This window comes from Quercus lobata, chromosome 2 (genome assembly GCF_001633185.2).
Source record: "Quercus lobata isolate SW786 chromosome 2, ValleyOak3.0 Primary Assembly, whole genome shotgun sequence".
NCBI classification, from domain to species: Eukaryota; Viridiplantae; Streptophyta; class Magnoliopsida; order Fagales; family Fagaceae; genus Quercus; species Quercus lobata.
In genome coordinates this window covers 99,488,133-99,548,864 of record NC_044905.1, presented here as the reverse complement: position 1 = coordinate 99,548,864, position 60,732 = coordinate 99,488,133, and the positions used below count along the sequence as shown (strand labels likewise).

The 60,732-nt window shown below is 37.2% G+C and overlaps 7 protein-coding genes across 8 annotated transcripts in view; 4 read left to right on the top strand and 3 right to left on the bottom strand.

Annotated features, from left to right (window-relative positions):
* Positions 1 to 1,037: 1,037 nt before the first annotated feature.
* On the top strand, positions 1,038 to 11,598 carry LOC115977505 (probable acyl-activating enzyme 1, peroxisomal). 2 transcript variants are annotated; one of them, XM_031099385.1, is made up of 4 exons: positions 1,038 to 1,119; positions 5,476 to 5,700; positions 9,734 to 10,360; positions 10,572 to 11,598. In XM_031099385.1, the coding sequence occupies exons 1-4, from the start codon at positions 1,081 to 1,083 to the stop codon at positions 11,367 to 11,369; spliced, it is 1,689 nt and encodes a 562-aa protein (XP_030955245.1). In that variant the 5' UTR covers positions 1,038 to 1,080; the 3' UTR covers positions 11,370 to 11,598. The 2 variants fall into 2 exon arrangements, with proteins under 2 accessions (XP_030955245.1, XP_030955246.1); XM_031099386.1 differs by lacking the exon at positions 1,038 to 1,119 and adding an exon at positions 2,445 to 2,722.
* A 3,433-nt stretch (positions 11,599 to 15,031) lies between these two features.
* On the top strand, positions 15,032 to 20,349 carry LOC115974023. The gene is made up of 3 exons (XM_031094250.1): positions 15,032 to 15,294; positions 15,909 to 18,321; positions 20,311 to 20,349. The coding sequence occupies exons 1-3, from the start codon at positions 15,032 to 15,034 to the stop codon at positions 20,347 to 20,349; spliced, it is 2,715 nt and encodes a 904-aa protein (XP_030950110.1).
* A 179-nt stretch (positions 20,350 to 20,528) lies between these two features.
* LOC115974022 (uncharacterized protein CG45076-like) lies at positions 20,529 to 21,377 on the bottom strand. The gene is made up of 2 exons (XM_031094248.1): positions 21,312 to 21,377; positions 20,529 to 21,191 (listed from the first exon to the last, which is right to left on the bottom strand). Exons 1-2 carry the CDS (start codon positions 21,375 to 21,377, stop codon positions 20,529 to 20,531), a joined length of 729 nt encoding a protein of 242 aa, XP_030950108.1.
* Positions 21,378 to 32,722: 11,345 nt separating this feature from the next.
* On the top strand, positions 32,723 to 41,029 carry LOC115977504 (protein DETOXIFICATION 45, chloroplastic-like). The gene is made up of 15 exons (XM_031099384.1): positions 32,723 to 32,911; positions 33,735 to 34,088; positions 34,331 to 34,476; positions 35,259 to 35,402; positions 35,555 to 35,694; positions 35,849 to 35,984; positions 37,288 to 37,384; positions 37,472 to 37,572; positions 38,104 to 38,267; positions 38,677 to 38,748; positions 38,874 to 38,990; positions 39,081 to 39,176; positions 39,287 to 39,408; positions 39,833 to 39,889; positions 40,659 to 41,029. The coding sequence occupies exons 2-14, from the start codon at positions 33,793 to 33,795 to the stop codon at positions 39,885 to 39,887; spliced, it is 1,686 nt and encodes a 561-aa protein (XP_030955244.1). The 5' UTR covers positions 32,723 to 32,911; positions 33,735 to 33,792; the 3' UTR covers positions 39,888 to 39,889; positions 40,659 to 41,029.
* Positions 41,030 to 45,474: 4,445 nt separating this feature from the next.
* LOC115977501 (MLO-like protein 4) lies at positions 45,475 to 56,867 on the top strand. The gene is made up of 15 exons (XM_031099382.1): positions 45,475 to 45,600; positions 46,175 to 46,232; positions 46,464 to 46,681; positions 46,759 to 46,875; positions 47,512 to 47,572; positions 51,214 to 51,305; positions 52,040 to 52,114; positions 52,709 to 52,794; positions 52,904 to 52,953; positions 53,052 to 53,092; positions 53,186 to 53,356; positions 53,453 to 53,488; positions 54,432 to 54,499; positions 54,864 to 54,924; positions 56,124 to 56,867. Exons 1-15 carry the CDS (start codon positions 45,475 to 45,477, stop codon positions 56,550 to 56,552), a joined length of 1,689 nt encoding a protein of 562 aa, XP_030955242.1. The 3' UTR covers positions 56,553 to 56,867.
* Positions 56,868 to 57,079: 212 nt separating this feature from the next.
* On the bottom strand, positions 57,080 to 57,831 carry LOC115977502 (ferredoxin). Its single transcript, XM_031099383.1, has one exon. It carries the CDS (start codon positions 57,736 to 57,738, stop codon positions 57,298 to 57,300), a length of 441 nt encoding a protein of 146 aa, XP_030955243.1. The 5' UTR covers positions 57,739 to 57,831; the 3' UTR covers positions 57,080 to 57,297.
* Positions 57,832 to 58,500: 669 nt separating this feature from the next.
* Positions 58,501 to 60,732, bottom strand: part of LOC115977500 (transmembrane 9 superfamily member 1) — an 8,171-nt gene continuing 5,939 nt past the window's right edge. The window contains exons 11-12 of the mRNA XM_031099381.1: positions 60,189 to 60,462; positions 58,501 to 59,043 (exon numbers count right to left, since the gene is read on the bottom strand). Of these exons, the coding sequence (XP_030955241.1) occupies positions 58,976 to 59,043; positions 60,189 to 60,462 (342 nt within the window). The 3' untranslated portion in view covers positions 58,501 to 58,975. The remainder of the gene's footprint in view (positions 59,044 to 60,188; positions 60,463 to 60,732) is intronic.

Here is a 60,732-nt window from a genome sequence, read left to right as displayed (position 1 = left end):
ATATACCTATAATGCATGTCTATGTAACAACATAGGATACATGGCATCACTATTCAACATAAAATGGCGGGCATTAATCATTTACAATATTATAGAAGGCAGAAAGGATGACATGATACATGGATGTGGAGGGGAAAAGTATTTTTTTGAGTATAACAATGATAAGTTTTGGCTTCTATCTATGTTGAAAACCAGTGTTTAGATGTGTGTATTTATAGTTATCTTTGCATAATTTCTTGTCAGTTGATGTTTTCTTTTCTTAGGAATTTAAATTCAGAATGAGGACAATATTGTTTGTGACTCATTGTTTATAATATGAGTTATGTTTGCAAAGGAAGATGATACTAAGGAGCAAAAAAGTATTGTGATGGGCAAGAAAAAAAAAACCATAACTGCGTTTTTAAAAACGTGGCTATAGAAAAAAATCCTATGGAAGGCTGTAGCCGTGTTTCTAAAACGCAGCCCAAACATAGTCTATAGCTGCATTTTGAGAAACGCAGCTATAGGTCTTAGCCTATGACAACATTTTAAATGCAGCCCAAAGCAGATCTATAGCCGCGTTTTTTACAAAACGCAACTATAGGTCTCAGCTTATAGGGGGTGGAAGAACGCAGCTAGGGGGTAAAAAACGCAGATAGGTCGCATTTTCCAGAGCCACGTTTCCAAACGCGACTATGACCTATAGCTGTGTTTTTAGGGTCTATAGCTGCGTTTTTCAAACGCGGCTATAGCCCTCGTTTTTTTGTAGTGTGGCCATTATTTTCTAGAACACTTTCTTAACACCATGTGCAAAAAAAAAAGTCTTCACTAATATATATATATATATATATATTATGGGAAATTATTGCAGCATATCATTAATAGAAAATCCATTTAAAAAAAATAGAAAATCAAAAGCAATTCGGTACATCAAAGGCAACGGCAATTTCTAAGAAACTGGGGGTTTCCTCATTCCATGCCACAAAATCATCTACAAACTTTGCATGATGAGCTAAAATATGGACAGGCTTATTGCCTTCTCTTTTAATGTGTGAAAAATCAAAATAACGAAAAGATTGGAGGTGAAGAAGATTGCCATCGATGACATTAGCAACAGCAGGAGGGACTAGAGAGAGTCAGGTTAGAGCATTGCAGACTTGAAGTATTGATAAACGATTTTTTTTTTTTTTTTTTCTTGCTGGAAATTTTAAATCAAATTGCTAAACGGGCCAGAAAAAAACAAGATCTAAATAGTGTCTAGAAGTGGAATCTTAGTTATCAATGAAATTGATAATTGGGCAAGCTGTTCTGCCCATGAGAGACTCTCTAGTCTTGGGAAATGCTTTATTGCTGTATAAATTAGTTCTTATTTTGAAGATCTTAATAAAGTAAAAATTGGATACGTAGTTACGTACGCAAGTTCTTGGGGAATTTTCCTCACTTTTGATTGTAGCTATTGGTTAAGAGTTTGCTTTTCATCACATCATAAAAAGGCAGAGGGTCTACGATTAATGGAGCTTTTTGACAAGAAACGCACTCTTACTGTATGTTGAAAATATACCAAACACTCAATTAGTAAGTGGGTTTCTTAACCTAATCTGTTTCTCAAAAAAAAAAAAAAAAAAACTCTTAACCTAATCTTTATGGTATCAATGGCCTTCCTCTCTGGCCATCAGTGGCGGATCAATCAATCACCAAAAAAAAGAAAAATCTATCATTTATTTATTAAGTAGTTGAAGCACGCCAATTACATTTATTATCACATTAAGTTATTAATTTTATGTAATAAAAATTGCAGTCTTATGGGGTATAGGAGACAAGAGCCGAGATTTAAATCTCCAGGAAAGAGATTAATATACATATACACTTAAATTACTATCTTTAAAGAAGTAGTGGTACACTACTCCTTCGCTTCAAAGCTTATAAGGTAGAAAGTGAGGGATTTCTATTCAATGTGGGACGACTAGGACTTTGCAAGCATGCTGAGGTCAGCCGAGGACGTTGCCAAGCATGCCGAGGACGTTGCAAAACATGCCGAGGACGGCCAAGGACGTCGCTTGCATGCCTAGGACGTTGCCAAGCATGCCTTAGGTACCCACAATTAGTATTAAATTATTCCTTTTTTTTCCTTCTAAAAAATAATTATATTTAATTGATATTCAAATATAAAAGACCTAGACTTAAGTTTATAGTCTTACACCCCAAACTATATATATTGAAACGATGTTGCTAGTAATCCATAAAGAAATCCTTATATTAAAGTCTACCAATTCCTCAAAAACAGTGTATATATATTGAGGTCAACCTTCTTTTTTTTTTTTTTTTTTTTGGGGGGTGCGCCGGGGGGGGGGGGGGGGGGGGGGTGGGGTTCCTATTGAATTTGAAATTGTGTCGTATCATGTGCTCCACTAAAAGCAATAGCTTCAAGTTTTTTATAAAATGGCAGTTTGGTGTGGTTTAGGAGATTAATTCACGTGAAAAGAACAGGAGAGAGTGTGGAAAGCGCCAAGAGTGTGCTGCAGCGTGTCTGCGTGAGATCGACAGAAAAAACAGAAAAAAGGCAATGTGAGAGCCGCTGATGAGAGAATAATAGCGTCTGCAATTGCAACGAAATAGGAAATTTTTGATGAGAGAATAATAGCGTCTGCCATTGCAACGAAAATAGGAAAATTTTGCTTGGTATTTTTTGGGTGCTACGACCACGACGAAGAGTGTTTGGATTCAAGGCGAGTAAAGATATCAAGTAAGTTTTTGTATTTTTTTTTTTTTTTTGGAGAATCAAGTAAGTTTTTGTATTAATTCATAGAGTGAATATATTATTGTATTTGGAGTAGATCTTAAATTAGACATAAACTTAAAAAGAGATATTGTAATATTGGATTTATTTGGAGTCTGTTTCTTTTTTTTTTTTTTCTTTAAGAAAAAAATAGATTTTTCATGTAAATATTTATGTTTTTCTGCGTGAATAATATGATGACTCTAAGGTTTAAATAAAATTAAATTAATACTAAAAAATTTAAACAAAAAGTTTTTCAAAATATTGAGATTTAAATTAAATATTTTTAAAGTTTAATATTTAAATAAAACATATCCAAAACCCTAAGGTTTAATTTTTTTTTTTTTTTTAATTGAAAGAAGGGTTTAAAATTTTCTAGGTTGTTTGAAGCCTATTTTTTTTTTAATACAAGATAGAAATTCTACTCTACCATAATTTAAGTATATATGTATGTGAAACTTCTTCCTAAAAACTTGAACCCCAACTCTTACCTCTCACATCCCATAAGCACTTATATTTATGGAGTGACCATCACACCAAAAGTGTGCGGTGGTGTTTGAAGTCTCATTTACTTGGGCATGATTTAAGAAGTAATTTATGTTTCATAAAGAAACCATCTACTAATTAAATGGGATGGGTATGTTAGGGTATTTTGTTAAGTGTTGGCAATTCTGTAGTCAAAACTCTTTTTCATGTATTTAAGTTGTAAATTCTAGTGTCTAGAACGTAATTGAAAATCTATGGTGAAAACACAAGAAACTGTTCAAAAAAGTGAAGGTTTTGTTGCCTTGACTGCTACCTCGAGGTTCATTAAAACTCATCTCCAATCGACTGATCTAGCTTCATGAATACAGTTTCCAAAAGTTACAGCACATTGACCAAGTAACTTAGAAATCTGTGAACTAGGGTTTCAAAATATATTAAAACATATTTTAGGTCAACATAACAATAGAATGAACACCAGGCATAGAGGAGATCTTGCTGCAACACAATTCGTACGTAAGCTAATCAAGACAAGTATTAAGTAGAAAGAAAATCTCTTTCATCTCATCAAGCTTAGTTTGTAGGGCCACTCAACCTGTGAATCAACCATACTTGGCTCAAATACCAATTTTAATGTGTGGCATCTCACTTAATGAACAAAATCACAATTTAAGAGAGATACAATCGATTCTCTTCAAGAAAACATCAAGTGAAATTAAAGTCAATAATAAAATTGTCAGCCTCTATTATATTCAACATCAAACAAAATTTCCCACATGATTAAAGTCAGAATTCGAAGATTCCCTTCTCCACATGTTGACATGTTGTAAGCAATAACTTCACCAAGGACAGAAAATCCATTGTAAACTACACAACAGCTCACCATTTAACTATACTCAGATTTTTTTTTTTTTCCCTTAAAAAAAAAAAAGCTTTGATTCCGACTTCGTGGTAGAAAACAAACCTTTTGTTAACATCTACAACCGTAGTTTTTTTTTTTTTTTTTTATATAATGATAACACGACAAGCAGTTTGCTAAACACAAATGGAACTCTGCTACAAACCAAAGATAATCTACTACTCCAATTGCAACAGACGCAAAAGATGATTAAGCAAACAAAATCTACCTGTCTTTTGTTAATAATCTTGTCTTTCTTCTCTATTTTCAAAGTTTAATGAATCAAGCTTGACATGTACAAGACAAGTCTTTTAATCGAGCTCCACATATCTTTTCTTAATAATCATCTAGTTCTGCTGTATTTTCATAGTTTAATAAAATGGAGCTTGTCATGTACAAGACAAGCAGTCTTCTAGTTCATGAGAATTTAATTCCAAAGTACAGGCTGTGGATAGTTTCTTACCAAAAACATAGATATTGGCTTCAAATATTCATGTCAGTTAGCTTCATGTTCAAAATGGCCGCTCAATAACATATATCAGACTGGTATTGACGTGGATATTCATGGTGGTTTCTCTAGATATTTCCCTTACAGAAGACTTGTATATTCTCATAATTTGCTAATAACGAGCATATATAGAAAAACAACGAGATAATATGTTAATTTTAATTCAGATTAATTATTGTAACATAACAAGTTTAATTTTTAAAGCATTTTTCTCAATAAATGTTAACATTCTAATATATACATACATATATATATATATAAAACATTCTATTAACATCTTGAGCAGTTCAAGTTTTTCATGAAAAAATTTTCATCTTTTATGTTTACATAATATTTTTAGCTCCCTCAAACATGTATCCAATCCAATACATGATATAATTATTAACAAATTAAATGCTACCGTAAAGCCTTTAATGTTTTTGAGATTAAAGCCATTAAAGTTAGCCAATAATATTGCATGCAAGTCCTGAAAAATATCAGCACGTGTATACATGGCCAAGGAGTTCACATTCATGTGCTCTAACAAAATTGTATTCTATCTCAGTAAAAGGCAGGTAAAGTTAGTAAAGATTTATCGAGAATCAAAAACTATTCATAAATGTCACAAATGATGACAAAAGATGACAAAAGATGACAAAAGAAGTGTCTATGATTGCTGATGAATGAATCCATTAAGCACTATATATACTGCCGTCCTTATCTTAACCTCCTCCCATTGAACACTATAATTTTGTCTTTTGCATTTTTATATCCGTACGTGTATGGCTGAGTCAGAACTCACTTTCTATATATAGAGTAATATCACCTGTATTACTATCTTGCATTTTGTAGGAGACCCTTATCGTTAGACATAAATCAATGGAGGGTGCGATTCAATGCTCTGCAAACTTTGTACCTTTGACACCTATAGGTTTCTTGGAGAGAGCAGCCATTGTGTATGGTGATGAGGTTTCCATGGTTTATGGTACTGAGAAAACTACTTGGGGAGAAACACATGAACGATGCATCAAGCTTGCTTCTGCTTTGGTCCAACTGGGGATTTCTCGTGGTGATATTGTAAGTTTGACACTTGGTCCTCAATTGCTTCACTCTTTTTAAGTCTCATGAAAATGGATATTGAATCACATAACATGTAATCAACTTTAATTAAGCTGTTGATGACTATAGTTGATCTTCAAAATTTTGGGACTAAGATTAATTTAATAATTGTTGTTGCTATATATATATATATATATATATATATATAAAATCAAGTTATATTTGATATAACTTTTTATTAATGTTACACCTTTCAATACCTTCGTATTATATTAATATTTTAAAAATTCTATTCATTGTACTTACAAGTCAATGGGAGAAAATTTTATTGTCAACGTTACTATTGTCCTTATTATCATTGGATACCCTATGAAATTCCTTAACAAATTGAGTAATTTAATCTATAATTAACTTCGATGCTTACTTTTTTTTTTTTTAATAGTTAGAAATACCTAGCTGTCTATAATTTGAACCCCTACCCATAAGAGTTAAGACCCCTCAAACATTTTGTGCTAGGGAGGTACCAACTCTCCCAAGAAGTGCGGCAGTTGATACTTACAATTGGAGATTATAAAGTTCGAAAGAAGCATTATTTGTATAACTTTGGTTGATAACTTTGATGGGAAGTGGTATCAAAAGTTATATATATTAAATGGTTTCAAAACACCATGGACTAAGTTGATACAATCAATAATTGAAAAACAAAATTTCTCCAACTCAAGATTCATAAACTAAAATAGTAATTTGACAAAAATATATATATATATATTAATTGACTATTTTTTTTTTTTTTTTGAGAATCAATATTAATTGACTATATAGTAGTGGAAGTCCTTTGATTCCCTCTTGGACTCGTTTACTAATTGGAGTGGCCTTGTGGTCATGCGTTTCACGTAAATCAGTACCCTTCAATAAGAGAGGCATCTTACTAACGTATGATAGGATCCTTGTCACCGCAAGGAGACAATTTCCCTTATTCAAATAGATTTAAGATTCCTAGGATCTCATTGAATAATATAAAATCATTCAAAAATCATTTTATTATTTCTATGCTAAACTGCATGTGTATATTATATTATGAAAGATTTAAAAATGTATAGTGGAAGACCATATGTTTAAATAAAGTCTAAAATTAATAATATATATACAATGTTTGGATTGATTCTAGTGTATTACATAGATTAAGTGAAAGCTTAATCATGTGTATATAAGTTTTACTCATAAGTTTGTATCATTTGGTATCAAAGCCAAACACCACGTCAAGTAATCGAACGTAGCTCATTGAGTATAGGATCAAATGAGTTGTGGCTTTATGATCGAATCTCCTAGAAGCTAGATTAAAATAACTAATAAGTGAGTAGAGCCACCAAGATAAGAAAAGACTTATCGGGTAAATGTTAATAGAGTGAGTTGTTATGGATTTCGACGGCAAAGCGTGATAATATGTTATGATCCTAATATCCCACATGGATTAAATGTAAGTTTAACCATGTATTTATAAACTCTTGAACACTCTCTTTTCAAGCCAGTTTTCAAGGAACATGTAAAGAAGTATAAACATAGATTAGTACAACAAGTACAATAGGCCCCACGAAATTTGAGCCTAAGAATAACATAATCCAAAAATTCCCTCAAAACTCAAGATGGGCTACAGGACTTTGAGTTTGGAACCAAGTTCATTAGAGCACCCTAATGGATGGGAGTTAGTAAAAATATCAGCAGTTAGGTTGGTCCTAATACTATATATGGTCTCAAATGAGATAATCACCAATCAAGAAGCAAAAACCTATGTTGGAGTAGCGATCAATAAGGTCTCTGAGTGGAGACTAGTTTGTTTCTTGCTTTCACCATGAAATGAGATAATCACCAGTCAAGATGCTTTACGTTGGAGTAGCGATCAATAAGGTCTCTGAGTGCAGACCATGGTAAGGGGTGCCTTTGATGTAGAAAAGAATGCTAAAAACAATAGTAACGTGAGTGAAACGTGGAGTTTCCATGAATTGACTTGGTTGATATTTATCCAAAAAATTGTCAAGATGGGTGAAAGACTAAAAGACTTGGATTAAAAAACAAATAAAACAAAAAATATAGCATGCATGTTTCATATATTAATACACACAATCACACACACGCATACACACACGTTATATAATTAAGATAGGTTTATCTTAACCACCGCACACCTTTGGTGCGATAGTCACTCCACAAATATAAGTGTTTGTGGGATGTGGGGGTAAGGGTTGGGATTTAAGTCTCCATGAAGGAATTTCACACAAATATACCCTTAAATTAGGTTAGAGTAGAATTTATATCTTATATAAAAAATAAATAATAAATAAAATAACATAACATGGGTTCATCTTATAGTCATTGATTAGTTTCCTTTTCATTCCCATCATAAATGTATATCTTTGTGAAATTCAAAAGCATCTGTATAATTATGATTTTGGTCCTTGAATTATGTGTTAAGTATCAATTTTATAATTAAACTATGATTATGTCAATTTAGTTTTTGAAAATTTAAAATTGAGTCCATTTGACCGTTGTCCTTATTTTCCTAAGTAATCCTGTGGAATTGCTTAAGTAATTAACTTTGATCATTAGTATACAGGATTGAAAAGTTAATTTGAAAGATGCTCGATTTGTATTATTTGATAGCTAAACTTTAATGGAAAATAAGATATAAAGTAATATATACTAAACCGTTCAAAAACTTTATGGAATAAGTCGATATGATCAATATTTTAAGAATAAATTGCTCTAATACAAAATCAATCATTGATTAATATATTAGAGTGACCTTGTGGTCCTGCGTTACACCTAAATTCGCACCCTTCAAAATGAGAAGAATCTTACCTAAGTCGGACATGACTTCATCAAGATCAATGTCAACACAATGACACAATTACCTTTACTCAATATATTTAAGCTTCTCCCCACTAAGAGGTTCCTAGTATTGCGTTGAATAATCCAATCATTCGGAACTTTTGCTTGTCCTTATATAATTTCTAGAAGCTTGGCATGTACTCGTTATTACACCTAACAAACTTGGACCCGAACCCGTTAATTCAACCCGATTCAAAGGGAATAACTCCACTCTTTGGAAAAACGGGTCAACCTGTATCGAACCTGTTTTTTAAAGAATTGAATTTTTAATAAAAATAAAAATAAAATGCTTTTTTTTTATTTAAAGATGATATACAAATTTCAGCTTTCTTTGTTCCAATTGCTGGATTATAGTGATGAATTTTAAGTTTTATCATTGGTCCATGACATTTAAAATTTATAGTGTGATATATTGTACCTAAAAATTTATGGTCTACAACATTTTTTTTCCATTCATTTATTGTGATGATGTCATTAGTAAACTATGGATTGTGTAAACTTAAAATTTTGGGTATTATTATTATTATTATTCCTGCTTGTGAAAAAATACAGTTCAACCCATAACCCAATTAACTTGATCAACTCAACCTACTCAAGATGATCCGTTTTTGACATAAACCCACTTAGCCCGATCAGAACCAGCCAATTTGCCAAGTCTACTCATATGTGAATATGAATGCAACCATGGTTGGGTACTGTGAGAAGAGAGCAAATTAAAGTGATTTTACTATACTTTTTTTTTTTTTTTTTTTTGAGAAAAAGACCATTGAGGTGTTATTAATCTACTGATAAATCAATTGTTACAAAGGAAAAGCAGTCAAAAGGAACATTTTTCATCCAAATTAAAAGAGGGGAAGAAAAAGTTGCTCTCCTAACTAAGGCATGCGCTACAATGTTGCTTTGCCGATAAATATGAGAGAAAAAAGAACTTTGTAAAGAGTTTACATGAACAAGACTGTCTTTTATCAAGTGACCATAAGCAGATCGTAGAGTATCTCCCTGCTTGAGGAAGTTTATGGCTATTTCAGAGTCGCCCTCAAAGATAGATTGGCTAATACCTATTATAGTTTCAGTTGGACAAGGTTGCTTGTCCTCAAAGGATAGATTTAGATCCAATGGGCTCTAATATCTCTAATAGACATCTTTGTTTTTGTTCTGTGAGCAGGTTGCGGCTTTTGCACCTAATGTTCCAGCACTCTATGAGCTACATTTTGGCGTTCCAATGGCTGGGGCAGTTATTTCTGCACTTAACACCAAGTTAGACTCAGCCATGTTAGCCTTGTTATTGGAACAATTGGAGGCCAAAATTATTTTTGTATACTATGAGTTCCTTGAAGTTGTTCTTGGAGCATTAAACATACTTTCCGAGAGAGAAGGCAAACCACCCTCACTTGTTTTAATAGCTGAGTGTGATAAAAAATCATTCTCAATTGTTGAAGCAACCCCACCAGGTAGCCTGGACTACAATGACCTTCTTGCAATGGGACAAGCAGACTTTGAGATAATTAGACCCAAAAATGAATGTGATCCTATTTCAGTGAATTACACCTCTGGCTCAACTGGGATTCCTAAAGGAGCAATATATAGCCACAGAGCTGCCTATCTCAATTCAATAGCAACAATTTTTCGCATCAATGTGAGAGAAAAGCTTGTGTTTTTATGGACTGTTGACATGTTCCGCTGCAATGGGTGGTGTTTCCCTTGGGCAGTGGCTGCTCTTGGTGGCACCAATATATGCCTCAGAAGTACTCTAACGGCAAAACTTATATTTGATGCAATTCTTGTTCACAAGGTACGATAAATTACTCAAACATTTCCTCCTTAATAAATGGGACTATTGACTAACACATGAAATTTCCAACTTTTTAAATGAAAGGTAGAACAGAGACAGCGTTAGGATATAGAAAAATTTAACTCTGATACAATGACAAATTACCTATTGTCCCAAAAATTTAAGTTGTTAACAAAATTTGAATTTAATAACTTAACCATTATTCTGACAGGTAACTCACTTGTGTGGTGCACCCATCATTTTAAACATACTAGCAAAGTCTCTTGCGAGGCCATTGCCATTCAAAGTGGAAATTATTGTTGCTGGTCCATTACCACCACCCCAAGTTGTGACCAAGGTTATTGAATTAGGCTTCAATGTGAGCCATGGCTATGGTATGACAGAGGCTCTTGGCCCAGCCATTGTTACCCCATGTACACCCGAGTTGCAATATAGTTCAACCTTGGATGAACAAGCCAAAACAAAACGTCTTGAAGGGCTTCACAACCTTATAATGGATGGGGTCGATGTAAAAGATCCGAGTACTATGAAAAGCATACCTCATGATGGGAAAACCATTGGTGAGGTAATGTTTAAAGGCAATACTATGATGTTGGGGTACTTTAAAAAACCAAAAGTGACTCAAGAAGCTTTTAGGGGTGGATGGTACCGTACAGGGGACCTTGCAATTAGACATCAAGATGGTTTTATAGAAATGAAAGACCGTGCAAAGGATATGATCATTTGTGGGGGTGAGATTGTAAGCTCACTTGAAGTAGAGGCAATGTTGCTAAGTCATCCAAAGGTGTTTGAAGCTGCTGTGGTGGGAACAAATAAGCCTTGTGCATTTGTGAAGTTGAAGGAGGGGTGTGATAATTGTGTGCCAGAAGAGATTATTGAGTTTTGTGGGGAGAGATTGCCAAAGTATATGGTTCCCCATAGTGTTGTTTTTGGGGATTTGCCAGTCAATTCAACTGGCAAGATACAAAAATTTGTTCTTAGAGAGAAGGCCAAGACCATGGGTATGTAGAATGGCTCTCTAAAATGAGCTCGATGGATTGCACAACCATTGTACAATGTTTGTTGCTTGTGTGCTTGTTAGAAGAAAATAAAGTAACTTGGTTACTGTATGAATTATCAATTTATGTATAATTTACTAATAATGATTGAGGGGTGATTTTATTGAGGTAGATCGATTTGAAATGTAATAATGTCCTGACCAAGGAACAATGCACACAAATAAAGCATGAAACTTGAACTTACACCATGTGCATTTGTCTTGGAATATGGTCCATTGTTACATACCACTACAATTTGTCCCTATAATTGGCCATCCAAATACTTGCAACCAAGAACAAATGGTGAGGTCCTCCAACTTAACCTTCTCTGTCCTACAACTAATCAATTTTCCAATGGCTTGAATTTTCATTTTAAAGTTTAAGATTTTATATTGAGATAGGTTATGGAGAGGAATCATCGGGAGAATAAAGTAAAAAGAGATACAAAGAACAAAGAAAAGGATGATTTATTTGAAACCTACTCCGAAACACACTAGCTAGAAGGATACACCAGTTATTCAGCAAAATAGTTAAGAAAAAGTCATTGATTGCTTTGCAAAAAATCACACTGGATGAATGTGTGGCCCTGAACATAACCATGACATGATTGTGATGTTGTCTTACTTTCCAATCATTCTTTTTCCATACAAGAAGTGCATATATCTTAAAATCATCATTGGAGACAAAGACAACAAGAAACATATTGCATATGTAATTACTAGCCATAGAGACAAAGACAATAATGTGAATGAAAGAGAAAATTGGGTAATGAAAATTAGAGAGGCAATGGCCTTATTTATACTAAAACATAACTTTTTGAAAAATATGACTGTTAGGGAAGAAAAAAGAAATAGTGAAGAAACCATAATAAATGGGGTAAAAAAAATAGAAAATATGTTAAAAAGAATATTTGAAAAAGTAAATAGATAAAATTTTTAAAAAAAATTTGAATTTTTTTCTTCAAATTTGGATTTTTTTTTTAAAAAAAAAAGGTGTTTGTAGGTAATCTAATTTCTCAACTGAAGACCCTTTCTCAACCTTCTATATTCATTTCTCAAAAAAAAAAAAAATAAAAATAAAAAAATCCCTTAAATATTCACCATCTTGACAAACCCACTCCACTCATACCCATATCAACAACTATCACTCTTTAGACCATCATTGCCATTTTGACCCCATGTCACATGCAATATTCTCCTTCAAGCCAAACTCATCTCCTATATAACCCACCTCATTCACCAAAGTCCAAAACCCAACGCCCACCACCACATGAACATGGCAACAAAGCGGGGTAGGGACAAATTATAGGTGTCCCCTCCTCCTCCTCTTTGGGTGGGAAAAATTCATGAGGATCTAGAATGGATCTGGTATGGCCCAAATACAATTGATATATCTGCCTGGATTCGTAATTAGTGTTCTATATTTTACTTATAGTCTGTCCCAAGCCCAAAAAAAAAAAAAAAAAAAAAGAATAGGATTAAAATAAGTTGACCATCAGCATAAAATTTAATTACTTTTTTATAAATGGATTCATCACATACTAATATATTGAAAATTCATAGTCGACTTCCAAAATTTTATAACCTATCAATTGATGAGTCACATGTTTTAGGTGGCATTGAAGGAAGAATAATGCTATAATTACAATTTTTATCACAACTTACCACTTGAATAAATTGTGACAAAAATAATAGTATCATTATTTTCCTTGGAGAAAATTGTAGAGTTTAAGGAGGAGAACTGAACCGACACACTGATATATCGTATACTGAATAAACAATCAGATTCTTTTAGGAATCGAAATCCTAGCCCCATGCCATGTGCCTTTCTAATCTAGGTGTTGGGGTCCTAGCCCTAGGGACCATATATACCCTTATCCAGGAGACTCATTATTTTCAGGTGGTTTGTGAAAGTACTGAAGTACCTCTCTACCACATTTACCAAAAAAAGAAGTGTCTCTCTACCAAATTATACTAAACACTGGGACAGAATCTAACTGCAAGGATTGTCATTTTTTTTTTTAATGTTTAATTTTACCATTTTTAGTCTTTATATTATTTTAACATTTCTATCAAATTGCTCCTTTTGACAATGTCCATTATCGTTAAGTTTAGTTAATGACATTATATCACATATACGAATAGTGCTATTCTATAGACCTTAACAGACAGTAGGGTCAACTTAACATGAATGTTAAAGTTTAAGAATTGATAATAAAATAATATTTTTTAAAATTTTATTTAAAATAAAAGTGGACAAGAAAATGGCCATGTGAAGAAAAAAAATTATTTTAAATTTTAAAATAATATTTTAAGTGGATTCTCACATCTTATATTAAGAAGATAAGATAAAAACAATGGACAAGAAACTGATCAGGTATGTTGTAAAATAATTTGTGACTGTAACTGTGGGGGCTAAGTTTACCAGTCAACAGTGGGCCTTGGCACCCGTGCAAGGCCCAATCATGACAAGAAGTGAGGACATGGCCAAAGGGCTTCCAGCCCAACCCTGTTGGGCCGGGCCAGGCCCATCTAAGAGGCGTCCGAGGAGGAACGTCTCCTCGGACGTATCAAATGGGACTCCAACACAAGCCCTTCACATAGGGGGAAATCGTCCCAAATCGAAGGAGATTGCTGGGCTCCCAGGGGGGCAACCACCACTGCCGCATTAAATGCAAGGAATCTACTTTTTCAGCCGCATTAATGTGGAGAGGACAGGAGAACAGTACTATCTAGGTCAGTGCAACTCACAGAAAAGGAGGATGATATCTTATGGGACAGACACTCAAGTAGAGGCCCAGATGATCAACAAGTGTAGGGCCATTGTCATTGGAAGGATACTATATAAGAGAAGAAAACCCCCATAATCAGGGGATCAGAGGGAAGAAAGCAAAAAGCAAGGAAAAGAGAGAGGAAAAGAGAGAAGTTCTACAAGAAAAGTTCAAGTTGATGTTTCATAAACTGTTATCTCAAGAAGCTAAATAAAACGTTCCCACGTTTATATGGTTGCATGGCTTGCTGACAATTACATGCACTCTGTCTTGACCTAGTTCTTCGACTCACTCTCTACAAATTCATTGTTGAGGGTCTTTTGGGCTAGAGTAGCCTGCACACTGGGCCTGGGCCCCAAAATACGCCCCTTACAATTGGCACCGTCTGTGGGAAGAATTTGTGTCTCGACAAGTCAACGGCAAGAAATGGAAGGATCAGGCCCGCGCCAAGCCGGACATGCAGATTCTCAACGGCAGGACAATTTTCTAAATGTCGAACGAGGGAACAACCAAGATACCGACGAAAAGGAAGCGTGAACACCTCTGCTTAGCTTTGAAGGAAAAATAGTCATCCCGAAAGGCATGATTAGGTTGCCTGTGCAGACAGACTCGGAGGTGGTAGAAGTAAACTTCATTGTCGTAGATGCCTACTCCCCTTACACAGCCATCATGGCCCGGCCATGACTTCATACTCTCGGAGCTGTGTCGTCGACCTTGCACCAAAGGGTGAAATATCCGTCAGGAGGTCAGATCAAAGAGATAATAGGGGACCAGGGAGTTGCTAGGCAATGCATGGTGTCGGCAGTCTTGCGGCAGCAGAATAGCATAACTCCCCTGCCGGCCGAGAGCGGCTTATAGCAATTAATGACTACGGTCCCAATTGCGGGCGGTGGAGAACCAGCCATGGATGTGAACTGCGAGGAGTTGGAGAAAGTACTTGTCGGATCTGACCCTGAGAGGTTTTTTCAAATTGGCTCGGAATTGTCGCCCCAAGAGAAATCAGCACTAACTGCCTTCCTCCGACAGAATCCAGACGTGTTTGCCTGGGACCCCTATGAGGCCCCCGGGGTAGACCCCGATTTCATCTGCCACCGCCTAAATGTGAGCTCGGCCATTACCCCTAAGAGGCAAGCCCCTAGACGACCGTCGAAGGAGCATACTGACGCCGTGATAGAAGAGGTCACAAGATTGAAGAAAGCAGGGGCTATCAAAGAGGTCTTCTATCCCGAGTGGTTAGCCAACACGGTGGTGGTAAGGAAGAAGAGTGGGAAATGGCGAGTCTGCGTAGACTTCACCGACCTAAACAAAGCATGCCCGAAGGATCCCTTCCCTATGCCCCGGATAGACCGGTTGGTAGATGCGACTGTCGGACATCCCAGAATGAGTTTCCTAGACGCTTTTCAGGGTTACCACCAGATACCCTTGGCCGCCGAGGACCAGGAGAAGACTGCTGTCGTCACTCCAGTTGGGAATTATCATTATAAAGTAATGCCCTTCGGCCTAAAAAATGCCGGGTCAACCTATCAGAGGATGATGACCAAGATGTTTGAACATCAGATGGGTAAAAACATTAAAGTGTACATAGACGACATGGTGGTTAAAAGTAAGCTGGTACCCAACCATATTGATGACCTCGGGGACGTTTTTCAAACACTAAGAAAGTATAAACTAAGGCTGAACGCAACCAAATGCTCATTCGGAGTGGGATCTGGGAAGTTTTGGGCTATATGGTGACTCACAGGGGCATCGAGGCTAACCCTGACCAAATAAGAGCCATCCGTAACTTGCAGCCTCCTCGGAACCCAAAGGAGGTCCAGAAGCTTATTGGTATGATAGCAGCTTTAAACCGTTTCATCTCGCGCTCAGCAGATAGATGCAGGCCATTTTTTCTCCTATTGCACAAATGGAAAGGGTTTGAATGGGATGAGGAATGCGCTACTGCTTTCCAACAGCTAAAGGAATACCTCACCCAGCCACCAATTATGTCCAGTCCCGAGGCCGACGAGGTTTTGTTTGCCTACATAGCAGTGGCTCCACATGCAGTAAGCTTGGTGCTGATCCGAGAAGACAACGGTACACAGCGACCAGTCTATTACGTTAGCAAGTCGCTGCAGGAGGCAGAAACTCGTTACCTCCCCCTCGAGAAGGCTACCCTGGCCATCGTGCAGGCCACGAGGAAACTGCCCCACTATTTTCAAGCACACACGGTTGTGGTGTTAACTCAACTCCCCTTAAAATCCATCCTACGCAGTGCCGATTACACAAGTAGAATTGCAAAATGGGGAACTATTTTGGGCGCTTTTGACATTAAATACATGCCTCGCACCGCTATAAAGGGCCAGGTCCTCGCGGACCTGGTGGCAGAGTTTGCGGAGCCCGCATCAGAGGGAAAGGAAGTGTCGGACTTACTGGGGGCTGATGAGAAGATGATCAACACGGTCTCCCAGCATGAAAACACCTGGTGGAAAGCGCACGTCGATGGCGCAGTAAACCAGAGGGGCTCGGGGTTAGGACTTGTCCTGCTCTCACCTGAAGGGATAACCATAGAGAAGTCATTGAGACTCGATTTTTCAGCCACGAATAACGAAGCCGAATACGAAGCACTACTGGAAGGAATGGGAATGATCCGGAAGTTAGGGGGAAAATCTGTAGACATGTTCTCGAATTCAAGACTTATTGTGGGACAGATAAATGGGGACATGGAGGCAAAGGACGAAAGAATGCAGGAATATCTAGTTCGGGTTAAGCACCTACAGTCCCAATTTCATCACTTCTGCCTGACGCACGTACCCAGAAGTGGGAACACTCATGCGGACTCTCTTGCGACATTGGCTACCTCCTCGGCCAAACCCCTACCCCGAGTCATTTTGGTAGAAGAGGTCCTCCGTCCATCAACTGAAAGGGCCAATGGGATTGGAATACATAACGTTAGGGCAGGACTGAGCTGGATGGACCCCATCATTCTATACTTGAAGCACGACACCTTGCCAGACGACAAGGTTGAGGCTGGCAAAATCAGGAGAAAGGCTACCCGATTCTGGTTATCGGAGGACTCCAAGCTTTACAGACGCTCATTTTCAGGGCCGTACTTGCTATGCGTGCACCCAGAGGCTGCGGAACTCATCCTGGAGGAGTTACATGAAGGAATTTGTGGAAGTCACACGGAGGGCAGGTCTTTGTCTCACAGAGCCTTAACGCAGGGTTATTGGTGGCCGAGCATGAAAAAGGAAGTCGTGGATTACGTGAAGAGGTGTGACCAATGCCAGAGATTCGCTCCGAGCATACACCAGCCTGGGGGAGAGCTAAACCCGATGTCCAGTCCCTGGCCGTTTGCACAATGGGGCCTAGATATACTCGGTCCATTCCCCAAGGCAACAGGGAACAGGAGATTTCTTCTCGTCAGCACCGACTACTTCACCAAATGGGTAGAGGCGGAGGCGCTGGCAAATATTCGGGACGTTGATGTCAAGAAGTTTCTCTGGAAAAATATAGTCACCAGATTTGGCACCCTGCACACCCTGGTGTCGGACAACGGGCTCCAGTTTGATAGCAAAGCCTTCAGAAGGTACTGCAGCAAGCTGGGAATTGTTAATCGGTATTCCACGCCAGCTTACCCCCAGAGTAATGGCCAAGCAGAAGCCGTCAACAAGACCATATTGAATGGACTGAAAAAGAGACTAGATGACTCAAAAGGAATATGGGTAGAAGAGCTAGCCCATGTCTTATGGACATACCGCACCACGCCTTGTAGGTCCACAGGTGAGACCCCTTTTTCACTGACCTACGGGGCCGAGGCCGTCATTCCGCTGGAGGTGAACTTCCCAACCCAGAGGACCTCCACCTTTTGTCCCTCCACCAATGACAAACTTCTAGAAAAGAGCCTGGACCTCATCGACGAAAGAAGGGAAGGCGCGATGGTCCACCTAGCTAATTATCAGCAGAAGCTCAAGCAAGGCTACGACGCCAAGGTGAAGCCCAGGCCCTTGGTGCCCGGAAATCTGGTGCTGAGGAAAGTCTTCGGCAATGCGAGGAACCCCACATGGGGGAAGCTCGGACCAAATTGGGAGGGACCGTACCGCATCACTTCAGTAGCAAGCGTAGGAGCCTACTATTTAAAAGACTTGGATGAACGTGTAGTCCCACGCCCTTGGAATGTAAACAACCTGAAAAGGTACTGTTATTAATGAAAGATGTAAAATTTGATGCCGAGTTGCTATGCGGTTACCTGAACTAAGTATTAAACAGAACCCAAGTCCTGCCTGGCTCTTCGGACCACAGACTTGGGGGAAATTAACCACGAAGCAATTCCAACTAAGTGTTAAAAAGAACCCAAGTCCTGCCTGGCTCTTCGGACCACAGACTTAGGGGAAATTAACCACGAAGCAATTCCAACTAAGTGTTAAACAGAACCCAAGTCCTGCCTGGCTCTTCGGACCACAGACTTGGGGGAAATTAACCACGAAGCAATTCCAACTAAGTGTTAAACAGAACCCAAGTCCTGCCTGGCTCTTCGGACCACAGACTTGGGGGAAATTAACCACGAAGCAATTCCAACTAAGTGTTAAACAGAGCCCAAGTCCTGCCTGGCTCTTCGCCACACCACAGACTTGGGGGAAATTAACCACGACCCAAGTCCTCACCACAGACTTGGGGGAAGTGTGTTAAACAGAACCCAAGTCCTGCCTGGCTCTTCGGACCACAGACTTGGGGGAAATTAACCACGAAGCAATTCCAACTAAGTGTTAAACAGAACCCAAGTCCTGCCTGGCTCTTGGACCACAGACTTGGGGGAAATTAACCACGAAGCAATTCCAACTAAGTGTTAAACAGAACCCAAGTCCTGCCTGACTCTTCGGACCACAGACTTGGGGGAAATTAACCACGAAGCAGTGTGTTAAACAGAACCCAAGTCCTGCCTGGCTCCTTGGACCACAGACTTGGGGGAAATTAACCACGAAGCAATTTCAACTAAGTGTTAAACAGAACCCAAGTCCTGCCTGGCTCTTCGGACCACAGACTTGGGGAAATTAACCACGAAGCAATTCCAACTAAGTGTTAAACAGAACCCAAGTCCTGCCTGGCTCTTCGGACCACAGACTTGGGGGAAATTAACCACGAAGCAATTCCAACTAAGTGTTAAACAGAGCCCAAGTCCTGCCTGGCTCTTCGGACCACAGACTTGGGGGAAATTAACCACGAAGCAATTCCAACTAAGTGTTAAACAGAGCCCAAGTCCTGCCTGGCTCTTCGGACCACAGACTTGGGGGAAATTAACCACGAGCAGTCCTCACTAAGTGTTAAACAGAACCCAAGTCCTGCCTGGCTCCTTGGACCACAGACTTGGGGGAAATTAACCACGAAGCAATTTCAACTAAGTGTTAAACAGAACCCAAGCCCTGCCTGGCTCCTTGGACCACAGACTTGGGGGAAATTAACCACGAAGCAATTCCAACTAAGTGTTAAACAGAACCCAAGTCCTGCCTGGCTCTTCGGACCACAGACTTGGGGGAAATTAACCACGAAACAATTCCAACTAAGTGTTAAACAGAACCCAAGTCCTGCCTGACTCTTCGGACCACAGACTTGGGGGAAATTAACCACGAAGCAATTCCAACTAAGTGTTAAACATAGCCCAAGTCCTGCCTGGCTCTTCGGACCACAGACTTGGGGGAAATTAACCACGAGCAGTCCTCACTAAGTGTTAAACAGAACCCAAGTTCTGCCTGGCTCTTCGGACCACAGACTTGGGGGAAATTAACCACAAAGCGATTCTAACTAAGTGTTAAACAGAACCAAAGTCCTGCCTGGCTCCTCGGACCACAGATTTGGGGGAAATTAACCACGAAGCGATTCTAACTAAGTGTTAAACAGAACCCAAGCCCTGCCTCCTTGGACCACAGACTTGGGGGAAATTAACCACGAAGCAATTCCAATTAAGTGTTAAACAGAACCCAAGTCTTGTGTGGCTCCTCGGACCACAGGCTTGGGGGAAAAAACCTCAGCATTGTTTTCCCTAAACATTAGATGGGGCCCAAATCCTGACTGGCTCTTTGGACCAGGGGCTTGGAGAAAACAAAGTTTGCAGCCAATACAGCTAATTATTAACTATCGTTCCATTCACGTATTCATTCATTTACGTTCAGTTGTCAACAGTTAGCGACAGAACAGACATCCATTCATAATGAAAACAAAAGAAAAGAATGGAGGTAAACAATTGTATTTGAAAGAAAACAACCTTCATCATTAAAATCCCAAAAGTAATTCTGTTTACAAATCCTGATGAGGCAAAACAAAACGAGATACAAAAGGTAAGGCTAACAAATCCTACACTAGTCTCCTAAGGGCCCTGAGCAGGATTGGGCTAATCCTCAGCTACTTGGGTTCCCGGGGCAACCCCCTTGGCTTGTGTGACGATCTCATTGATAGAGAAGCTATCCTCAGGTGGCTTGTCCTGCACGGTCTGCTCATTGCCCCCGGCCTCGAGAATAGAGGAGTCAGCTGGATGAGGCTCTTTGGAGGCGTCCTCGTCAGGGATTTCGTGTACATCCTCTGGAAAGAAGATGTTCTCAGCCTTCCTGAGATCAGAATCTGCTGGAACATCTGCCCGATCCAAGGCTACATTCCAGGACATGGTGATGTATTCCCTGCAGACAATGGCTACCTCCTCGGCAATCCTAGCCTCCGTATCACGCACTGCACGCTCATACGAGGCCGCTACAGCCTTCTCAGCGGCCTCCCTGGCCAGACGGGCCTCCTCCTTGGTCCTTGCAAGCTCAGCCTTGAGCGTAGAGACCGCCTGCTGCTCCGCCGCAAGTTTTTCCCCAGATTGACGGAGCTTTAAGCGCAGCTCCTCGGCTTGCTTTTCGACATTCTTAACGCCGGCCTCCGCACTCGCATGAGCCTTCTTCACCTCCTTCATTTCTTTATCCTGACGCTCAAAATCCAGTTTGAGGTCAGCAGTAGCTTTCTCGGCGGCATAGCGGGACTGAGCCTCCTTATGCAAGTCCTCGCGAGCCTTCTTGGCCTATTCCTCCGCAACGTAAATTTGCTGAGTGACCTGCGCTCGGAAGTAAATAAAAACCTATTAAAACATAAACGGCAATAGGATGCGCAATATAGTCACGAGAGAGAAGACTCCACTTACCATGGCCATGTCCCTCTTCAGTGACATGAAAAGTTCTGGCTGGCGGGTCTTTCTGAGCCCCTCCATATCACGAGGCAGGAGAAGGGGTTGCTGCAGGGCCTCAGCCAAGTATGATGCCTGCTCTCATTGGGACTCCCATAGGGTAGCATCCCAAGGGACCGAGGCACCCTCCAATTCGATCCGAGGTGACCATGTACGTTGTTCCCTACGAATGGCTGCCTCGTCTCGAGTATCAGTGGACCTAGTCCTCTTATCACGAGACTCTCTCGTTTCTTTGCCCTTCTTCTGGGGCCCGGCCTTCTCGCAGCCAATCTCTCCCTCCTCCGTTTCCTCTACTTGCCTTTTTCACCTTAAGTTAGGCATAGGCTGCAGCGGCGCGTCCGACGAGGGGGGAAGGAAAGGAGGAGCAGGAGCCTTCTTGGCAGCTTGTTCCTTTGGAGCATCCCTGAAGGACTGCCCCTTGCTCCTGTTTGACATAAGGCCCCTGAGGCCTGCCCTTGGCTTCAAGTCCATTCCCTCTTCTTCAACTTCTTCACTGGTGTCAACCTGTGCGATGACTAGACCAGTGTCAGGAGCCGCTGAAGCACGGTCAAGATCGGCGTCAGAATCTGAGAGCTCTACTACCCTGGCCGATACTTCTCCTTCCTCAGGAAAGTGGAACTGGTCTATTTGTTCTTCCAAGGATGAATGTGAAGAACCAGCCTCCTCCTCCGGGATAATCACTGGGGGAAATGCGCGTTGGGGAGGCAGTTGAACAGGAGGTAAGTCTGATGAAGCGAGGAACCCCGATATGGATACGTCAATACGTGCCAATAGAGGACTGCCAGCCCTTATAGCTTGGCCGGGGTCCACCAAGGATCGAGTGAGAGGAACGTAGTCCAAAATCAGGGGAGCTGACCACAATTGTCCGTCCTCACTCACGAAAATCTCAGATCGCAGGAGGAAGTTTAGAGCTGGGACGTTAACACAGCTCAGCCGAGGGGAAGTTCGCTGCTTGTCTGCAAAGGCAGTTAAAGGGTTTGTGTTAGTCCGAGGAGGCCTGCAACCAAACCAACAAGTTTAAAAAAGAACAGAACGAAAAGCAAAAGGGGGAAGAGCTCGAAACTAAAGCCCTCCCCATGGAATCTAAATCTACGACACCCCACCTGGCTCTCCTGCCCTAGTCGGACAGTGAAGGCCGTCATGCCATGGTCCGGAGACGATCAGATGGTCATCCTTCAAGCCTTTACTGGACTTGGGAAGACAGGATATCAATCTCACTTCGTCAGTCCTGGACTTTAGGTAATATGAGTCTCCGAGCTTATGGCATTCATAAAGATGAACCACGTCGTGCCATGAAAGGCCGAGGTTCATCTGGTCGTTTAAGGCGTCGGCGCACCCCAGGATCCGAAACAGGTTCGCGGTGCACTGGTGTGGGGCCAACCTATGACAACGTAGGTAGTCCCTAGTTATTCTCCCCATTGGAATCGTCATTCCTCCTTCCACGAAGGCTATCATTGGAATTGCGACTTCCCCCGTCCTTCTCCTGATAAGAATTTCCTCCAAGTGGCAATACTCTAAACCTACCTCCGGTGGGATACGATACTTCGCCCTGAAGCCCGCCCTACCGGCCGGAGTACTTACCATTTTTTCAAGCCTACCCATCCCCTCTAATCCTAGACAACGTGAAGGCAGACTACCTAATGAAGAAAAACGAAGGAGAAGCGTGCACTTACGGGAAAGGCGCTTGACGGAATCTTCAAGAGAACGGCGGCAAAGGTGAGAATGCGCTGAAGGAGAAGGTTCTAAAGTGTTCTGAATACTGGAGTGTTCGTCAAAAGCGAGGAAGGAACGCCTTCCAAAGCCTTATATACTCAGAGGAAGTTGGACAGACACACTCCCGCCTAGAGTAAATGAAATGTTGTCCACCGTAGATCCGGTCCCCAACCGTAGGATTAAGAGAACGTAATACTTCAAAAGCTGCGGTTACTTTCCCCAGGGACAATAAATGCCTGCAGCATTAATAAGGCACGTGAGGGTACGCCTCCGCACGTGCAAAACAGAGGTCACCAGCGAACCATCCAGTGGGTATCAAAATCCCACCTCTCCTCCTCGGATCACGAAGAAAGAGTTGGAATTTTGAGGGGCTATTGTGGGGGCTAAGTTTACCAGTCAACAGTGGGCCTTGGCACCCGTGCAAGGCCCAATCATGACAAGAAGTGAGGACATGGCCAAAGGGCTTCCAGCCCAACCCTGTTGGGCCGGGCCAGGCCCATCTAAGAGGCGTCCGAGGAGGAACGTCTCCTCGGACGCATCAAATGGGACTCCAACACAAGCCCTTCACATAGGGGGAAATCGTCCCAAATCGAAGGAGATTGCTGGGCTCCTAGGGGGCAACCACCACTGCCGCATTAAATGCAAGGAAGCTACTTTTTCAGCCGCATTAATGTGGAGAGGACAGGAGAACAGTACTATCTAGGTCAGTGCAACTCACAGAAAAGGAGGATGATGTCTTATGGGACAGGCACTCAAGTAGAGGCCCAGATGATCAACAAGTGTAGGGCCATTGTCATTGGAAGGATACTATATAAGAGAAGAAAACCCCCATGATCAGGGGATCAGAGGGAAGAAAGCAAAAAGCAAGGAAAAGAGAGAGGAAAAGAGAGAAGTTCTACAAGAAAAGTTCAAGTTGATGTTTCATAAACTGTTATCTCAAGAAGCTAAATAAAACGTTCCCACGTTTATATGGTTGCATGGCTTGCTGACAATTACGTGCACTCTGTCTTGACCTAGTTCTTCGACCCACTCTCTACAAATTCATTATTGAGGGTCTTTTGGGCCAGAGTAGCCTGCACACCGGGCCTGGGCCCCAAAATACGCCCCTTACAGTAACATTACTCATTTTCATAATCATAATAATAGAAATTTTTTTTTCTTTTTTAAATAAAAGAAAATATTTTTCTATATAAATACATATGATATGTGTGGGGCCCAAGTAATTTATGGGCCAGGCCCATTTACCCGTGAAGAATCCAAAGGTCCAAGCCGAGGAGGGCTATGGCCCAAACCCGATAATATGAAGCATAAGATAGCCTTGGGATATAGCCGAGGACAGTTCAGTCCTCGGCAGAACCCAAAGTCCCATCAGACAGAGGGACAAAAACGGTATAGGACTAAGATTGAAAGAAAATCCAAAATATCAAGGGAAAGCTGCCCTTACTGCCATTCAATACTCTGCACCTGACAGAGCCGCATTCTTTGGCTTTTACAACCACCCCCAACAACTTTGGATATAGGCTAATGGGACAATTATCAGTCCTGGAAAGGTTGACCCTACACGTGGACGAAGGACAGTGAACGAGGGATAGTATAAAAGGAAAAGTAAGTAATCTAGAGAATGGGCTGGGAAAAATGGCCAAAAACCAGAGCCTCCCAGCCCGCCTCCAGGAGTAAGATTCCAGGGGTGAAGAAAACTTAACCATGTATGAACACCACGAAAAACCCACCGCCTGGTGACCAAGGCCTAGCCTTTCAAACCCACGCTCTACAAATGATATTGTATGGGCCTTTTTTACGTGCGAATCCAACCCTGTTGTGGTTTGATACGAATCGAGTCCCTACAATTGGCGCCGTCTGTGGGAAAGGCTTGTGTGTTGGCATAGACAATAGGTTGAGAGAGTTCCTTTGCCATTTTTAACAACTGGTTATAGAGTTTTAGTGTAAAGTTCCGCTAAGGTCTATGATTCTTGACTAAGGGCTACGTTGGCTAGCGTCAATCGCTTAGATAACCCTAGGGGCTTGGCTGAGGAGCTAACTTCCCTAAAGCCAAGGTCCCACGCAAAGAGAAAACTAGGTTTTGGACAGAACCAAGGCATTGCATAGTCCTCGGACTCAAGCCTATGGGGAAACCAACTACTTGGAAGAGAAAACTAGGTTTTGGACAGAATCAAGGCATTGCATGGTCCTCGGACCCAAGCCTATGGGGAAACCAACTACTTGGATGAGGAAAACTAGGTTTTGGACAGAACCAAGGCATTGCATGGTCCTCGGACTCAAGCCTATGGGGAAACCAACTACTTGGATGAGGAAAACTAGGTTTTGGACAAAACCAAGGCATTGCATGGTCCTCGGACCCAAGCCTATGGGGAAACCAACTACTTGGATGAGGAAAACTAGGTTTTGGACAGAACCAAGGCATTGCATAGTCCTCAGACTCAAGCCTATGGGGAAACCAACTACTTGGAAGAGAAAACTAGGTTTTGGACAGAACCAAGGCATTGCATGGTCCTCGGACCCAAGCCTATGGGGAAACCAACTACTTGGATGAGGAAAACTAGGTTTTGAACAGAACCAAGGCATTGCATGGTCCTCGGACTCAAGCCTATGGGGAAACCAACTACTTGATGAGGAAAACTAGGTTTTGGACAGAACCAAGGCATTGCATAGTCCTCGGACTCAAGCCTATGGGAAACCAACTACTTGGATAGGAAACTAGGTTTTGGACAGAACCAAGGCATTGCATGGTCCTCGGACTCAAGCCTATGGGGAAACCAACTACTTGGATGAGGAAAACTAGGTTTTGGACAGAACCAAGGCATTGCATAGTCCTCGGACTCAAGCCTATGGGGAAACCAACTACTTGGATGAGGAAAACTAGGTTTTGGACAGAACCAAGGCATTGCATGGTCCTCGGACTCAAGCCTATGGGGAAACCAACTACTGGATGAGGAAAACTAGGTTTTGGACAGAACCAAGGCATTGCATAGTCCTCGGACTCAAGCCTATGGGGAAACCAACTACTTGGATGAGGAAAACTAGGTTTTGGACAGAACAAGGCATTGCAAGGTCCTCGAACCCAAGCCTATGGGGAAACCAACTACTTGGATGAGGAAAACTAGGTTTTGGACAGAACCAAGGCATTGCATGGTCCTCGGACCCAAGCCTATGGGGAAACCAACTACTTGGATGAGGAAAACTAGGTTTTGGACAGAACTAAGGCATTGCATGGTCCTCGGACTCAAGCCTATGGGGAAACCAACTACTTGGATGAGGAAAACTAGGTTTTGGACAGAACCAAGGCATTGCATGGTCCTCGGACCCAAGCCTATAGGGAAACCAACTACTTGGATGAGGAAAACTGAGTTTTGGACAAAACCAAGGCATTGCATGGTCCTCGGACTCAAGCCTATGGGGAAAACCAACTACTTAGATGAGAAAAAGATTGAGTTTTGTAAAGTTGGCTACCTAATAACAATTCTAAGATATTCAATCATCGGCTCAAATACTGTAAAAGGTCAATGTCGATAGGAGTGTTAAGAAGATGGTGAAACGCCCCATTATTCAGTAGCCTAGGGGAGCTGTCCATTCTACGGATGATACGTCCTCAGATGGCTTACTTCCTACAACGCATCGAGCATTGAGCTATCATCTCGGCTAGGTTTGCGGTAAGTATCGTTTTTCACAGGTCGGCATTGTGATGCCAAGCAACTCTATTAAAGTTATGGTGATATCTTTTTTCTTGGTAAGCATTCTTGCCCTAAGTGTCATTAATTCAAATGTTATATTATTGTGCCGAACAGCACTTGCAAATTCACAATAGTGCCCTTCTTTTTGATAAAGGATTAGGGCCCCAAGTATCGTACTCTAAGGTTAGCGATATTATGCTAGGCCGACTTAGTAAGCTCATCATAATGCCCTTGCTTTTCCTGCCTCATGGGAGTTTCAGCCCTAAATATCATTTGTTTGATTCAGTATTATTAAGCCGGATTATTTTTATAAATACGGAGCCGGATATTATTTAACTGGATTGTGTGCCTATGTATTGCGTTATCATTTCGAAAATAAAGAGATAGAACATACGAAGTCAAATAATAACCATTCTTATTAATATAAAAAAGTATTACAATGTATAAAGAGGGGCTTAAACAAGCCTATACAAAAGGTAAACTGTCGAAATAATAAAAAAAAAACCTCGCAATACAGATAAGTAAACAACCAGGTGTCTTGTTAAACTTGCCTCCGAAGTCCTTCCAAATTCTACCTCAGTATCGCCCATATTGAGAGGGGAACCTTCTTCAGAAGAAGGTGGAAGAGATGGAGGAAGAAGATGGAGGAGATGAATGAAGAAGATGGAGGACATGAGTAAGGAAGGAGGAGAAGAAGAGAGAAGAGATGAAAAGGAAGAAAGAGAGGCAGAGGGGGCACCAGTGAACAAAGAGAGGAAGAAGCAGGGGCACTCAGTCCCTGCCTCGGTCCTGACTCCTAACACACTGGTGCCATGTTAGATATGCTTGTGAGAAGCCGGTTGGTACTGATAAGGGATGTCCTCGGCTCAATCACACCAAAAGGTTGACGTGACGAGCCCCTGCTTCGGATTTTGGCTGAAAGGAAAGTGAGACAAATCTTGAGTCTCCGCCATCCTTGCCCTGATCGGGCCATTTCGAGCTTTGTCAGAACATGGTGTTTTTGAGAGGGGTACGATTCCTTCATTGATTACTACTATGGCGAAGGTATTACAACTTAAGGAATAACCAAAGGGCAAAATTAAAACTTTGAGAAGAGTCTAAGGGTTTCAGATTTTGGGGGGATTAAAGTGGTTCAGGTACGAGTGAAACAACTCTCGCCTTTTCTTTTTATATGAGGGGCTAAACGGAGGGTACTTAATACGTTCAGATCTCCAAGGAAATCTGTAAACAAGAGTACGCCCGTTCCGTCTCCCCACGCCCTCAGTAACCATGAAAATCTGGAAGATCTCGTAAAAGGAAACTATTAAAGACCCGCTTTGGGTAGTCAAACGGCTTGAGCGCGTCCTTAATGAATTAGGAGGAACGTCTCGTAGACCGGTACGTCTCTTGGGTAGGTGGAAAACCGCCAATATTGATGAAAGTCAGAACTAAATGAGCTGTAATAAAGGCTCGGTATTGCCAAAACTCTCCTCTCCAACTAGGAGGTCGGATAGCAGGGTTTTGAGGGGCTATTGTGGGGCCCAAGTAATTTATGGGCCAGGCCCATTTACCCGTGGAGAATCCAAAGGTCCAAGCCGAGGAGGGCTATGGCCCAAGCCCGATAATATGAAGCATAAGATAGCCTTGGGATACAGCCGAGGACAATTCAGTCATCGGCAGAACCCAAAGTCCCATCGGACAGAGGGACAAAAACGGTATAGGACTAAGATTGAAAGAAAATCCAAAATATCAAGGGAAAGCTGCCCTTACTGCCATTCAATACTCTGCACCTGACAGAGCCGCATTCTTTGGCTTTTACAACCACCCCCAACGACTTTGGGTATAGGCTGATGGGACAATTATCAGTCCTGGAAAGGTTGACCCTACACGTGGACAAAGGACAGTGAACGAAGGCTAGTATAAAAGGAAAAATAAGTAATCTAGAGAAGGGGCTGGGAAAAATGGCCAAAAACCAGAGCCTCCCAGCCCACCTCCAAGAGTAAAATTCCAGGGGTGAAGAAAACTTAACCATGTATGAACACCACGGAAAACCCACCGCCTGGTGACCAAGGCCTAACCTTTCAAACCCACGCTCTACAAATGATATTGTATGGGCCTTTTTTACGTGCGAATCCAACCCTGTTGTGGTTTGATACAAATCGAGTCCCTACAATATGTATAAGCATCTCATATGTGCAAGATTTCATACAAGAATGGTAGTAAATTTAAGTGAATTTGGTGGTAACTCAACACAAAAATAAATAAATAATGATAAAGTATTATGCCTTCTATTTTTTAAAATAAATAAATCAAATGTCCCATAAATCCTACAGTACCTCTAACACTCGTTTACGAGGGATATAAAGGCAAATATACATTCTTCCATTTTTTTTCTTTTTTGTCAAACCTCCTCCAATAAATTTTACCACAACTTATTATAGTCATCGTCTACAAGTGATGAATAATCACTTTCATATAAACTTACTAATTTTTCTTCACTATTTACAATATTTTTGGAGTATAGTGATGTGGTGTTTCATTTTCTCACATTGATGATGAATTCCACCATAAATTTAAGTAGTAAGATCTATCCTAAGGTCCCATTTGATTGAGGGGAAGGAAAATGAGGAAGGAAAAAAAAAGGGGGGGGGGGGATTTTGAATAGTGCCCTTATTTGGTTTGGGGGTGATTTTGGTGGGGCCCATTGGGAAGAAAATGGGGGAAGAAAGAGAGGCTTAGATGAAAAATTACTCATTTACTATCTACCTCTCCTCTCTCCACATTAGTTTCTTTTTTCTTTTCTTTTCTTTTTTTATATTTCAATGTTAGTGTTTAGTTATTTTTTCCTAAATTTAGGGTTTTTTCTATAAACTATTAAATTTTTTTTATGTAATTGGTGCATGAGAATAAATTTATACAAATATTTTTTTTATTATCTAATTTTTTTTCAATCAAATAAAAAAGTTTTTTATTCTTGTATTTATTTATCCCAACAAAACATACATAACTAAAAATTAAATTTTTTCTTTTTCTTATTTTTTGATCCTCCCAACCGAATGTGAAAACGTGAAACACCAAGAATTACCGGTGAAATCCGAGTTGTGACAAAAAAAATTCAATCAAAAGTCACACACAAGTTACTTGTGTCCCTACTCCCTAGACTTTTCACAAACATTAATTGAACGTGGACCTCTACCAAAATCCAAGGTAAGACGTGTTTCATTCTGCTTTACATTCCCAATAATTGGGAAGGACGACGTCATAACTCGTAATAAATAGAAAATGCCAAATCACATGTGAAATATGGAGAGAAAAGTACTCTAGAAATGCAAAATGGATTTTGCTAATGTGCTAGGACAGAATAATTAATTATTTTTTAAAATATTTTTACGAAAATTAAAAAAATATTTACAATTTTTTCAATTTTCGAGAAAATGTTTTTAAAACTGGATAGTTTAATGTGTGCCCTAATAAAATTTATTACCTAAAAAAAATTTATAGACAGTAATCAGGTAAATAATTATTGGTAAATAAAAAAGTGAGATTAATAATGAGTCTAGATAAAAATCAATAATTTATAAAAATGTTATAAAATAATTAATAGCTATAGCATTACTCTTAGACTAGATTCTTGGAATGATTGTCCAATCTAAGTGATGGAACACAATAATATGTTTCAACTATTGATAATTTAATTATCACCGCACACCCTTGATACGATAGTCACTTTATAAATATAAGTACTTGTAGGATATGGAAGATAAAGGTCGGAGTTCAATTTTCTATTGGAATGAGTTTCACACACATATAATATAATGTATATTTTTCAATTATTAATAGTATTTGTTTCTAAAAAAAATTATTAATAGTATTTTTTTTTTATTATCAATTTATAATATATATAATGTGATCGAATCAATGCATTTTACTTTAATCACAATTCAAAATTTCAAATAAACAATAATTATGAATAAAATTGTAAAAAGTATTTATGGCCTAGTCTTTTGACAATTTCTCCTTATTTTCAATGATAAAATATATAGAGGAAGATTCAAAATCGAATGAATTGAACCGACAAATCTGGTTGAGAGTTTCAAAGCAATGGACAATAATGACAAAAGACTCAAAACCAGCATCTAATAATTTGTTATAAATTGTTCCTCAAAAAAATTATTATTATTATTAGTCATAAATTAAAAGCACAATTCAATCATTTTGTTCACGTTATTCTCGGTGTTAGAACAGGACCAACCCCTATAACTAGTCATAAATTAAAAGCACAAGAAATCATTTCTTTCTTTTGACTTAGCAGATCATATGTAACACAAAAAAATCAATTTATTAACTATTATTATGGTATCAAACTTTTAAGGTGTGTTTGTTTAGAACTGAAATAAGGTGGATGAAAAACTTTGAAGAAAAAATAGAAACAAAAACTTTTTTTTGAGTGTGTTTGGTTAGATGAAGAAGAAAAAATATAAATGATAGAGCCCAGTTATTTTCTCCCCAGATCTTCCAAAAAGTTTTCTCCCCAAAATAAAGAGAAAATTGAGTGGGAATATATTTTTTCTTGATTGACAAAAATGTCCATATGCATGTGCACATGGGCTTCTTCAAGTTGCATTTATTATTATTTTTTTCTTCCTCTAACGTTGCCTTGTTGCTCTTTTTTTGTTGGCAACGTTGCCTCTTCTTCCTTTTCTTTTTTTTCTTTGTTTTTTCCTGGGCTACGTTACTTTTTCTTTTTTTCTTCTTTTGATTTTCTAGGCCTGGGCATCTTTTTTTTCCCTCTTCCGGGCAGTAACGTTGCCCTTCTTTTATTTCTTCTTTTTTTCTATTCTTTTTTTTTTCTTTTGATTTTCTAGGGTCTAGCATGATACTTTTCTTTTTTTTTTAAACTAGATGTGCTTTTTTTTTTAGACATAATTTTTTTTCTTAATAAATTTGGGTGATTGTTTTTTTTTTTCGTAATTATTTGTCGCTTTTTTGTTTTAATTGGATATTATTCTTTAACAATGGTATATGAGTAAATTTATTCAAACTCATTTTTTTCATCTCTCTACTTTTCCACTCTCAACCAAACAAATAGTTAGTAATTATATTTATTGATAGATAATTTAATTATAACAAACTTGATCGTAATTTTATTATTTTCCGTTTCATAATTCCTCTCCCCTTTTTTGTTAATCTCTATTAAAAATTTTAACTTTTTAAAAGAACATTATTGAATACATTGTGTTTTTAATAAAAAGAGTAAATTTTTAAAACCAGCTATCTTTAGTTTAAACTCAAATAAAGCTAATGAAAAAATGCATTGACTTTTTAAACAAATTAAATGATATGTTGTGTTTCTTATTAGTTCAACTAATATAGTCTATTAAAAATAAAAACTAATATAGTTTTTTGCCAACCCATAAAGGACATAGGTTCGAATCCCACTTAAATTAAAACCAATTGGTACTTTAGATGAACCATAAAGGGTAAATATTTTTTTCTTTTGCTTTCTTCAAAAATAGATAGGAGTAAAGATCAAAATATGACTTTCCCATTTAAGACCTGACTTACCTCCCATGTTCTAGTGTACTGAAGCCGACACAATTCAAACACGTGATAAAAATCAAATACATGTCATGTATTCAAATCATGTCAGCTCCAGTGCACTGGAGCTAAATCTTACCACTCTATTTACGAGTGACTTCCTACCCACAAAGTTGAATAAGCCATAGCACTATCCTATACCCCATGCTACCCCATAAATGTAATACATTTTTTTTGGTTTTTTTTGGCTGAAAAATGTAATACATGGTTATAACATGACACGTGATATCCCTGGGCTGTAATTTGCTTTGTATGGTGCTCATACTATGCTAATTATTGCTGCCAGAACGTGTTTGATTAAGACATCACTAAATACATATCAACTTTTCTGCCATTTGCTCATAAGTCTAAACAAACGCAATAAATGTGCTCAACAAACTAATAATTCACACAGTCACCTACTCAGTCTCACACACCATAATATATAATCTCCAACGCCAAAAGTGTGACATTGTAGCAATCACATTTTAAGAAAAATAGTAGAAAAACACACAAACACACACACACAACCACAGCCATTCGTTAAGCTTGTTCTTTGATTCTGACTAAGCTTTCCTCCAGCTAAAACCAGCTTCGCAGGTAATCTCTGTGTCCCACATTTTGGAATTTTCCGATGAACCTTTGCATTAGTAGCTAACTATGCGTTTCAATGGCTGGAATGAAACTCTGTCTTGGGTTTTTTTTTTTACCCACCTCCTTAAATTTTAAAAATTCTCTCTTTCCCACACGTTTTTCTCAGCAAACAAACGGAAATGAGTTATTTTGGTGATAATGCTGACTGCTGAGTAATGGGTTTGAAGTAGTTAACAATGGCAGTGCAGAGGTTATCACCATAGGTTTGTTATCCGTTAGTTGTCTAATTGGTTTCTGAGAAAATTTGAGGGAAAAGATTGAACTTTTTAAATTAGTTTTTTGCTGTAACCTGTGTAAGTGGTTTTGGAATTCATAGTATGGAAGAATTCTATGCCACATTGTAGTTTTCATTTTGGTGGAGGTGTTTCCTGGTAGCCTTTTTCCTATCTTCTCTAAGCATCCAAACGAAACAAAAGTGTTTTCAAAGGACAAATCTGAGGAATCTCCTCCAACCAACCCATTATGTGACAGTTCAAAAGGCCATCTACTTGTATTAAATTACATGATTCATTAAATAATTTTAAAAAGTCACATGACTATTCGATAGGTAGCGTGATAAAAGTACGCATAGAAAGTCTATTGAATTGCCATGTAGTGAGTTGGAAGAACTTTGTAAAATTCTGACCATAGTTTGAATGAGAGCACATTTTCATATGAATAAATGTGAACAAAGAAAGAATGAGAAGAAAGGTATGGTATGGTATTAGTAACTTTTTCTTTTTTGGATGTGGTATTGAGTGTCACTTACTTGCTGTTTGATCATTTGCAGGAGATTTCCTTGGATCTTGCTCCTGAGTCAAAGTTTTTCATAGTTTGGTTATTGCAATATGGAAATAACCCAACTGTCTGGTTCACTGGCTTGTGGAATTAATTTTAAGAAATGTGAAAGAAGGTCAATTAAAAACATGGCGAAAAGATTTGGGTCCAAAATCTCAAGGGAAGGTCATCATGTTCCTTACTTTGCCGCGTGTGATAATAGACAATTGAGGTTTAGCAATGTTGCTAGGCGATGTGGGTTGATTAGTGAGCAACAAACATCAGATTATGAGTTGAGTGCTTCTAGTTTGGAGGTTCAGGATATTGTAGCATCCAAAAATGGGACCGTACCAAGCAAGAGAATCTTGTAAGATGCCAGACTTAAAAACCTTTTTTATTTTTTCATTTTTGCTACTTGTTATTACAAATGAGTTTTGAGTATTAATTAAAAAATTTGGTACTTTGAATAGTATTGCATCACTGTGGGAGAACTCAGTGAAGCCCTGAGCTTATCTTTTTTTCTTTTTCTTTTTTTTAGCTACAAAGTTCTGAGCTTATCTTTTGATTCTAGATTTGTTAATTTTATTGAATTCCTGAAAATTTTTACAGTGAGATTGATGAGACACTCTCAACCAGTGAATCACACACTCCAAGTGTCCAAACTGAGCTTATAATGCTTTCTTTACCAGCAATTGCTGGACAAGCAATTGAGCCCTTGGCACAACTGATGGAAACTGCTTACATTGGAAGATTGGGTTAGATTTTTTACTCAATGAGTTCTCTCTATCAAATAAACCACTACGATCAAACAATGGGTAATCATAAATAGTGGGGATGAAATCAGCTTAATGACATGTGTCATATCTAAAATTGCTGCAGGGCTCCTTTAAGCTTGAGTCATTTTTGTTACTTAAGTTTGTTTTGTCTTAATTAGCAACTTTTTGTCTTGATTTTGGTTGATGTGCATAATTGGTCATCAAATATTGTCAGCTTTGTCTACCAACTATAGTGCCTGGTTTAGGTTTAGTCAAAACTGAGTTGATGCACAATTGGCTTCAATCACTTCCATATTCAAGAGATTATTTTATTGATTGATTGGGAGGGACACACTTGGAATATGAAGCATGTAGGATGGTTTATAAAGGCTCCATTTTTTGTCACAGAAGTAATGAGGGAAAGGAAAACCATCTAATTGCTTGAGAAATTAGCTTCCTATCATAAGAATTTTAACCATTTTTCTTTCCATTCCACCCTGTTTCCTGTGATCTAAATGGAATCTGAGAGTTTGGAGTATCAATCTTCTAGGATTTTTGGGCCTATATACTCTTATGTTGTTCACATTTGGCTTATTAGATATTTGGAATATGATGCATCATACAACTAATGCAAGAAATTTGGTGACTGTGTAGTTGGATTTTCATTTATTGGTTACTTTCTCATACTGATTCTTGCTTGCTTTGGCTAAAGTTAATATTTTGTGCAAAAGTACCTTTTTAGCATATGCTAAATAAGCCCTTGGTTTTATCCATTTGAAAAGGGCCCTTGGAGTTGGCATCAGCAGGTCTTTCTATGTCAATTTTCAACATCATATCAAAGGTTTTCAATATCCCTCTTCTCAGTGTTGCGACATCATTTGTGGCTGAAGACATATCAAAGAGCGCAAGCAAGGAATCTAATTCAGGTGAAACCACAACAGATGCTAGACTTTCTTCTCTTGAACTTCAAAGCATGCCATATTGAGTTCCTCGCTTACATTGGGGAAAAAAATGAAACACAAGATAATTGACCCAGAATATTGAATCTCATTCTCTATTTGAAATAATTGATGTACAGCTTTTGATGGAATGGGTGAAAGAAAGCTTCTACCCTCAGTCTCTACTGCCTTACTTTTATCAGTTGCAATTGGTACTTTTGAGGCTTTGGCAATGTATTTGGGGTCTGGAATATTTCTGAACATTATGGGCATATCATCTGTGAGTAAAACTTTGTTAAGAGTACATATGATATTAGTGCATTCCTATTATTTACCTCCTATTGACGAGTAACATTTGCATTGTAATTTTGATCTCACATTCCATTTTCCATTTATAGAGTGAACTAACTTCTAATACTTATTTCTGTAAAAAGGCTTCATCCATGCGCATTCCAGCAGAAAAATTTCTTAAACTTAGAGCAATTGGTGCTCCTGCAGTTGTTGTTTCTCTGGCCATTCAAGGCATCTTCCGTGGATTCAAGGATACAAAGACCCCTGTATTATGTCTAGGCAAGTGCTCAGCTTACCTTCTGAAACTTATATGCAGAAAGGAATATGAATGTCATTGGACTGCACTGGTATTTTATGCGATGAGCATGTGTCACTGTTCCAACATAAATCCATATATCACAAAAAACAGTCATTTTATCTTGGCTTTTTTTTAATATTATTTAAAGCATTTGTAGAAAGATTTAAAGAAAAAACTATTTTTTTGATGCATACTAAGCCACCCTAATTTATATATATATATATATATATATGCCGGCTAAAAGCTATTATAGCTGTATAAACCACCCTGTGATTTTGTACATATTTGCCCCCCTCTTTTAGTCACATGTCTAATGCTTCAAGTAGTGCTCATCTGATGAATTAATATGACCTAATTAGGTCCAAACCCATAGGCTTAATATTTTGGGTTAAGTGTTGTACCATATAACATATTAAGGTCTATATTGAAGTCTCCCCAAGGTGTTATCTACATAGCAGGTGGTATCAGAGCTATGGTAGGTTATTCCTCAAAAAAAAAAAAAAAAAAAGAGCTATGGTAGGTTTTGGCAAGGTGGCAACAAAATGTGTGCACTTGGAGCTCACACAATTGTGCATCATACCCAAGCCCACAATGCCCATATAAATTATCTTGGAAAAAGGCCCTAGAATATAGCATTGTCAACAGTGCTAGATCAATGAAGAATGGCAAAACACGAGATTCCCATAGATATGAACAGGGTTCCTATGGAGGGCGGGAAAAATTAAAGAAGTAGAGAAATTAATATAACATAATTGGATCCAATCTCATAGGCTTAAACTCTGGGGTTATGTAGTGTCCCTATATGATATATAAGGGCTCAATTGAAGTGTTCCCAGGGTGTCGTCTCCCTAACAGTAACCAACCCCCCCCCCCCTATCCCCTCTTTCCCTGGCTTTCCTTTGATCTCATTGGAATATAACATTAAATAAGGACCTGATAATGTCAAACATCACATGTGCAAGAACATACAACTACATTACATATAATTTATTTTTCTTAATGAATTTAGTAAGATGGCCACAATGATGCAATGAAAGTGATATATCAAATCATAAAAATGAAGTCACTTTATTCAATTTCTGTTATTAAATATTTCATCTATCGTAGAACTCCGTTGATATTGGTTTAGCACCTTATTGTTTCTATCACAAAGTAGTTGTTATTCTACACATGCCAGTTCCCATGGATTGAATCTTTTGCTTACAACCAAGCAGACCTCCAATTCAGCATTATCTATCAGATTTTTTGTTAACTAACTAATGGATGTAGATGATTTATTTGCAGGACTCGGAAATTTGTCAGCTGTGTTTTTATTTCCTTTACTTATGTATTATTTTCGCTTGGGAGTAACTGGTGCTGCCATATCTACTGTTGTCTCTCAGTATGTACTTCAACTGTTAGAATTCTTCCTTTTGCTTCTGTTATTCATAGCCTCATAACTGAAACTATATGCTTTCACATTTTCCAGATACATTGTCACCATTTTGATGATCTGGTATCTTAATAAAAGGACTGTGTTATCAGTTCCCAGTGCAAAAAGTTTGCATTTTGGTGGCTACCTAAAATCTGGTGAGTTTTATTCTGCTCTTATATTTGGTTTAGGGACATCTTCTTTGACTCTTTTGCTGATTCCATGCAGCTATAATGGAAGTCATTCTCTCCTTTAATTAGATCTATTATGTGTTTCTCATGTTATATAGTCCAAAAAGTGGGACAATCAAAATTTTGCATTTTCTGGATTGATTGACTGGTTTTTTAATAATGCTTTGATGTTTTTTAGACAAAATTCGAAGCTACATAACATGCTAGGAAATGGTGAATATAATCACTTAACCATTATTTTAATATACCACCTCATCTGTGGGCCCAAACTCCGTCTTAATAAGTGGGTCCCAAGTCCCAACATGTGGAATGTTTAACTTTCAAATGGGAGGGAAGATGAAGACAAAGTTCAAACTCAGGACCACTGCTCTAATACCATGCTAAACTACCACTTGTCAAATGGTGAATGAGCACATTTATTTTTTCCACTTTCAATGTATATGACAGTATCTAATTCTTTGTGCATTGATCACTCACATACCAGAATTTTTTCCTTAGGTGGTTTTCTTCTTGGGAGAACCCTAGCTGCTGTTTTGACAATAACTTTGAGCACATCAATGGCTGCTCGTCTTGGACCATTAGCAATGGCAGCTCATCAGATATGCTTGCAAGTGTGGTTATCTGTATCTCTCCTTGCTGATGCACAAGCTGCATCTGGTCAGGTATGCAATGTGTAATCACAAACCTTTTCTATAAATCTCCTATAAATCCTCCCTTCTTGCGCCATCCAGAGTCTCCTAACTTTGTTATTTTCATAAATTTCTAAATATGGTAACATCCTGTTACACTTGTATATATTAAAGAGAGATTAAGGTTGATACATTGGCAATCCATTGCCTTTAATTTTCATGACTAGAAACTCCTTGGGTAGCCTACCTCAGCTTTTAATATTCTGGAGTTAAATTAAAAAGTTTCATTGGTACCTATTGTTGTCCTCACAGTTAAGGTGTTTGCATATGATTGCAAATTCCTTTTCTTTGCCTTTGTTCTTGTTAAATCTTGTGATTGCATTATTATTTTACATGTTTACATTAATTTACCAAATTATTGAAGAGCATTTATTGAATGTAGGCTCTTATTGCAAGTGCCCTTGCTAAAGGTGACTACAGCACTGTGAAAGAAATCACTTACTTTGCTTTAAAGGTGACTTATTGCATGTGGTTATTGTTTTAGTTTTAGCACATACCTTGCAATTGAAAGAATGTGTTTCTTTTTTCCCGTTTCTCCCTTTGGGAGTATTTTTTATAACATCATATATGTTTCCTCAGACAGGGCTATTCACTGGCGTTTCCTTAGCTATCATATTGGGCGTGTCTTTTGGGTCATTAGCTACATTGTTCACTAATGATTCTGAAGTGTTAGGAATTGTAAGATCCGGGTTGTTGGTATGTATCTCTGTTAGCCTTGGATCGTGTCCAAATTTTGTTATTTGTTTCATCATTTTGTTTATAAGCTCCTGCCTAAATCTGCTACAGTTTGTCAGTGCCAGTCAACCTATCAATGCTCTGGCTTATATATTTGATGGCCTCCATTATGGAATTTCAGACTTTTCATATGCAGCTATCTCTATGGTAAGCTGCCTTGTCATATTGATTAACTATTTTGACAAGATAGTGGCCATGATATTAACCCATTCGATTAGTTTATATCATTTCTTTTAACATATGCAAATAATTTTCAGATGGTGGTAGGGGCAATTTCTTCTGCATTTTTGCTCTATGCTCCCTCTGTTATTGGTCTTTCGGGTGTTTGGTCTGGTTTAACTCTTTTCATGGGCTTGCGAACAGTGGCTGGATACATGAGGTACGTGCTGAATTGTGCAAAATCTTTTTTCTCTCTCTTTACCATCACTATCCTTTGCAAATTGCTACAAGGTTAAATTGGACATTTACAAGCTATGATTCAAGTTGATATGGCACATAGATAATCAAACTTTGGGTCAAGCTCATCGCACACTTGTATTAATGTGATTCTACTGTATTTATTTGAGGTTTCTGCATATCAACGACACTTTAGTAGGTACTGGATGAATTTGGATATGAATATTAAGATTTTGCCCTTAGCAACACTAGTTAAATTTAATTGTTCATTTTTCTTAGTGGAAAATAAACTTTGATATTGACTTCACTTACAAGATCTCTTGAGATTGATATTATCATGTTATTCTGGCCATAGTATTAGCATGTGTGATGGACTAAATTCCAACTGGCCACTTTTGTGCTTTCAGATTATCATCCAAAAAGGTCCATGGTGGTTCTTGCAGGAGGACATCCCTAGCTTAAAGGTTAGTTAAGAGAGGAAGCAAGTTCTTTATTTACAATGTTTTGTTTATTAAGGTTAGATACTTAAAACAGCATCGTATCTATAATCCATGGCCTTCATGTGAATGTTTATTACCAATTCGTATATTGTGACACAATATTTTGTGCTAGTGTAACTGCAAATTATATCTAGCTAAGATTCCAACAGAGTCTTACCAAAGGTTACTGCAATATAAACTGGACGGTGAGGGTAAAATCTCATTCTAGCTAAAAGTACGGGCCTCCTTAAATCACAAACGCTTTGAAATTCACTAGATGAAAGAAAATAACTTGGAAAAATTTTTGTTGATAATAAACTACAACTTTCATTTTACAACATAGGGACCAATTTATAGGCTCCATAAACCAAATTCTCAAATACCATAATTAATACACTACCATATAATATTACACGAAATATCAAAGATTAACATACAACAAAAATTGACCCCATGTTGTGTCCTACATCATGTACAAAATCCCTTTCTATGGTTGAAAAATGCTAGGTAGGATGGCTCAATTTTTGTTAATGGAGGTCCCACCAGAATCTAGATTCTAGGATAAAGAGAGCAAGGGTGCCTTCACCAGTACAGCTTTTTGATGAACCTAAAATATTGATTCTATAAACTGAGTTAGTTCATTGTGGAGAGGATTCTCTCTTTCTCATGTGATGAAACAACATATACTAACCTTTTGTTAATTCCTACTATCCAATTTTGGGGTCTTATAGTTTTTTATTTACTTCTGTATCAGGTTGCCATTTGAGCTGCAGAAACTTCAGGATATGAACATGTGGGCACACCTGTTATAATAGGAGATATAAACCAATTGTTATGTAACTATTCTTTTTATTCCGTCTTCCTTTTATATTTTTTGTGTGTATTCTTTTTCTTTTCTCAACCCAGTTGGCAGGTAAATAGGAGTTGTGGTTGATGTATAGTTGATGTTCTGCAACTCAGATTTGCAAATCATACATTATTCTATATTCATTTGGTTTGGTTTTAAAATCTCTGCCACTGGATTATAGATCATAAGGGTTGAAATATGAAGGGATCAATTTTGTGCCCTGTAGGCTATTATGTTGTATCAGACACTTGCAACAATTATTCAATATTGTTGACTCTCTCTCTCTCCCTTCAAATGCTAGACAAAACTTATATTTATCTAGAAAAACTTATTAGAATTTTGAGCAAAATAAAAAATAGTAGAAATTGGATAAACCTGGGTTACAGTGCCAATTGGCACTTTGACCAGAAATCAGAGTGCCCATGGACACTCCCTCCAATCGACACTTCAATGCCCTGATCTGATTTTTCATCTTTCTTTTTTGAATTTTTATGATATGCACACTTATCCAATCAACACAAGGGATGAATATGAACTAAGATAACTCTTGAAGACTATGATTCAAAGTTCAAACTACATCACCTTGAGCTCTCACCTCTACAAATAAAGGTGGTGTTCTTGGGAGGAGGGAATGGAATGGAAATGAATGAAAAGAATCATTATAGAATATTCTTCATTTTCCTTGTTTGGGAGTTTTAATAGAGGGAATGGAAAATGCATTCCCTTATTTGGGAGTTTAAGTAGGAGGGAATAGAATGAGTAGAAGGGAACACTCATTCCTCTCTATTCCCTTAAAATCTCAAATTTTCATTCCCCCCAAAATTTGAAGGAATGGGAGGGAATAGAATTAAATTTAATGATTTTTTTACTAAAACTCCCAAAATGCCCTTGTATGTTCAATTCTTTATTTTAAAATGGGGGTCTAATAGTAATATTGTCATAAACTGATTTCATTTCATTCCCTCCATGTTGGTTCCAAACAAGATTACTTATATTTCATTCATTTTCATTCCTTTCCATTCCTTTATTTTATAACATCCAATCAATGTTACTTAATTACATTCTTTTCCATTCATTTTCCTTACTTAAATATATTCCATTCCATTCCATTTCATTCATTTCCGTTCTCTTATGATCATTCCATTCCATTCCATTCCATTCTATTCCCTTCCCTTATGAACACCCAAGCGGAGCCTTAAAGAGCCATTAAATTTACTGCAAATCCTTTTTAGCAACAACACTCTCATCCAAGAGCCATGATATTCTGAGCTCAATTTGTATGTAGGTATAGAGCTATAACCTTTTTTTTTTCTACACGAAAATATTTTCTATAATATATGGGATGTATGCAACGATGAACATGTTCTCATAATTTAGGGTTTAAATATACTTGAATGCTCACATCAACAAAATTTGATTTTATCCAACCTTAAATTGTTGCTTTGATTTTTCCATGCTCACTTTCCTTCTTTATGGCATGTTTAGATGGTTGTATTATATTGGTATGATTGAATGATATGAATTCATGGTCATTAATTTCTAGAAGACTGGTTTAGGCCTGCTAGAATGGGTGCCTAATCCCTTTGCATTTCCATAGCCTAGCTGCCAAACTTAGATTATTGGTTCTAGACTTCTTCTCAAAAATAAAAAAGTTATAGACTAGTATTTATCCACATAATTTTACTTCTTCTTTTTTTAGAATGAAACCAAAATCATATAATTTACATAATATGTACAAGGAAACAAAATTTTGTAGTTTTCCCTTTTTATGTCTACCATGATGTAAATTTAACATCTCCATGAAATAAAGGGATACATTTCGTTTATTTCTAGGTTTTTTTCCCCCTTTAATAAAAATAGATGCCAACTACAATCTAAAACCTTCAATTTTTGGGGAATAATATCATCAATCAAGCCATCATTTTGAGAAATAATTTTGCTCGATCTACCCTTTTACGTATGATTAGTCCCCAAGGTCATGGGTTCGTACACATACTTTGTATGGCCTAGACCTTTTCCTTGTTGTCTTGTGGTTTATGAATTTTTTGTCTCTCTTCATCATTAAAAGAGCTAAGACTATTGCTTTCTCTAGATCCTCTTCCTTGATCACATCCACATCCTCTATTTCTTTGGCTCTATTTCTTTGGCTACATGCATCGTTTTTCATTCAATGTAAGATTATATTATAGAACTTGTTCCAAAACCTTTTGCTTTTTCTTATTGAATCATTTTTTACTGACTTGTAAAGTTCCCATGATCTAATCAATGATCTTTGACACTAAATCTTTTGACTCTTCAATTGCCACAATGATCAAATTTTGAAGCTAATGTCCGAAGGATTTTTTCTACCACCCAAGCATCATTCAAAATATCACCATATTTTTTAATTGATTTACAATGTCCAATACTCTTAAAAATAATTTAAAACAGATTCGAATTCTTTCATGTGTATAGTTGCAAACATGACTCTCAAGGCTTGAAAGCGAACTTTTTGTTTTACATCGACATTCTCTGTTTCACTTTAGAGAGTTTTTGGAGAATCTCCCACTGCTTGTTTGAATGAAGTTGCATTTACAACTTTTTCGAAAATAGTTTTATTCAAATCTAATTTCAAGCCTTTTGCAATGATTTTTTATTAGAAAGCTTCCATCTGGTGCTCTATTCTCTCATTGTCACTTAGCATTAAGGTCCTCCATCTTCCTTAACAAAGAGTCTTGAGCTTATTCGAATCTAATAGTAAAAATGGCTTTAAAATCTTGATAGCTACTAAATTCTTCTTCTCCCTTTTTCATTTCTATTTATTTATCTTATGGTTTATGATTTTTTTTTCCTTTAATTTGTCAAACCAATTGATAGGCTTTATTCACTATTTTTTTTTTTTATATCTAGAATTTCATATTGGCTAATTTTGATTTTGTTATATTTAATTTATGTTAATATTATGTCTTCTTGTAGATGTAGTCTAAAATTCTAGATTTCTTATATTCTTATATTAATTTCTTGAATGTTTATGGACATATGGTTGTTCAAAGCTATAAAAGGACTTATGACTGTTTACAGGTATAAAAGAAACTCAGGGAGAAAGTGACCTTAAAGATGCTCAATTGATAGTTTACTTCTTTTTTATTATTTATAAATGTAGTTTAGTTTTGTTAGTGTTTTGAGTTCTTATAAGAATTCCATTGATTAAACTAATCTATGAAGACATATACATAAATTTCGAATTAATAGGATAACTTATTCTCACCCCCCGCCCCCAAAACAAAAAATCATGTTTCCAACTTTCATCTTGATTTAGAAAGGAGGAAAGCATGTGAATGTATACTACACCATACAACTTGAACTCTTTTATATATATATATATACATTGACAGTTAAGAGTAGAAGGGTCTAAACCCATGAATGTCTTAATTTGAAACATGTGAAGATTACAAGACTCTTGACATACAATCTAGACTTTTTTTTTGTTGATAATTCAATAGTCACATTAGGGAAGAGGATTTGAACTCTTGACATCTCCGTTGAAACTTGAAAATACTTCCTATTAAATTATATAACTTAAAAAGTTTATTACTCCATACAAAACTCCTTTTTTGTTGTTCATTTATTTCATATTATAATCTTTTTCAATTAATTCTTAAGTACTTCTGAAATATAGAAAATTATGTTCCTTCTTCCCACATTCATAATAAAGTCCACTTATTAAATTCATGTGAGCCCACAATGAATGCAAGAGGACATAGTGTAATTTTTCCATACCCCAGAAATGCCTAAGAAATTTTCATCTAAATCAAGTTTACCTCTCCAAGTCTCAACAACAAATGGGATCAAATATAACACTCAAGTGAGTTGTCCGATCGAATCAGTACAGTGAATGACTCAATCTTTGACTTGGAAAAAACGAATCAACTTCTGTCAAGGACCTTTGGAAATCGCTTTTGGACACAACAGCGAACAAGCCGTCGCCTATAAAGTCCAACATAGTTATATATGCTCCATTTAACATTTTATACGTAAAATTTTTCCAGCTTTCAGCAACTTCACAAGAACAATGTTATGATCATAACTATTTATATAACTTTCGTTATAGCCCACCGCTCAAGTTGTAACTGATAAAAATATAGAAACTACCATTTTTTTTTATTACACACAACTTGCCACATTGCCACACAGTGAGTTGAAGCAAAAGTTATGTCTTTGCTTTGCTCCTTGCATTTTCATTTCACACTCACTAATGGCATGAACTAGATACCAGTAGAAATCAGCCACGTCACTCTCCAACGTAGTGGGACTGTTTGGTCGTTTGCATGTGAAGCCTAGTTCTGTATGTTACAAGGATACTTCTCCCACGTGGGTTTGGTTGGAAAGTTGGAAAGGATTTGGAAACAGAGTCAGAGAGAACAGCAATTTCAATGCAATGGTAAGTGGGTTTGCTTAGAAAATCCCAAACAAATAATAATAAACTATAAATAAGCACACGTTCCAGTGCATAACCATATACACCTTCACCTGATGATGATAAAAAAAGACTACAGAAGGATCTCTCACTTTTGCAAATTCAAACTTCCCCATTTCCTGGATATTTCACTTTCACTTTCACTAACTTTTCTCACTTGGATCTCCATATTTTTGGAAAAATATTCCATTTTTCTCTATAACGTGCTTTTATAGAGTTGCATTGAGAGTTCATGGGCTTTTGCTGTTGTTATTCTTAGTGTGGGAAATGGCGGATTTGTTTAAACAAGGGAGGTCTCTGGCAGAGACTCCAACATATTTGGTTGCTACAGTGGTGACAGTTATGGTCTTTGTGTGCTTGTTAGTGGAGAGATCAATCTACAGATTTGGAAAGGTAAAGCAGGAAAAAGGTTCTTGATAATGTTCTATTGCTCTGTCTAGTTGCTCAAAAAAATGTGGGAAAATGAGAGGTTTTTGAATCTTTGGATTTTTCATGTGGGACCCACTTTAGTGCTTAGTTAATTGTGTTTGGAGATATTAGGGAAGTATCAGTTTTTTTTGTGATTATGATGTGTTTGATTGCTGATAAATTGTGTGAAGATGAAAGGTTAAGATAGTGTTTGAATTGAAGATTGAGTTTTTTTATTCCTTTGGAACCAGCATAACTATTTAGCTTGATTTAAGTGACACCAAGTGTTTGCAGAGTAACAATCTTGTGATAATGCTGTGCTTGGTCAGTGCAAAATTATAAGAAATTGATAAAAATCTCACATAATATAGGAGAAATAAAACTAGTTGGCTTATTCTTTTTAAGTTTGGGAGAATAAACCATAATGCTAAACTTTTGCCCTGATGTTTGGGATATGAAATAGATTATTTGGCTCATTGGGGTGAACATAAATTAGCTAGTAAAATGATCCTTTTTCAAGTTGAAAAAGAAATCTAAATCTCATGTTTGCTGTGTACAGTGGTTGAAGAAGACTAGGAGGAAGGCTCTTTATGCTTCTTTGGAGAAGATTAAGGAAGGTGAGTAATTTATTAATGCCAGCTCTCACTTATGTTAATTGTGGCAAGATACCTGATATGGGTTCTGGGTTTCAAGCTTTGATTTTTGCATTTGTAGTTGATTGTGTCTGCCTCTGATGTAGTTTGTTTTTGTTTGAGTGAGACTCGATCTCTGAGAGTTGAGACTGTCAAAGCATTCTTTATGTGGCAATTTAGTTTGATTGTAGTTAACACTGTTTTCCTTCTTGTTAGAGATGATGCTGCTTGGGCTTCTATCTTTGTTGTTGGCACAATCTGCAAGGTGGATCTCTGAGATTTGCGTAAATTCATCTCTTTTCAGTAGTAGGTTCTATCTTTGTTCCGAGGAAGATTACAGAATGAAGGAGAACATTATGATTAAAAGTTCTTTCTCTTCTACCAATGTTACTGATATTCCTCCAAAAGGTCTTTCAACAAATCAATGTGGGGAGGTAAATTAACTCTCAATATTTGAAAAGTAAGGATTTGTGGGTGACTTGACCTTACTGATGCCAATAATTGATTGCAGGGTCGTGAACCATTTGTGTCATATGAGGGTCTTGAGCAGCTTCACCGATTCTTATTTGTTCTTGGGATCACTCATGTTCTGTATAGTTGTGTGGCAGTTGGTCTAGCTATGAGCAAGGTGCAGCATTCTTTATTTGTATATTTATAGGACCCCATCTGAGCATGTTCACATTGGGAGCTTCTTGCTCTTTTAAGGGGGTGCTTGGATATTACATGAAAACAAATCAATCTGTATTGTGTTTCTATAACATTGAGGGGGTCATTCAAGCTTATCAAAGATGAATTCATTCACATTTTGGAGCTTAAGTGTGGTTCTTTCTCCTTTGGAGGGGTGTTTGGATATTGCATGAAAACAGTTTGATCTATTGTTTTTCTGTAATATTTGAAGGCATGAATTCATCTTTTGAAATGGGGTTTTTCAAAATCATCAAATATGAAGTCATTTAATGATTATACAAAAAATACAAGGATGGGTCATTACCAAAGTATGAGATTGAAAGTCAATGTTTTCTCTGAAACATGATATGGTCCAATCAGTGTGATAAGATAGACTCACTAGCTTTATGGAGCCTGATCCCAACCCCTTGGGGTTTGACACCCATATATTTTTCTTCATATTGCCTCTATGTTAGGTACATATATACTGATTCAAATTCCTCTTCGAATACAATTATATGATTTTATTTTATGTGATGTCCTTTGCCCCTAAATTACCAGGGAGGTTTATTCACTTCTTAATTGCTTGGCTTTGTAGATTTACAGTTGGAGGAAATGGGAAATTCAGGCTAGCTTACTGGCTGAAGAGAATTTGAGAGGTACACAACAAAATTGAACATTGGAATGATTAGTTGACTAGTCTTTGTTCTACACTTTAGTTTTGTGACTTTTGAATTCCTTAAATATTATCATTATTCCTCTGTTTGCTTGCTAACAAAAAGCTGTGAGATGTTTACCTGCCTTTGAGCCCCAGAACCATTCTGCCCATCTTGTCCTACTTGTCCAAAGTTTGCTGAGATTAGATGATTTTCCACTTGAGGCAATCAAAGTTGCATTTTGTTGTGCTAAGATCCTTATAGTTCAACTGGCACCTCCTAGTCCTAGTGTTTCTAATAGAAACGTCCAGGGTTCAAATCCTCCCTTCTTATTGCAACTGTTGAATTATCAAAACAAAACAAAAACAAAAACCTGTCATTTTGTTCCTAAGTAAGAGCAGTAATCCTGCATCACTAAGAAGAGATTAATGAATTTACAATTGGAGCTTTATACATAAACACTAGTGTTTGTGCTGTCCCCTTTTAGGACTAGAACCTCATTTCCATCCCTTTTTCTTAAGGAAGGCTCATTCGGAATCTAAAGGTGCACTCCCTTGCTAAGGAGCTTCCTTTTTGGATCGTCAATAGTATACTCCCTTGCTAAGGAGCTTCCTTTTTGGATCGTCAATAGTATACTCCCTTGCTAAGGAGCTATCAAATGTGCACTGTCCCCTTTTCTGGGACCGTCCCTTGCTAAAGACTACCTACAGTATGATTGTCCCTTGCTAAGGACTAAAAACCATACTGAGTTTCTAATCACGACTTGCCATAGGTTTTCAAAACATATTCAATGTGCTCACAAAATAATCCATTCATACTTCTCAAAATATAAAGACATATTCACACATACAAGTTTAAATAAATTTAAGTTGTCCCACAAGTTTTTCATAAAATGAATAGTTAATGTGCACATCAAACATTTGTAATATATTCATTTATATATAGAATATCAACATATTTCTTTCATATAAAATAGTTTAATAACCAACACTATTTTGGGAAACCCCCCCCCCCCAAAAAAATTAGTAAACACCACTTACCTCTTAATTGCAAAAATAAAGGAAATCAACCTCCCTTAAATCACAACAATTCAGTAGAATTAGAACCTAGCAACACCAAAAATAAGTTCATCAATACACAATTTCCCACATCAAAACTTATTTTCACACTTAAATGGTTTTATCCTAGACAATAATGATATATCTAAAATTCTCCATTTATTCATGTAACTATCCAATTTACTATTGGAAGCCACGTATTGCCTTAAGTTGTTGCCTAGCATTCCCTCTTGATGCACTGGATGTCCATTGACTCTAACATTATATATATAACTATATATATTCAACTTAACATTGAAGGCCACATGAGATTGCTTTAATCCATCAATTTAGTGCTAGAATGCTCTCTTGATGCCGCTGGACATCTACTGACCTTAATATTATATATATATATATATATATATATATATATTAAACAAAAGTAAAAGCTACATAATCAATCAAAGCTTGGACCATACTTTGTAGGGAATAGCATGGCAATACGTGATGTAGCATGGCAATAGCATGACAATTAGTCAAAATGTATTCAGTATTCATAGTTTTTCAGCCTCAATGTTGGACTTAGAATTACTACTCCACTGCGGCTATATAAACAATTGCTATTATAATATTGTAATCATCACTCCAAAGACCCAAAATCTATTACATGGTTGAACTAATGTGAATGCATATAAACTGGTCAACAATTGAGGCTTAGTGTGAAAGCAAATAAACCACAATCGAGGCTTAGTGTGAAAGCAAATAAACCGGTCAACAATTGAGGCTTAGTGTGAAAACAAATTAACCACAAACTCTATTGGTTCAATTCAAAGACTTCCTGACATACGGCCATAACACAATTCTTAATCAAATATAATAACAATTCTAGGAGCCTTTTCTCTATTAGTATAATCATAAAAACCGTACCTATAATCTCTACTCACAACCACAGTGAAGAGAAGCAAAGTTCAGTGGTCTGATGCGGCTAAAGCAAAAAGGAAGCCTTATAAGAATATGCACGTGTAGCTTAAGGGGTAAAAGACTAGGGTTTTCAAGGCCCATATATGTACTTATGTCACCTCACTTAGACTTCATATTCCATAGTATTTATCTTCTTTTTAATACCTTAGGCCCAAATTAATTTAATCCATTTTAATTATAGGCCTCCTTTAAAAATTTACGTATAATAATTTAATTGGTATCAAAATTATGGGGTGTTACATACCCCAGATGGGGTTTCTACCCACATGGGACTTTCACCCAATTAGGGGCCTTGGTCCAGTGAAGGTTCGGCCCAAGTGGAGGGCCTTGGCTGAGGTGGTTCTCCCATACAGAGAATAATAGTGTGGTAGTTACTTTGAGGCTGAAAGAGGACCCAGTGAGACATACGCATAGGTTATGTGAGTTGGTTGTAATAGGCTTTGGACCAGTTTAAATTAATGAGGGTTGTCATTGCCTGTAGATGTGGATATGAAGTTAATAGAACCACATAATCATGTCTTATGTAAATTTAAACACATTAAATCTTGTTGTCTTGTATGGATATCTATTTCATTTTTTCTACGGTATGTTTCCACTGATTCCTAACTCTAACATAGCTCTCACTACCACAACAAACTAGTATTGGAGAAAGGATTTTGTACAACACATTCTTACTTTCCATTAATATTTAAGATCTTGGAGTTTTTAAGTTTGGCATATTTGTCTCTTAACATGATAGCCTCCAAAAAAAAGAAAATGAAATCCAATATGACTATGGAAAAATAACTTTGGTGTTGGCATTACTGCAAGGTGTTAGACATGAAGAAGAAATAGTGATCCTAATTAACTGCTTAACTGCTTATGGTTAAAACCTAGTGTTTGGAACTGAGGGAGATGAGGGGAGAGGAGAGAAGAGTTTCTACTCTCCTTTCCTCTCCCCTCTTCTCCCTCTATCCAAAGTCAAAACACACTTATCACAAATTTGTTTCACATTTGAGACTAAAATGTAATCTGAGAAAGTCTAATTAGTGAAAAGGGATTTGAAGACCCCATAGGCCAAGCATGGAAAAAACTAAGACCATGTGGTTTTAGAATATTGGTTATCTGTTGTTTAGAACTTGATGTAAGGATTCTGATTAAACAAGAAAAATGAATTACATAAAGAAAGATTTTAGCAAGGCGCAAACTGTTCCTTTACCTCAGAGATCACACTGTAAGATAAAGTAGACCACAAGTAGAAAAAGAATGAATAAAATTTTTTTTTTTAACTTAGGTTGTGCTGATGCTTTTTTTCTGGCCACTACACACTAAATTTAGTTTCCCAAAATGTAGACTGGCTAAACTAGTTAGTTTACCTTTAGAATTGCTGCAAGTATGAGATGTGTAACCTTCAGAGGCATCTGCTGCCTCTAGGTATGAGACATTAATTCATGTGCAAAAGGTGGTCAGAGGTGTACCCTTTTAAGTATTTCTGCTTCTTTCAATTGATAGGTATTTGTAATGTGATGTCTGGCTTTATCTTCCCGAAATTTGATAGAGATGCAAGTTTATGTTTTTATTTTGATTATCTTTATATATCCTAGTTTTCAACAATATTAGCTCTCTAATCTTGGATATGTTTTATAGCAAAGAAACCCAAGGTGATGAGGCGACAGTCCACCTTTATTTTCCATCACACTTCTCATCCTTGGAGCAGGAGTCGGGTTCTCATTTGGATGGTGATTTTTCATCCTTATTATGAATATGTAAATTAAGATAAAAATGAATGTACTTGTTTGAAATTTTTTAGGTTAATGACCTTAAACTCTACCTTGGCTGCCAAAAATTTTTCAAATGAAAATAAAATAAGCAGGAAAAAGGAGGGTAAATTAGCTTAGTATAATGCATATTGCATTCCCACACTTTGGAATATAAGATCATTATGTCTCATGTAGTGGAATATATTTACATGCTTCTAGATTATATTGAGAGAGTTTGATTTTCAAGTAAATTATCAGAAGGAAGTTTGATTTTCAAGTAAAATTTTACAGTTTATGTTCCCATTCTCACATCATCTTCTCTTATATGTTGATTACTCAAGAGATAATTTCAATTAGAATCAAGCATATTTGTGATGATCTACATCACAGCTGTGGACACCACATTCTTAATTAAATTACTGTACAAGGTTGATGCAACTTATGTTAAATGGAACTCGCTGTGCCATGTTCTTTTACAAATGCATCTCCATCCATTAAGCTTTTCCTATGGTAATCATCGCAAAAATTTGTGACAGTCACTTCAATATGCTTTTATATAAATAATACTCTGCCAACTTAGTGTCTAACTTTCAGTTGCTTTTCATTCCTTTCTTTTGAACAAAGTAATGTAGCATCTTGTTTTCCCAATCTGTCACTTCTTTAGCTTTCTAAATTTCTGTAAGGTAAAGTTGATTTGTGGGCTAATGGTGCAGCTCTGCTTTCTACATCAATTCAGGAGTTCAATAAAGAAACCAGATTACTTGGCACTGCGTTTGGGTTTTGTCACTGTGGGTACCTAACTTCTTATTAATACCGTTTTTTGAAAATTCAAAATGAATAACAATTTGATTGTGATTTTAATTTACTGACAATCGTGCTAGAGACATGTTAGTCAATATTGGTTAAGGCAAACAAATGCCAAGATTAGCAATGCTGCTCTATGATCTAGTATAATATGTGTGCCTGACTATTTTTGGATTAGCAAAAAATATAATTCATTCATCCAAAAAAAAAAAAGTATAATAGATGTACCAAAAAGATGAAAAGCACACCATATGTCAGTTTAGATTGTTTTATTGTTTCCATTTTAATATTTATTAATAATAAGTAGTTTCGTACTCATATTAATATATCAACTTTTTTTTTCCTTCCTTTTGCTAATTTTCTTTCATATAGCATTTTAAACCTTTACCTTCTAGGTGAACATAGATGTTAGAAGTTGCTCAATTATTTGACATTTTTAGGTCACATGGTCATGATCAGAACTGTAACATCATTGCATGACAGTGTTCTCTCCTCATCATTGAATATCATTTACCCTGAACAGTAAATACCATATTATATTTGTACTGATTTTTGTTGCATGCTTATTTACTATCCAGAAACACAAACTTCCACATTCTTATGATTTCCATAAATATATGGTTCGGAGCATGGAAGATGAATTTCAAGGAATTCTGGGGATTAGGTATGCAGTTTTCTAAAATAATAATTTTTTTCATGCAACTCCAATTAAATTGATAGTAAATCATATCTTAATGTTAAACTTAGAACTGAGTTACCTTTTAACTTTGCAGCTGGCCGCTTTGGGTATATGCCATAGTATGCATCTTCATAAATATTCATGGTAAACTGTCATATCTTCAGAATGCAAATGCAGAGAACCTTTTTTTTTTTTTTTGGCTTTATTTCATGAAATATTTAGTAGTTACCTTATTGCTGCAGGTCTGAATATATATTTCTGGCTTTCTTTCATCCCTGCCATTGTAAGTACTCATTCACTCACAATGTCAGTATAAGGAATCTATATTCTTCTCAAATTAACATCTCTTGCTCAATTGTTTTGCATTTCAAAAAAGCTTGTCATGCTGGTTGGAACAAAACTTCAACATGTTGTCTCCTCTTTAGCACTTGAAATTGGTAAACAAACAGGTCCATCTTTTGGGGGTCAAGTAAAGCCACGTGATGATCTATTTTGGTTTGGGAAACCAGAGATATTATTATGGTTGATACAATTCATCATATTTCAGGTGGTGATTTGTAGTTCATATCCTGTGTCTGATTTATGATTTATATTGTATTTTCTTCATTTGATTTAATGCTTAGCTTCTTTCTTGCGCATGAAGAATGCCTTTGAGATGGCAACATTTATCTGGTCCTGGGTAAGATTAGACTCTCTCTCTCTCTCTCTCTCTCTCTCTCTCTCTCTATATATATATATAGTGTGTGTGTGTGTGGCTTGTGTTTGTCTGCCTGTGTAAAAGCTTGAAAAAAGGTATAAATTAATAGAATGCAATTCTAAAGAAAGTTTTTCATTGTGGAACATACTTGATTAGTTAAAAAATGGAGTACCAGAAAAGATATTGTTGAGATAGCTGAAGCTCTAAAACCAGTATGTTGTGAATGTAGTTAATTATTATTTATAGTGGATGTGAAATAAAAATAGAAAAATAGAACAAACAATCTCACAAGGACACAACGATTTTATGCGATTTGGCATTTAGGCCTATGTCCATAAGCGGTGTTGAGGAAAAAATTGCACTAATAGATGCAACTGATGCACCTCAAATTCAAGCCCTGTAATCAACAGGTATCTTCTTGTTCTCAAGGAAAAGTTATAGAGAATACATATGTATTATTATTATTATCCCTTAAATCTAATCAACAAAATAAAATCTGTAGAAATGTTTGAGTTTGCAATCCTTGCTACTGTTGCTTCTCGTTTACTATATAATGTCCACATGATCTTGATTGCAGGAAAAGGTAGCATTTAGTAGCCTCATTGTCCTGTTTCTAAAGTATCTTAGGAATGAAACAAACAAAGATGGAGGCTGCATATTTGTTATTCAGAATTACATGTCATGATTAATTTAAATCTATGGGATGCAGGTTCATAATATACCAAAGATTCAAACAACTTCTTTGTGTAGTCCTTTTGAAACTCTGAAGAATTTAAAACTAACAAATCTGTTTCCTTGTTAATTGCAGTAATGGTTAGTGCATTAGATAATGATCCGATTACTACTTCTTTGTGCTTCTTTTCAATCATATATAATGAAGTTATAATGGTCTTTCCTTTTCTTTTCTTTTTTATCTCTTGTTTAGTGGGGCTTCAAACAGAGATCATGCTTCATGAAAAACCGTTGGATGATAGTCATTCGGCTGGCTTCTGGGTATTTACTTTCTTAATATGCAGTTCTATTGAAGATGTGTAAATTCCTTTTCATGACACCGAGCTTGTAATGCATATTAATTTGGTGTCTAGCTGCCTGTATCAAGCTCTAATGCATATAATTTTTTGTAACACTCACCCATCAAAACCTAATACCAAGTTCAAAGACTTGAATATGGCATAGGAATGGATTTGAATGCAATCTTTAGGCTTAGAGACAGAAAAGGGGGGGGGGGGGGGGGGGGGGGGGAGGCTGTACTCAGGTTATTAGTTTCATTAACTTATGATCAAACTTCAAACTGATTTCTTATGAATTTGTTATGCGGTCATATGCATCTTATGATTTTCCATTTTGGTAACTGCAGTCTTCTTGTCCAGTTCTGGTGTAGCTATAGTACAGTGCCTCTCAATGTAATTGTTACCCAGGTTTGCGTTCTCTTTTAACTGGTCAAATTTTAATTCTTAAATATGCTGGCATCATCATGTATTTCAAGTTGGTAGTTAGGCATACAGTCTTTGCTACATAGATGAAATACTGTATATCTCAATCAAGGCAGTTGTAAGAACCTATCGAAAAAAAAGGCAGTTGTAAGAAGAATTCCTAAATTTCCAAGTCTTACAGCAGAATTCCAAGCAGCCATAATTTTTAATCCTATTAGAGTTACAAAACCTACAGCCTGTCAAAATGAAGCTCTCGACAACTACTCTGACATTTGGGCCTCAAAATCCTTTGTTTTCATCAGTTTCTACTTTGTTTTTCAGATCAATATTTTTTTTTTTTTTGAGTGTGTGTTCTTTTCAATTTAGTCCTTTGGGATTTTTCGTTTATTAGACCATTGTGTTGGTTGAAGAGGTCCTGTGTAATTTTGGATCATTTTTTAAGTTTTTTAGAATTTTCTCTCTTGTTAGGGTTTGGATTGCAGGCCGTATAAATAGATTATATAGAATCATTCCACATGCTATTATCATCATTAAAACTCAACAGTTTGTTTTTCCTGTCTTTCTGGTATGCCAGACTGTCCTTAACCCTTTCTATGGCACTGGTATATTTGTGCTGTATATGTCTCTCTTTCATGATATTTTTGCAAATAAAAGAAGTAATTGCATTATTCTTTAATTTAAAAATTGTACTTACTTCCTTTGAACATGATTTATATTCAATCACCATGTATAATGCGTTTGATTGGATGGTTGGTGTCAACAATTAAATTGGGAACCCTTGGCCAACAATGATTCGTTCAAGTCATTTTTTCACCAGTTCTCTCACCTGCACCATCATCTCTTATATCATTATGTGCACCTTCACACACTTGATATTAAGGAGTATGTTATCTGCAAGTCAATCTTGCCCTTACCACCTTCATTCATCAACTTGACTTCTATAATATAGCCTTATTCTGCATGAATTCTATAATAGCCTTATTCTGCATGACTTTAATAAAATGCCCTGTGTAGGAGTTGTATTGGTTCCCCTGACTTGAAAGAACTACCAAAGATTTCTTCTCTTTTAAACGGAGATATATCATAGTAATTTAGCTCATAGACTTAATGAAATACATATAGTAGATAGCATGTTTTTGTATCAAATGATATACGTATAATGCTATGATCCTTAATGACTTCAGATGGGATCTCGGTTTAAGAAAGCCGTGGTTTCCGAGAGTGTCAGAGAGTCACTCCATAGTTGGTGTAAAAGAGTGAAGGAAAGGTCTAAATTACGCGATTCTTTGCACTCACATACCACAAGATCAGTATGTTCACTTGATACAACAATTGATGAGAGAGATGAAATAACAGTTGCATCCGGTACTTTATCTCGAAGCTCTTCCATAGGCTCACTCAATCATGTAACTGTGGCATCAGATGAACTTGTCAAACCCGTGCTTGAGACTTCTGACATACCTGGAGAAATCTCATTACGGGTGGAAGAGTTTTTATCAGACTCTATAAGGCTAAGTGAATCACACCCTCCCACCTATGATGAAGAAGACAATGCAAACAGTGGAGAGGAAAGTAAGGTGGATACTCTTTTTGAGTTGTTTCAGAAGACATGAAGGTGTTTATCCACCTAGAATTAAATCACTCTTTGACTGCATTGTAGTTCAAGCTATCATTCTGAGCCAGAAAAATGGAAGTTAATCTCATTAGTGTTGACCAGAGTAAAGGTATGTTTGGAACAGAAGGAGAGGCGAATAGAGGGAAAGGTAATCAGAATATACTAAAATGTAACACGGAAGACATATCCATTTGTCTGATGCATATATACAATTGCAATATGAGCCATTTTTTCTCTATTTTCATTGCAAATTCAGTTTTGTAGATTTGTAGCTTACATTGTCGATTTGGAATATTAATTCAAACAAACTGCAATTCCTCATTGTGCCAGTGCAAAAGCTCCATACCCACAATAATCTTTCTTTTCTTCTCTTTTCTTTTTTTTTTTTTTTTGGTTGTGCTTTTTTTTTTTGAATAGAAAATATTATAATGATTAGAGCTACAAAAATGTTTCCATTTCCAGCATGTCCACAAACATGAATGATGATGCTTAATAAGACATACATAAGCCCACACACGAGCAATCTTGTCAGCAAAACCCATAGAATATTATTATTATTAAGCTACAGCAGTTCATTTGTGACTACAAATGAAAGAAACAAAAAACATAAAAAAGAGCTACTCATTTAAACACAACAACCATTTCCCTGGACTTTCACCAAGCCACCAAACCAACCAACCAACAAAACATTATGAAGTGACAGAGGGAGAGAGAGCAGCCATAGTGAATGTGTATTCACATTTTTAGCCAGTGAGTTCCTCCTCCTTGTGGGTCTCAATGACAACATCAGACTGTGGATAAGCAACACAAGTGAGAACCCATCCTTCTTCAATCTGCTCATCATCAAGGAAGCTACCATCAGACTGATCAATTTTCCCTCCCTGAACTTTCCCTGCACATGAAGAGCAAGAACCAGCCCTGCATGAGTATGGGATGTCAATACCAAGCTCCTCAGCCTGGTCCAGAATGTAAACATCATCTGGGCATTCAAATTCTTGTGGCCCTTCAGGTGTAATGAGCTTGACCTTGTGAACAGCCATTGCTGTTATACGTCCTCCACGACCACCTTTTACGCCGAAAAGAGCCTGGCCGACGCAAGGAAGTGATCGTAGACTTGTCACCGGCTGCCGGCGGATGAAGGAGGTGCTAACCATGGTGCCAGAGAGAGCAGCTGTGGTTGCCATTTTTCTTGGTTGGTAAGGCTGAGGAGAAAGTTTGGAAGGCTAAAAAGAGTGGGAGAGGCAACTATTGTTGATAATGGGAAGGGCTTGTGGAAATGGTGTGGCTATTATGTGATGAACTGAGTTGGCAACAAACCCTATCTGCCACTTGGCAACCTCTCGTGGCTCACTTTATCTTTTTATTATCACCATAATTTTATTGGTGACTGTGGTAGACACAATCGTCTGATAAAAATTTGTATTTTTGGCATTTCTTTAAAGAATGAAAATGGGGTTTATTTTTTCTTATTCTAATATTATGGCAGGATTTCTATTTTGGGGAAGGGGGTAAAAGAGAATTACTACCTTTTTTCTTTTGGTTATAGATCTGAAAAAATATTTGCCACAAATTGCATAGGTAACGTGCAAATCACATAGCCACACAACATTTTGAAAGAGACAAGGCCACCACCAATTTTCCAATTTATCATAGACGTTGCAAAGAACAAACAGGAGAAGAGAAAAAAAAAAAAGATGGGTCAATTTGTCTTTTTTTCACAGCATGGAAAAAAATGGACCCTTGATATAAGTTCTAACAACAGGAATCTACAAAATGGGCATTTAAAACCTTCTTGAATGCCATGCACACATGACCTTAAAAGTATTTGCTTAAGTTACTGGAATCAATAAAAATGTGTGTGGAATCAAAATTGAAATAATGAAAAACAAAAACAGATTGGATGCGACCCCACCATTAGAAGACTAGACAAAGCATACATGCAGGTATAGAAACAAAATCTGTAAATTCTTACATATTCAGAATCACAAAATTCATTACTAAAAATGTATTTTCCCTCACAAGTTCTTTGTCCCAAAGATGTGCAGGTACAGAACTAAATAAAAAGAACAGAAGAAATTAGGCATCAATCCTTACACAGGGAACCTATTTGTAAAGGGACAAAGAAGAAAATAATAAATGACAAGAGTCCGATATTTTGCTAAATTTCCATACTATAGAAACAATTTCTGATTCCTAAATTAAGGCCTTTCACTTACAGCTGGGGAAAACACAAAAAATCTCAGGGCATCCCCTAGTCTAGAGAAAGAAGAAGAATACATCCCCATCCTCAAACCCTGTGATTTGAATCTGTAGAAAATGCTGTCCCTCGTACATGACCACAAGCTTCCTCTCAAAATTTATTGTGTCCTAACTGAAGTGCTCAGGGAAGTGGCATGCAGTCTCTTTCTTCTCAGAAGAATCCTAGTCGCACTTGATGTTTCTGTAGATCCTCCTCACAAACAAATTAGAGCCCAGGTAACCCACAGCTCCTGCACAATTAAAACGATCAAATCAATGTTCAAGCACCAAAAGATAACATCTTTTCTCATTTGTTTGGCCAGGCTGTATGTGGATGTGTCAGTAGCCTATCAACCAGACGTTCTTAGCCTCATCTCAGCCGCAAAAATCACCAACATTACTGTGGTAAATGACTATAAATCAATAAGACATGCTTCAATAGAACCCATGCCAAAGACGGTTGAAACTTACTAGTCAACCATGGAAAATTGACTATGGAGAGCCTAAGGCCTAATAGAACCACTGGCTCAAAAAATTTAAAAAGACCTAGTGCCAAGTGCCAACAATCTTGTAGCTCAAGTGGCACCTCCTGTTATTTCCAACAGAAGCATCCAGGGTTCAATCCCTCAACCCCCAACTATTGAATATCAATAAATATTTAAAAGGACCTACTGAAATTTTCATTTCCACCTCCATTGCCTTGACAATTTAAGCTTTGGCTGAAGTTACAATGATAAATAAAGATTTCGCTATGGATTCCAATCATACAAGGCTTTAGTGTCAGAATAAGAGTTGGATCCCTAAAAATTGAACATAAAGATAATATATAACCTAGGAATCAACATTCAGGCTTTGCTTGGAATTGGCACCAGGCAAGAAAGCAAAACCTAGGAATCCACAATTAGGGTCACCTCGAAATAGCACCAAGATGTTGAAGTAAACTCCAACAAATAATTTTTTTTTTTTTTTTTTTTTTTTTTTGATAAATCTCCAACAAATAATTTTTACTCAAGTAAACCTTAAGCTTTTCCAGTGGAGTACAATAGTGTGCTTATATAAACTATGCTATGACTTAACCCTAAATTTTCTACCTAATTATTAAATTACAAAAATTCCCTAGATTCTAGGAATTTAAATTAAAATACTAATAACATAAATAACTAATAAGAACTAAAATAAAATGCAACGGAAAAAAATGCAATTGACCTTAAAGAAAACTAAATTAAAATAAAATTTTCTTTCCACTGCCTGCATTAGAGAGAGTGCCAGCATTTTAAGATAAATAACTCATTGAGAGAGATTTTGACATTAAAAAATTGGAAAAGAATGTCAAAGCAACAAAGAAAAAACAAACAAACAAAAGGATTAGTGTTACAATAAAATTGTGATAACTTACCACAGAGGATTCCTAAACCGAGACAAAACATCAAAGTGTATCCAAAATAGAAGCTGGTCTGAAAGAAGCCAGACATCTTGGTCTTCACATAATAGTAGTATATCGAATAAAGGTACACGTAGACAGCTGTTGAGGCAGCAGAGAAGAAAGAAGTCCACTGCCAATGATAGTTCTCAGCATTCAGCAAGAAGTACGTACCCACAATGGTCACACAAACAGTGACAATAATGAGAATCACGAAAACCAGCAGCATAAATCCGTACACATAGTACACCTGTTAAGCATAAAGAGCTAAGATGAGTTACTCAAATTCAACATTTCCTCAAACTGTATTGTGCAGACATACTAATTTCTATTTTCAACATAAATTTTAACATCCATCTGTCTAAAGAGGCCACCAGGAAATATTAATACCCTTGTTATAAAAAAATAGATGAGAGGGAGATTGTTCCAACAAAATATAATAAGCTTTCCAACAAATTAAATTCCTGTCACAAGTAATCTTTCCAGACAATGTAATTGTCAATGGAAATCTGTTGTATTA

Bases quoted from the DNA above. Each gene is read 5' to 3' on its own strand.
- LOC115977505 (XM_031099385.1), top strand. From the start codon at position 1,081: ATGACATTAGCAACAGCAGGAGGGACTAGAGAGAGTCAG. The intron at 1,120-5,475 runs GTTAGAGCATTG...TGCATTTTGTAG, and splicing joins GAGGGACTAGAGAGAGTCAG to GAGACCCTTATCGTTAGACA. The intron at 10,361-10,571 runs GTACGATAAATT...TTATTCTGACAG, and splicing joins ATGCAATTCTTGTTCACAAG to GTAACTCACTTGTGTGGTGC.
- LOC115974023 (XM_031094250.1), top strand. From the start codon at position 15,032: ATGACTACGGTCCCAATTGCGGGCGGTGGAGAACCAGCCATGGATGTG. The intron at 15,295-15,908 runs GCAAGCCCCTAG...GGTGACTCACAG, and splicing joins TCGGCCATTACCCCTAAGAG to GGGCATCGAGGCTAACCCTG. The intron at 18,322-20,310 runs GTAAACAACCTG...ATTTACGTTCAG, and splicing joins TAGTCCCACGCCCTTGGAAT to TTGTCAACAGTTAGCGACAG.
- LOC115974022 (XM_031094248.1), bottom strand. From the start codon at position 21,377: ATGGAGGGGCTCAGAAAGACCCGCCAGCCAGAACTTTTCATGTCACTG. The intron at 21,192-21,311 runs GTAAGTGGAGTC...GCGGAGGAATAG, and splicing joins TGAAGAGGGACATGGCCATG to GCCAAGAAGGCTCGCGAGGA.
- LOC115977504 (XM_031099384.1), top strand. From the start codon at position 33,793: ATGGAAATAACCCAACTGTCTGGTTCACTGGCTTGTGGAATTAATTTT. The intron at 34,477-35,258 runs GTTAGATTTTTT...CCATTTGAAAAG, and splicing joins TGCTTACATTGGAAGATTGG to GGCCCTTGGAGTTGGCATCA. The intron at 39,409-39,832 runs GTACGTGCTGAA...TTGTGCTTTCAG, and splicing joins ACAGTGGCTGGATACATGAG to ATTATCATCCAAAAAGGTCC.
- LOC115977501 (XM_031099382.1), top strand. From the start codon at position 45,475: ATGGCGGATTTGTTTAAACAAGGGAGGTCTCTGGCAGAGACTCCAACA. The intron at 53,357-53,452 runs GTGGTGATTTGT...TTGCGCATGAAG, and splicing joins TACAATTCATCATATTTCAG to AATGCCTTTGAGATGGCAAC. The intron at 53,489-54,431 runs GTAAGATTAGAC...TCTCTTGTTTAG, and splicing joins CAACATTTATCTGGTCCTGG to TGGGGCTTCAAACAGAGATC.
- LOC115977502 (XM_031099383.1), bottom strand. From the start codon at position 57,738: ATGGCAACCACAGCTGCTCTCTCTGGCACCATGGTTAGCACCTCCTTC.